At 31.2% G+C, this 72,089-nt stretch overlaps 7 protein-coding genes and 1 long non-coding RNA gene across 9 annotated transcripts in view; 3 read left to right on the forward strand and 5 right to left on the reverse strand.

Annotated features, from left to right (window-relative positions):
• Window positions 1-7,164: 7,164 nt before the first annotated feature.
• On the forward strand, window positions 7,165-11,314 carry LOC123897783 (probable WRKY transcription factor 31). 2 transcript variants are annotated; one of them, XM_045948564.1, is made up of 5 exons: window positions 7,165-7,584; window positions 8,433-8,531; window positions 8,675-9,193; window positions 9,285-9,398; window positions 10,214-11,314. In XM_045948564.1, the coding sequence occupies exons 1-5, from the start codon at window positions 7,327-7,329 to the stop codon at window positions 10,889-10,891; spliced, it is 1,668 nt and encodes a 555-aa protein (XP_045804520.1). In that variant the 5' UTR covers window positions 7,165-7,326; the 3' UTR covers window positions 10,892-11,314. The 2 variants fall into 2 exon arrangements, with proteins under 2 accessions (XP_045804520.1, XP_045804519.1); XM_045948563.1 differs by having other exon boundaries at window positions 7,478-7,584; window positions 8,438-8,531; window positions 10,214-11,220.
• An 8,362-nt stretch (window positions 11,315-19,676) lies between these two features.
• LOC123898295 (mitogen-activated protein kinase kinase kinase 18-like) lies at window positions 19,677-21,052 on the forward strand. The gene has a single exon (XM_045949213.1). The coding sequence runs from the start codon at window positions 19,780-19,782 to the stop codon at window positions 20,974-20,976; it is 1,197 nt and encodes a 398-aa protein (XP_045805169.1). The 5' UTR covers window positions 19,677-19,779; the 3' UTR covers window positions 20,977-21,052.
• A 1,218-nt stretch (window positions 21,053-22,270) lies between these two features.
• Window positions 22,271-24,104, reverse strand: LOC123899189. Its single transcript, XM_045950262.1, has 2 exons — window positions 23,659-24,104; window positions 22,271-22,918 (listed from the first exon to the last, which is right to left on the reverse strand). Exons 1-2 carry the CDS (start codon window positions 23,942-23,944, stop codon window positions 22,680-22,682), a joined length of 525 nt encoding a protein of 174 aa, XP_045806218.1. The 5' UTR covers window positions 23,945-24,104; the 3' UTR covers window positions 22,271-22,679.
• Window positions 24,105-27,629: 3,525 nt separating this feature from the next.
• On the reverse strand, window positions 27,630-31,957 carry LOC123899188 (L-ascorbate oxidase homolog). Its single transcript, XM_045950261.1, has 8 exons — window positions 30,922-31,957; window positions 30,712-30,821; window positions 29,451-29,721; window positions 29,185-29,287; window positions 28,641-28,986; window positions 28,191-28,556; window positions 27,994-28,072; window positions 27,630-27,881 (listed from the first exon to the last, which is right to left on the reverse strand). The coding sequence occupies exons 1-8, from the start codon at window positions 31,069-31,071 to the stop codon at window positions 27,684-27,686; spliced, it is 1,623 nt and encodes a 540-aa protein (XP_045806217.1). The 5' UTR covers window positions 31,072-31,957; the 3' UTR covers window positions 27,630-27,683.
• Window positions 31,958-32,505: 548 nt separating this feature from the next.
• On the reverse strand, window positions 32,506-37,369 carry LOC123898008. Its single transcript, XR_006805177.1, has 4 exons — window positions 37,208-37,369; window positions 36,853-36,938; window positions 33,507-33,745; window positions 32,506-33,022 (listed from the first exon to the last, which is right to left on the reverse strand). It is a non-coding gene; the product is annotated as an uncharacterized LOC123898008 (long non-coding RNA).
• Window positions 37,370-43,020: 5,651 nt separating this feature from the next.
• Window positions 43,021-45,450, reverse strand: LOC123896577. Its single transcript, XM_045946949.1, has 3 exons — window positions 45,121-45,450; window positions 43,145-45,052; window positions 43,021-43,074 (listed from the first exon to the last, which is right to left on the reverse strand). Exons 1-3 carry the CDS (start codon window positions 45,448-45,450, stop codon window positions 43,021-43,023), a joined length of 2,292 nt encoding a protein of 763 aa, XP_045802905.1.
• Window positions 45,451-52,254: 6,804 nt separating this feature from the next.
• On the reverse strand, window positions 52,255-56,551 carry LOC123899525 (arogenate dehydratase/prephenate dehydratase 1, chloroplastic-like). The gene is made up of 11 exons (XM_045950676.1): window positions 56,224-56,551; window positions 55,008-55,075; window positions 54,831-54,923; window positions 54,531-54,731; window positions 54,368-54,448; window positions 54,179-54,274; window positions 53,346-53,423; window positions 53,171-53,260; window positions 53,015-53,082; window positions 52,816-52,897; window positions 52,255-52,737 (listed from the first exon to the last, which is right to left on the reverse strand). The coding sequence occupies exons 1-11, from the start codon at window positions 56,417-56,419 to the stop codon at window positions 52,681-52,683; spliced, it is 1,110 nt and encodes a 369-aa protein (XP_045806632.1). The 5' UTR covers window positions 56,420-56,551; the 3' UTR covers window positions 52,255-52,680.
• Window positions 56,552-69,750: 13,199 nt separating this feature from the next.
• LOC123896578 (transcription factor MYB101-like) overlaps window positions 69,751-72,089 on the forward strand; it is a 3,487-nt gene continuing 1,148 nt past the window's right edge. Inside the window, exons 1-2 of the mRNA XM_045946950.1 lie at window positions 69,751-70,095; window positions 71,087-71,930. Coding sequence (XP_045802906.1) covers window positions 69,751-70,095; window positions 71,087-71,930 — 1,189 coding nt within the window. The remainder of the gene's footprint in view (window positions 70,096-71,086; window positions 71,931-72,089) is intronic.

Consider the following 72,089-nt stretch of genomic DNA (forward strand, 5'->3'; position numbering starts at 1 on the left):
GTTTTTTTCTTATTTTCATAAAATTAAATGTAAATTGCATTTAATTTCTTCTCTCTCTCATTTTCTCAATAAACAACAACCAATAAAAATGGTTTTTACATCTTCCTATGCAACTTATTCCAAGAAAAATTCACAAAAACATACTTCAAATTCTCATGTTTTACTTTTTCTTAATAAGTGTGATTTTTTTATTTTCCCTTATAATTTGGGACGGAGGGAGTACCAAAATAGAAATTCATCATTTAATGATACAAGAAATTTAATGCTTCAAAAGTCAAAATGCACAAATTAGCATTTAATAATTTCTATTTTTGCTTTCTTAACATGTGCCTTAAGGGCACAAGTTAACATTCTCCTTAAAATCAATGAATAAACAAAAAAAAAACGATGAACAAGTTGTTGTTGGTGAAACCTGTTGCTGTTGTATATAGTATTATTTTCAATCATATATATGATGAGTCTATATCCTATAATGAATCGTGACACTATAGTGTATACAACGATTATCGTGTTGTTATTCATATTCGATATATCATTTTTCTTTGCGTGAAAAGAACGATGAACAATATATCAGACAAGTTATAATATCGATTCAAGCAGTAAGGAAGAACTTGACAATATAGTCTCGTCGGCTAGAAGAAAAAAAAGTCTTGAAAAATTATGAAAAGTCTCAAGGGTTTATGTCAGATTGTTGGATGAGTGTTTTATGTGTACTTTGAACTAAAAAGTCTTTCAAAATCCATCACATAAAAGAATCCATCCAAATCTATAGACTTTTGAATACCAATAGACATTTTAAAAAATGTGACAAATCTCAATTGAATACCAAAAGATTTTGTTATCCTGAAAAAAAAATCTTAATTGTCTTAATTGAATACCACATGATTTATTTAACTTTTGTAAAAGTCTTGATTGAATACAAGAAGATTTTTTTTATTATAAAAAAGTATTTTAAAATCCTATGAAATTCTAATCCAATACACCCCCTTAATCGTATCCACACGTGCGGATATCCGTACCCGTTAATAAATAAGAAAATTACTTAAATATTTCTAGTTATTAAATATAAAAAACTTTATATTCTGCATAATTTTGTGATAAACTTTATTTTATTTAAAAAGGTATGTTTATTATTTTTTTTAAAGAGATTTGTATGGATTTATTATATTAAGTTTGGTGTTATCTTAGACATTTCAAGTCACATTTAGGGTCTTTGTGATGCTTTTTAGCAATAAAATAAGAGGAACTTACATGGTTAAGCAAGAAACATGAAGGAAAATATGAATTTTGGATCTGCAACCTACGCGTGGCGCAGGAGGGGTTGCGCATGGCGCAATTGGATAGAGGTTGGCCTTTGAAGTCTGTAACCTGCGCGTGGCGCATGGACTTTATAACATCCTAGATTTTCGGAACATTAATGAACGGAATTTTAAGTGAAAAGACGAATATTTTTTTAAGGAACAAAATAAAATTACAAACCTCGTTAAACTCTATATCTCTATATATTATATTACGAATCCCTCTATGAAACTTTTTTAAGGTATTTTTTCATTGTATATTAATGATTGTAATTAATATAGTCACGTGTCATTCATTTATTTATATCTCTATATAAATATTTTTTTTTTTATAAAATATCTCTGTATAAAACTAATCTATCTATATCTATATATTATAGAGTCAGGATCCGTTGACACCAACTAGTTTGACACCAAATGTTACACCTCTCAATAACGTTTTAACCGATATAAATTTTATAAAATCCACCGTTGGATTGAAAGTTTACATCATATAGATCATTTGTGTAAAATTTCAGACAAATCCAAAATCATTTGATATGCTATTGAGACACATAAAGATTAACGGCATTTAAAAAAATACAAAAACCGTTAATTTTGATGTATCTCAATAACATATCAAATGATTTTGGATTTATTTGAAATTTTACACAAATGATCTATATGATGTAAACTTTCAATCCAACGGTGGATTTTATAAAATTTATATCGGTTAAAACGTTATTGAGAGGTGTAACATTTGGTGTCAAACTAGTTGGTGTCAACGGATCCTGACTCTATATTATATGTTTAGGAGTTTTTTCTCATGAAAACTTTTCAACGTGGCAATTTCTCTTGATTAACCAACTTTATTTTCATCTTACATGACATCTTCACAATCATCAGTTGCTTATGTGTCGCTTGGTAAAACCTCCTTAAGTTTTATGTTCACAATTTTGGTAGCTTTTGATCTTCTTATCAAATTAGAAACTCCTCAAAACTCAAATGTATACAAACTCATTGTTGTTATTTCTAAGTATACAGACTCAAATGTTGTCAACAATCATTTAACGAATATCGATCGTTTTTTTTCCAGGCAAACCAGTCCTTCAAAATTCGATTAATGCAAGTTGTTATTCAACCCTGAAATTCCAAGTTGCTTACCCTCAGCTGCTACAAAACATTAACACTAAGCATTATTTTGAAGAGCGGGAAATTCTTGCTCCTACTTTGGATTCTGTCCAGGAGGTCAATGAGTATATCATGTCATTTTCCAGGTGAAGAGAAAGAATACCGTAGTGCTGATTCTGTGTGTAGATCAGACTAGACATCGATATTACAGGAGATCGAATGGTTCACTACAGAATTTTTAAATGAAATTAAGTGTTCGGGACTTCCAACTCATAAGTTGAGACTAAAGGAAAACGTGTCTATCATGCTTATGCGCAACCTTGATCAAGCACGTGTGTTATGTAACGGAACACGACTTTTGGTAAATCATTTGGGAAAGGGTACAATAGGTGCAACAGTGCTCACGAGAACACACACCGGTGACAAAATTGTGATTAATCGCATGAATTTAATCCCAACTGATCCAGGACTGCCTTTTAAATTTCAATGGCGGCAATTTCCTTTGACTCTTTGTTTTGCTATGACAATTAATAAAAGTCAAGGACAATCGCTCTCCCATATCAAAATTTATCTTCCTCGACCAGTATTCACTCACGGTCAGTTGTATATTGCGATGTCTAGAGTCAAGTCAAGAAATGGACTCAAGTTGTTGATTTTGGACGATGAAAAAAAAGTTTTATCATCAACCGAAAATGTTGTGTACCGTGAAATCTTCAGCAATGTCTAGAATTTTTTTAGCCTAATGTCTAGCTTTGCAATCATATCTAATAATAATGATGTTCCTTTGGATCACCATTGAAATATTAAGGTACTCTGGATATATTTTTCCCGTATTGTTTATTTTCTTCTTATATCTCCTAATATTGTCCCTTTAAATGTTGCAGTATGTTCATTTCTCATTGAATTAAAAACTACAGTAATCAATATAAAATCCAACAACATCAACAAATGATGAAAACATATCATAAGGCACATAATCCAACTGTTCTGTAAGAAAATCACAATTACATACCTTTACTCAATTGGATTATCCTTCACATGCTCGCCACCACAATGCCAAAGCTCCACCACTACCACCACCACCATTGATAACTCCATTATGACACACTAAAAGTGACATAATTCAAGGAAGTTTAGAGAACTTTTGATTAGTTTTTATGCTTAGAATAAGTGAAATTCATAGTTTTGAAGAGTTGGTTTATGTTACTGAAGGCCTAAAAAGTTGTCAAAAGTGTTGCTGAATGCCTTAAGCAGTTAAGCTGTCAAAAAAATTGTTGCTGTAGGCCCACGCTGGGCGTGACACACTGTCACGCTGAGCGTAATTAATTGACATTTTTTTTGGCTTGGTCTGCTGGTCTTCACGCTGGGCGTGGTACTTGTCACGCTGGGCGTGGCAGATCTGACAAAATGAAAAGTATAAGTTGAAAACTAATTTTTTGGGAGAAAGTTACGAAATTTTGGATCAAAGTGAGTCTTTGGAGCTGAGTTCAAGCAACAAGAAGGTGGATCCAAGCAAGGAATCAAGTGTAGAAACACATCCAATTCCTCTTCATGAAGATTTCAATTCTTTTTATTCATGTAATTTCCTCTTTCACTATGTTTGACTAAATTCTTAGATTGAATTTCTAGGGGATTTTCATTGTACTTTGTTTGAACCATGTGAACTTGATTGTATGCAATTGGATTATGATTTAGTTTCAATTGATTATTTCTTGCACTTAATGAACTTAATAGTTGATTTATCATGAGAATGAAAATTAGCTATAGACCTAGGAATGATTGAACAAAATTGATAATCACTTTAGAGATTTTGGTTTATTGATTGTGATTTATGAATCAATGCTTGTGAAAACCTCACTTAAACACAAATTCACCCAATAGATTGGGAGAGTTGTGATTAAGTGAGAGGATTATTATCCAGGAGATTGAAAATAATCATTTTATTGATTCAATCTTGGAACTAGTTGAGTAATTCATGAGTGTATAATATGATTCACCAAACAATTTACTATAAGATGAACCGAAGAGATCCAATCGCCCGCCAACCGTTACATAAAATTACAATATTAGTTTTCATCAAATTCTTATGAACAAAACCCCCTAAATGGTCTTTTATTTTCTTTTAAGTATTGGTTTAATTGTTTTGGTTCAAAGTTAAAGACAATCATCGTGGACACGATATCTTAACTACTACTTGATGATAATTATATACTTACAATTTACTTATCAACCACCACCACAACTGTGTCTATATCCTTGATCTTCTTCTTTCTCTCACGATTACTATTTTATATCTGAAATTTTTCTCCAACTCTTTTGGATTTGCATTTTTTCCCAAGTCTTCGAAGAACATAGAATAGCGAAGGTGATTATTGAATTGGACGTGGAAAAGATTGTTTCAGCTATTAAGAAGAAGGTTTATCCTAGGAATCAATGGGGAAAACTCGCCAAAAGCTGCGTAACGGCTTTGTGCGGAAACATTTGGATTAATTACTCTTATTATAAGTAGTCTTCTTATAATAACGTCAAAAATACATTTGGATTAAATTTGAAGTTAATTAGTACTACAGTTTTTTTTTTGTTTTTTTATAAGCAAATTAGCACTACGGTTGTTGATAAAAGTGAAATTTAGTATGTTTCCAACCCTGCATATACTTCCTCCGATCCTAAATATAAAAGGAAAATTATTTTTTAGATTTAGTGAGAATCTAATGTATTTTGTCTACATTATAGACCAAATATATTAGATTCTCAATAAATCTAAAAAGTAATTTTTCTCTAATATTTAGGATCGGAGGGAGTATAATGCAATATCCCTACCAATACTAAACTATGTTCACCGGACAATATAAAGACTATTTGTTTTTTCTTTTTCAGTGACATAAAGACCCTCCGTGACAATATATAAGCAAAAATCATCTTTCTAGGTTCATAACATAATTAATGTATTTGACCTATAATATATACCAAATACATTGAATATGTAATGAACCTAAAAAGATATTTTTTGCTTATATATTGTCACGGAGGTGTATTTCTTATATCCAATTAAACATATTTTTTTCCCTAGACAAAAAAAAAACATATTTTTCCTCTCCCCCTAAATTTGAGTATCTCTTGCTATCTATGACTTAGACCTAGCTCAAACATATTTAAGAGTTATCTTCCAGTCACTGTTACACAATAGAAACTTATTTTTTTAATTTTTTTGAATAAACGATGACAACTTGTGTTGTACTAGTAATGCTATTCTTAGGGTATGCCAGGTTTAATTAATTTTTCTTTAAGAAATCGTGCTATATTACTTGGACCCAAAAATAAATGTGCTATATTTTGATAAAATTTATTTGTTTTGACAAATTAGTCAAAAGAAAAATTTACTTGTGTAGTTTACTCGAATATTAACCACGTGTTAAGGAATAATGTTATCTCTACCAACCGTATTAAATCAAATCATGTTGGTAATTTATAATTTTTAAATCAATAAACTATAACACTTGTCAAATAAAAGATAAAGTATAACAAAAATAAAAATAATTTTTCATATATCACGGCATCTCATTCGTAGGTAGTTTCATAGAAGCTGTTGACTAATTAGACTTTGTATTTTTTAAGGGATTTCGTTACACCTCAATATATTTATTTTATTTTAAAAATACACTATAATTAAGACGTGCAAATTGATCCCTGTATCAGTCCTAAGTCCTAGTAATAACTTACAGCAAACCAAACTTCCCGTCATCAATACCATTCCCATTTTCAAACTTATGTCTCTCAAAAAATGAATTGACTACCTCAAGATTTATAAGAAATAAAAGTCACCATACATTAATCCCCAAAAAAAGTCACCATACATTACTATATGTGGTAACATATTTTTCTTTATTTAAAAAGAAAATCTAATATGACCAACCAATTAATTTATCATTAGCCTTGTAACCAAAAAAAATTAATTTATCAAAAAATAAAAAAAAATATGACCAATTAATTTTATTTCTTACTAATTTATATAATTTTTTTACTAGGTTATAGGATTTTCTAATAAACTACTTAAAATACAAGTTTATATAACAATTTTACTCTTATTGAAAAAATAAATATCAATTTGTGTTATTTTATATTTATCAATAAATTCAACCATTAATTTTAACAGAGATAAAACTTAGATACAATGATTTAGATATTTTTTTATAAATATAGTTTTACATTGAAAAATTATTAAAATTATCTAACTATATTCTTGTATGTTGAAGGGAAATTATGTAACTAATTTTCATCCTTTTATCAAACACTACAAATTCTATATGCTACAGTTAGCTTCTCTCCTAATAATTATCAATTATTCATTATTATTTTTTACCGAATCTTAGTAAATAATTATTCGACTTTGCCGATGCAAGAACTTATTAGTGAATATTGTGTATAATTACCAAATGTGAATAAGTGGAGTATCTGATATTCAAATCCAGCTCTCACTCATTAAACTTTTTTTTTTTGTTAGATAACCTAGTGACTATAAATTCTACCATTAAATGGATAAATGGAATATCCAAGTTCGAACGTCGATACATGAATAATATGCGATGTGTTACTAACTGAGATAACCTCATTAAGCATTTTTATCATCATATATAAATAAATTAAATTAAAATGCAATGTCACAAACCTCTTTCTCCTGTTTTATTGCCGAGTCCAATTCCATCATTGACTGACTACTACTTCATTCTCTCTCCTTTCACCCTTTCTCAAGTCTATATCCCTTTCATTTCTTTGAAAATTTTATGGCCAAAAAAGTTGGACTCTCCATTGATCCAGATCCATTTTTTAGCTTATTAATTCACCATAAACCATTACAATTATTCTTCTTCTCAACTCTTTTCTTCAACACAAACACTTCAACTTAGTCTCACAAAATATTATGGATACCACAATTAACAACAATAACAAAAACAAAAACAAGTCTCCATCTACAACAATCCCTTTTCAAGTCAACCTTACCTCTTCTAATGACTCACTTTCTGATCATGATGAAAACAGACCCATCATCAATGAACTTGACTTTTTCTCTACAAATAACCATGAAAATATTGCTTCTTCTTCCACTTCTGCACCTCCCTATCATCATATACATGATCATTACACCAATCCTTCTTCTCTCTTGGAATTGAAAGTAAACGTGAGTAATCACAACCTTAATCTTAATTTGTTCTATTATATTATGTAAATAGATTAATAGATTATAGAATCCCTGGTTTTAAATTGTGGTCGCAGATAAGGTGTGATTCTATATTGTAGTACAATATAGATGAATGCGGCCGATATGGCCACAACTGTAATTGTGACGATGTTGTTATAAAGGCTTCATGACCAAATTTTATGTTGTGGCCGTAATTTCAGTTGCGGACCATAATTTAAAACTATGGTAAAACTATTTAGTTAGTTTATTATTGCCTTCAATATTGCATTGATATTCACACATATTCACACATATAGGGATGGTGATGAATACTTTAAGAATGTAGTTGAATTTTTTTTTTATTAAAAGTTAAATTGGTTAAATTTGAGATTTTATGAAATACAATTTTAAATCATGAAATTATTTATTTAGTGTTTTTTCAACTTTGAGGATTTAAACCTAATTTATTAAAGTTCCAATTTTGAGGATTTAATTATTTATAAAATTTCTGTTTCAAAAAAAAAAATTATAAAATTTCAGTTATATGGTTTTATTTATGAATTTTACTAATTTATTTTTCATCAATTAATATATTTTTTCACTAAATGTTTGTTATTTTTGCTAATGTTGAAATAAAAAAATTGATTTTTTCACGAATTTTCTAATCACTAAATTCAGTAACAGAATTGGAGACATATTTTCACTCTAAATTTTGGATGCTAATTAAATGTTTTCTAGTTGTAATTTTGGTTGTTAGAATTATTCATATAATTTAGTGAAAAAAAGCATTATTGATATAATATATGACATTGGTGTGGTGCTAATGAATATGTGATGTTTCAATATAGACTAGTTTGAATCTTCTTACCACCAACGCAAGCAATGATCAATCCATGGTGGATGCTGACATACCAAGTAATTCAGAAGACAAAAGAGGTCAACTTGAGGTAAAGAACATATGTAACAAGAAGCACAAACACTCCTCGTATTAGGCATGTCTCGATGTTGGACACCTGTCTATGTGTCAATGTCCTTCATAGTTTTTAATCATTGAGTGGTTTATACTTTATACAATCTAATTATTTTTCAGGCCGTTGTTCTTCAAGGTGAGCTTGAGAGATTGAAGGTAGAGAATCATCAACTGAGGAACATGCTCGAAGAGCGCAATCGGAATTACAGCACATTGCAGATGCATTTGGTGAGTTTGATGCAAGAGAGAAAGGTAGAGGATTGTAATGAAGATAAAAAACAAGTAGAGATGAAACAAAATGGAAATGGTGGATTTTTGGTTCCAAGGCAATTTATGGAGCTTGGATTAGCTACTAATAATTCTAATGTTGCTGCTGATGAACCAAGAAGTCAAGATCAGTCAAAAGCAGTTGGAAACAACAATGAAGAAGGTTCCAAGGATGAAGCACTTGTGCCTGATCATGATATGAAGGAATCTGATAAGGGAAATGAACGAGACGATAGTCCTCCGAATCGAGTTTTACCTGCTAATAATAGTAATAATGTTCCAAATTTTAGTCCTCAAACTAATGTTGAACAAGCTGAGGCTACCATGAGGAAAGCACGAGTTTCGGTTAGGGCTCGATCGGAGGCTGCTATGGTACTTCAATTTCACATTTTGGTTAGAAGAAAGAAATTTATTTTTTGGCTTTTATGTGATGCAAAACTGTTGTATTTTTTTTTTGTATCAGATCAATGATGGATGCCAATGGAGAAAGTATGGACAGAAAATGGCGAAAGGAAACCCATGTCCTCGAGCTTATTATCGATGCACTATGGCTCACGGCTGTCCAGTGAGAAAACAGGTATATGTCATGGCCATTCTCATGCTTAATTTACTGTTTTGATCAAATTTGACTCTGCCATTAACCTTTCTATGCATGCTGATTAACTAAATTAGTTTCAAATTAAGTTGCATAGCTCATGTACTTCTGCTAAAAACTGTGATGAGTTTGTGGTCCATTTAGCTAAGATATCATGGCTCTTGTTTCATTCCTCAACATTTCACACCTAGGTTCTGTTCGGATAAACAGTTTTATTAAGCGCTAAAAACACAAGTGTTTATCATATAAGTACTTAGCCGGTGTATAAACTATTTCTATGATAAAGGATAAAATAAAGTCGAATTGTTTTCATATAAACTATAATCTGTTTTCATATGCTATATTATATTGGAGAATATATAGAATTGAACTGAAAATAGCTTATGGTTACGGACGTGTCATAGATTGTTTGCATAAACTCTTCCAAGTAGTCTCATAAGAGCATATGTCAATAGATAAACTCAAATAAGTCAATCGATTACAGGCCTCTAACGAGGTAGGTTGAAGTCAAGGTTTTAAACTGCGGTAATGGTCACAGTCATGTAGCAATTCTTGATATTGAGTCAAAATGCAGCTGATACAGTCTCAATTTGCGACAACACAATGACCACAAAACATCAAAAACTATGATGTCCCACTCACAGTTGTTTATGTCTAACTAACTATCAATTCTTGGCCCGACTTTACTTACCTTACAGTCGAACTCTGGATTATCGGGGGGCACCCTTCCCCTGGAAACCAGAGGGTTAATACCAAAACAATCTATCAATCTAACACATATACCATAATCATCACAGGTACAAAGGTGTGCTGAAGACAGATCAATACTCATAACAACATATGAAGGAAATCACATTCATGCATTGCCACCAGCAGCTATGGAAATGGTACAAACAACATCAGCAGCTGCAAGAATGCTTTTATCAGGACCAATGACAAGTCCTGATGGCCTAATGAATCCAAATTTCCTCACAAGAGCAATCCTTCCTTATTCATCAAGCATAGCAACTATCTCGGCCTCAGCACCATTTCCAACTGTTACATTAGACTTAACCGAACCACCAAATTCAAACCAATTCCCTAACAATAAGAACACAAATCAGTTCCAATTTCCGTTCGCTCAAAATTTTGCAAACTCATTACTACCTCAGATATTCGGTCAAACATTGCTTAACCAAACAACATTTTCAGGACTTCAGATGTCACAAGATGGAGAAAATTCTCAATTGGGTAATCAATCTCAGCAACAACTTGCTGACACAGTTACTGCTATTGCATCTGATCCTAACTTCACTACAGCATTGGCAGCTGCTATTACTTCCATTATTGGAGCTGCACAACCAAACAATGGTAACAACAGTACTATTAATAATGGTAACAGTACTATAGCCAACAATAATAATGGCAATGTTACATCTAATAACAATGCCAATGGAAGCAATAAAGGCAACAATCCTAATTCACCAGGAAACTAGCTAGCTAGATAGCTCACAGTGATAGCTTTTTTTTAATATTAGTCTTACATTTTTTGGATTTTTTAATTATTTTTTCCCTTCATTAGTTGGGTTCGGAAACGTTTGGACAAGGACGCGACACTGGCTCATTATTTTTTTCAAATTATTATTGATATGACGTATTAACGTCGTGTCTAGTGACCTGTGTCTGTGTGAGTGTTTTCATAGCAAACAAATAGGTTGAGGTGAAATTTTCCCATTTGTTCAACTCAAGGAAATTTTGATATTGGATCTATAGTGGATTTTTTGGCAATTATTTATGTCTCCATTCATTATTATGCTACCTCTAGGTATGTACTCCGTTCGTAATATTTTATAAGTAAATTTTATTTTTCTAAATTTATTGTATAATTAACGTGTATATGAGTTAAATAGTTCAATTAATACATTAATTATTTGCTTATAAAATATCATGGAGGAAGTATGCGGAGGTTATAATTTAGGAAGAAGTATATTGTTAGTTCCTTTGTCTCATATGTCATCCCATTTGAAAAACAATTTTTTTTTGGTAGAAATTTGGAAAAACAATTTTATCTAACATTATTTATTATTTTTGTAAATATCAAATATAATGTTTATTATGTTTTACTAATGATACTCTTATTTATTAAAGTAGTTACAAATATAATCATTTTCCTCATTTATTTATGGAAATGGAAGGTTGTATTATCTTGTCTTTTATTGATGTCTTTGGAATTTTTCTATTAGTTATTAGTTATGAATAATAAATATAAACCCTCAAAGAGAAAATGACAATGGGGAAGAAGATAAAAGAAGAGAGCTATAGCCTATAGTAGCAGTTGACTACCAAATGGCAGTAGCTTGTGGGAAAGGAAAAAAAGAAGTCAAGAAAATCGTCTGAGAGTTGTTAAAAGTGGATGTCATTTATGGGGCACATAAAGAAGAGATTGAGATAAATAGTATGAGAGAAGGATAAAAAAATAAAAAAAGAGGGACTTCTTCAATTTGTCTTTTTCCTTTTATACAAACACTTGGCATTATGTAGATTATGAAACAAGTTATTGTTAATGTGGTTGATTAAAATGTGGTAGAATCATTTCTGAGAATTTGAGTTTGAATCGTGATTAAAATAAATAATATTTTATCAAAATTTATTTACTTTTTAGCCGAATTTCAAAATTTCAAAATTAAATAACTTATTTCTAAAATATAATTATTTTTTTAACTGAAATTGAGTTTTCTAGAAGTCCTATATAATTTTTTTAACTACAAATCTCATTCTCTATTTTATTTTTATATGCCAAAATATGGATTTCTAAAATAAAATTTGTTTAAACCATTAGGTTTGGTTTAGTTGTGAAGAATTTCGGTAGTATGTTTGAAATCTTGATTCGATCCTCAGCACTATTGTAAAACAAAAAAAAATGTTTTAGAAATATGTTTTGTTAGAACAAAATATTTTCTGTTAGAACAAAATATTTTTCGAAAACAGATGAGGATTCCCTGCAGTTTCATTTTGGTGAAGTTCCTGCATTTAACACAAAAGCAATTGTACTTTTTATTGTTTTTGTTGAAAAACTGTTTTCTCTCTCTTGTCAAAAAAATTTATCTCTTACAATAACACTAAATGCACCAAACTGCAGGAAATCCAATCCCGTCGGAGTAAGAAAGAAAACTAACAAAGATTTGCATGAAAAAATGTACAACCAAGTTATGTGTGTATTAAAGCGTACTTGTCCTATGCTGCTTTCTAAGTTGGGCTTAATCAAATAACAACCCATAAAACCAAATTACAGACATTTTTACCTTCATACCCCCTATCTACATTTTGAAACCTCCCAAAATTACTTCGAAATTGGATTCTTCCAAGGATGGGTCAAGTAAGCAAAAAATATGAACAAAGGGAAACACATCTTCACTGAATCGAACTCGAAATTTTTTACCAATCTCCGTTGCAATGATAATGAAATATTGGATGTGGCAAATGATTATGAATAACATTGGAGAGATAGAGAGATTACACTTTTATATCGTAGCTAAAAAAGATCGATGATGAAAACTCAACTGAGATGATCCAAACATGTAAAAGAGGAGACACATTTTTTCTTTTCTATATACTTTTGCAGAAGCGGATGCAGTGACAAGATGACAACCCTTGACATATTTCGGTGTCTAATCGGACAACGTTCCATTTTTTAGAACCACCAATAAGCAATTAAGTTTTATTACAGTTTAAATATTCGTATAATTAAAATAATGTGCATATAAAAAAAAGGTTAACATCAATTTTATATTTTTTTATTTTAGACTTTCATCTCTGCTGACTGGTTGCCATTCTTACAACTTGACACTTTAACTACTTTTTTTTACCATGATATATGTGCAAAGTCTCCACTATTATTAGCGATGATTAATATTCGTTAGAGAACTTACAAGACACATAAGGCGAGTTATTCACTCCGAACCAAATTTTTTTCATATGTAGAAGTCAAAAATTGCACCTTTAACTATCTCTGCCAACTCTTTTCAATTGGACTAATTTGTTGTTTTGGCTTCTTTAACTAACTTTTATCAGTGAGATTATTATTTTTTATTTTACTAAATTTTTTACCATTTATGTTACTTCATCAACCACCTTGTTGGCCAAGCTCCATAATTTTCTATCAAAAAATGATTGAGAGAAAGCAATGAAGACATAGTGATTATTTGTACTCTTTTTAATGATTCCCCTTTACTTTGTGTGCGTGTGTGAGAAAGAGGAAGGACAACATTACCACTTTGAAGTAATTTTAAGGTCCCTCTCGACCCTAGCCATTGAGGAAGGGACAAATTAAAGGGATATACCTTTTTTTTCCTTTGGTTTTGGATCTTGTTTAAGAGCTAGTCACACTTGGCATCACCACACTATACCATAACATAACGGAACGTCAAAGCAAACATGAAACGTCATTCTATTCTTGTACTACACATTTGTATTTGTCGGCTCATGAACTCCATTATTATTGGATGAGAGCAAAGTATCAATCATAATACTATTTTGTGCCTCTTTCTTAGTTTTCACAAACGATGAAACGAAGCAACATTGGTATAATCAATTGATATTTTTTTCTATTAACTAAAGTCAATTTATTTTAACCAAGTAACTGAGCTTAAATGGTTATTAAATTTCTTCTAAAATACTACTAATTAAGGCCCCTTTCCCTGGTAGAAACAGTTCATGGTCATATTTTAGTTACTTGGCGGCTGAAGTCTGAATTATTAGTGTCTCTTTTTCTAGAAACTAGAAGGTTAATAAAATAAAAATTTGATGTTTTATGCTTAAACAACGAGGGCAACAAACATGTTAAAGAATCTAAAGCTAACATATTGGTGAGATAATTCGAACGCTTAAAGATGGATGAAGATGAAACTACCGAGAAGATGTTTTCTATATTTGAAAAGGGAAGGAGTACTTTGTTTCTCATTGGGCTCAAGCCCAAATCTAAAATGGACTCGACAATGTGGCGTAAGTTAAGGAGTTGCATCATCAGCGCGTACACTCAAGCAAATCCGCCTATTACAATCAAACCGAGAGAAACGTGCACGCTCTCTATTTGAAAAAATCTCACCACTTTCAGAAAATGATTTGAGTGTCAAAGAATTTACAGATACAATATCTGACCATCAATTTAGTTCCAACTTAGATCAATAATACAATCAAATTGACGCTAAAAAAAAAGGTTACATGCAATTTTAGTCCTCTGTTTTGGTCAAACCGTAATTTTGGTCCGCTAATTTTTAATTGCGCAATTTTGATCTCCCACTTGTTCTTTTTTGTTTATTGTCGGCTAACTTAATTTATTGTCATGTTATCGAATTGGATAATATAAATAATGAATTGATAAAAAAAAATGAAGAATTATGCCTTTTTTTTCAATGTAGCTAGATTCACACACCTTAAATATATGAAGGAATGCAAAATTCTAAATTCAAAATAACGGCTCTACATATCAATTGAACTTACTTGTGAGACAGTTGGTACTCCGAACCATTGTTTTTAAGTTTCTTTATAAATAAAATATTTTGGTGCTCATTTGTGAAGTTTTGAATAGTGATTTTTTTAAAAAAAAAATACAATCTAAAGTGTAATTTTTAAATTTTTGCGATTTATTTTTTTTTTTGAAATAGAAAGAAGCGATTTTTCTATGTTTCTAAATATGGAAATTATCAACGACGTTATGTGACACCTAACAAGTTTTCCTTTCCATTTTCTCTCATTTTCAACTCTTCCAACTAAGTCCATATTCTTTTTTTTTTTTTTCCTTTTTTTGATGGACAACTCTAGTTCATTTGCTCACCAAAATTAAAATAAAGACAACTCTAGTTCATCTGTACTCAAATTATAATTATCTTAAAATTCAAAAGTACTAAAACTAGTATTTAACTTTGGAGAGTATCATAGGAGTTGCAAGTTTCACCATACACAAATATGAAAATGGAACGTTCATTGATGTAATGTGACCGTACCTTCACTACTCTCCTCAGTCCACACATATAAAACGTGATTTATATATATAGTCGCACGTGTTTTTGGCCTACGTGTATATACATTGGCCTCAGTTTGATTTTGTTCTTTTCACTTAACTACGCCAAAATCCTTTTCATTTCATAGATAGATAAAAAGAAGAAGAAGAAAATAGGACCACGTGACTTGCGTGTGATCCAAGCATCATTTCTCACTATAACACCATTATACCTTCCAACTCACGTCATTTCAAGTTACTTAACTTAGCACTCTTTCAATTCATAAGTATGTACATTTTACTAGTATTTATTTAATTTTTGTACATAAGCGAGTAGTGAAATTTTACTAGTATTTATTTAGATTTTTTACGTGAGATAATTTTTATCGAAACATTGCTTTCGATTGCCGCTTTATAAGATTTTAGTTATTTTTGTTAGACCCAACTCGTTGGTAGAGTGGAATGTTCAATTTTTTTTAACATATAATAATCATTCGATTATATGAGGTTTTGTGTGAGCGCTCTTGATTTTGATCTTCGTTAAAAGATGTTTTAATGTGTACAAGAGGGGGGATATTTCTAAGCTTACCCTTGATTATATGTTAATTATTTTGATGTCGGGAACTGTAGCCCACATCAGGCCACCACACACAATACCGACTAAGAGGCAAAATGACTTGTCAGTGTTCGTGTGTGAATTAGACTTTCCTTCTATGTTAATATTTCTGACCTAAAAATTAATATTGACATTTATTGGAGGCAAGAAAAAACCCCGCGACTCATAATTAAGAAGCTTAACAATTAAATGGGACATTGAAGCTTTTTTGACGGCTCAATTCTCATGTAATATGAAATTTTTTGTTGTTTGTAACAACATTATTTTCAATCAAATTAAGTTAAAGAGACCCTATAGTACTTGAATGAGGTAAAAAGTAAAATGTGTCTCTTTCAACTTAATCAATTATCTCATTTGAATTCGAAACTTACGAATGAAGCAGTACCAAAATTTTGGCAAGAGTTTTTTCACCTTCGAACGTACGAGTGATCATACTCGACTCGAAAGAAAAACAGTCTCTCATGTTACATGCATATATAACTCATTTATAAAATAGAAAGGAAAAAATAAATCGATTTTCTTATAAAAGAATCTATAAGAAAATGTTTCATAATGCTAAATAGTCAATTTAAGGAAGTTGTACTGTTCCAACCAACTAGGTGGACAGTTATTGGTTAATTGTATAAAAATTAATTAATTTGGCTTTATGCCTTTGCTGCTTAAATAAATATAAATATAAATAATAACACATAACTGCATCACCACTCCTCACTCCTAATCTCATTTCCAACCTCTACTCCTACCTGCTTATTTTTTCTCTTTGATTTGTAGTTTCAACCTTTAAGCACTTTTTAGGTTCCACCCTTTAGCTTCTACATCACACCACCAAACTAAATGACCAAAACCCATTTTATAATTATACATGTTTCAATTAAGTGTGTTCATTAAAAATTAATCAAAATTAATTGTATAATTATTATACTTTTTTTTTTTTTTTGTATCCTTATGCTAGGTGAGTTGGGGTTAACCTTTATTTCACGTCTAAGGTTGGACACCTATGTTTCCAAACCATGAAAGCTAAATCACGTAATGATATAGGTTTCGTGAATTTGAAGAGTGTTAATGAATGTCAAAAGAGAACATACACCAATTAGAAATGATTTTGGATTGTTTTTTAAATGAACACTTTTTTGCTATAATTGATTAGTAAAGCAAAATATATTATATAATCATCTAATCGTCTCGTGTGTCATATTTTAGTTCAACCCTCAAACTAAAATAAATTAAAGGTTCCAAAATTAAAATAAAACAAAGGTGTTTGGAGAATAGAAAAACTAATTAAGAAAAAAAGTAAGAGTGCTTAATTTTAGTATTAGTGCACCCTCAACTTGAAAGGACACATGATAATGTACCTAAATATATAAATTTAGTATTTAACGGTATAAGAAATTTAGGATGCGTTTGATTAGTAAAATAGCAAAAACTGGACAGAACATCACATGACAGAACAAGATAATACAGGACAGGACAAAACTGTACCGGAGAGATATAGGGCGATAATATTTTTATATTCGAAAATAAAATGAGTATTTTTCATATTTTTTATAGTTGTACTGTGGACAAAAAGTTGTCATGTGGTTTAGTGAGGGACAAAAAATCTTATTTTTGTCCTGTCCTTTTCTACCTAATTTGTCCAGTCTCATAACCAGTTTCAAATCAAACAGGGTACAACAAAAGTTGTCCAGTTCAGTCCCCTGTTTTTTAGCAGATCAAACGCATGCTTGAAAAGTTGAATACACATTTTTTAAGAAAATATTTTCATATTTATCTCCTTAACATATGTTAACACTTTCCTAATTTAATTGATGTTTCCAATTTCAATGATAAACTTGTTCATTCTTTTTTTTTGGTAGAACAAAATTTAGGGTGAGGGGATGATATCCCAATCCAAGGCAGAGAAAACCTTAGAATTCAAAGAACACTTTCAAAAATATTTACATTTACCTTCCTCCAAAAACACTAACATAACTTAAATCGAGATCTCTCGAATTAAAGACCTAATTTTTTACAATCAGAGTTAAAATCGTTCATTCACTCTAGTTTATGTGAACATTATCAAATATTAAACCATGTTATACTCTTACGGTGCAAATTGTCACTACTATTAGTTTACTTAAATATTAATTAATAACCACCCTAGTGCCCATTATAAGGGCTGTTCATGGATTAACTAGTCCACTAATCCATATTTTGATTAAGCTTCTAGAAGTGGGCATAAGGAGTGATATGACAGTTGGTACTTTTGGAGTTAAATTTTCTGTGACAACAAAGCTTGATAAAGTTTTCAACAACTTATAGTAATGAAGTACATTGCACTTTTCCATGAGCAAGTTATCATGAAAAATAAATGAAATGAAAATTGTGTTAATTTCACAAATTCATGGTAGTTGTTGCATTATATCAAATTGACCAATCCAAATTCTTTAGAGTATCCTCAGCTTTCAATGAGTTTCATGTGTCCTACAGCTTAATTTCTAAAGCTGCAAAAAATATCCATTCCCCACATAATAATAAGAATCCCAATTTAGGACCACAAAATTAAATTAGATTAATTTGTTCACACATGGTTAAATAATCCCTTATTATTTGTCCTTTTTATTATAAAAAGAAAGAATTGTGTTTTACTAGTACTAATGGAAATGAACCATATAGTATCTAACTTTTTTTTTATACAAGTCCATATAACAAAAGGGCTATTGCTATTTTTGCAAAAATAAAATAAAAATTCAATAAAACTTTTCATGAGGGAATCAAATCAAACACACAAATTATAAGGAACAGAGTAAATATGTGAATTTTCTCTAACAGACCGCATGCACATTGTTGACTAGTACTATTCCTCACCTCACTTCTCAAAGAGTATTATTCTAATTTTGGAGCTTATTATATGTCTCTAGTTACATTATAAATATCATACATGAAACATGCTATAAAATTACAAAAAAGATTCTAATCTCCAACCACATTGGTGGTTGAAACAACCCCAATTCACCATCTTGCCACTAAAACCCCCAAGACCATTTTTTCTATGTCTTGCTAAGTATGATACTACAAAACAAGGAATTTAATCTCATCTTAATTACCCTTCTAATCTACCTAACTCATACTCTTAAAACATATTATTAATGCAAAATATTCACGACTTTAATCAATAATAAATCTTCGTTGAATAATATTTTATATCAATAAGATACGATCATAAGATTGTAACAAAAAAGATACGATCATAAGACTTTATTTAAAGGGTTATGCTAACCGGTGTCCTCGGGGCACTGGTTAAGGAAACCAAAAAAATAAAATTTTTAAATTGAAAATAATATTTTTTATACTTTCGAGGCGTTAATTGCACAAAGTTCAATGTCACATTACTAGATTTGCTTCCTTAAATAGTGCTCCGGGACACTGTTTAACATTTTCCTTATTTAAAATATATAAATTCCGGTTCCACTCATAACTATAGGATTAATTGACACTTATACACACCAAAACATAAAAACTTCCACCTTAATCTTTCCACGTGTCATATCATAATCCATTGCCAACTAAGCATCCACAACCACCCAAAATTGAACACGTCCTAAACTCCCCTTTGAAGTAACATTCACTCCCCTCTTAAGAGAACTAGCTTCAACTAATTTAGTAAACCAACCAATCAAATTAACCCTATTAATCTCAAATTCAAAACATGCCCTTTTTTTCTTCTATTATATAAAGGCCGCAATATCAAACCAAAACCTTAAACACAAAAACATAACAAAAAAAATAGGGAGATGGAGTGGACTAGAGGCAACATCATCGGACATGGCTCATCCGCCACCGTCTACCTCGCCACCTCTCGTAGCTCCACTGATGTCTCCGCCGTTAAATCAGCGGAGACATCATTATCAAACTCAAAACAACTCCAGAGAGAACAGAGAATTCTTTCTTCTTTGTCCTCTCCTTACATAGTTAGCTACAAAGGTTGTAACATTACTAAGGAAAATAACAAGAAATTGTTCAATCTCTTCATGGAGTACATGCCCTTTGGAAACCTCTCTCAGGCGACTCGCGGTGGCCGGCTCAACGAGGCGACGATAGCACACTACACAAGACAAATTGTGGAAGGACTTGAATACTTACATTCAAAAGGTGTTGTGCATTGTGATATCAAAGGTAGTAACATATTGGTTGGTGAAAAAGGAGTTAAAATTGGAGACTTAGGTTGTGCAAAGATGATCGATGAAATTGCGCCGATTGCCGGAACTCCATTGTATATGGCGCCGGAAGTGGCGCGCGGTGAAGAACAAGGGTACCCTAGTGATGTTTGGTCACTTGGATGCACAATTGTTGAAATGGCAACTGGGTTTTCACCTTGGTCCAATGTAGATGACCCTGTTCATGTTCTGTTTCGTGTTGCATATTCTGATGAAGTTCCTATGATTCCTTGTTTTTTGTCAGAACAAGCTATGGATTTCTTGGAGAAGTGTTTTAAGAGAAATTCTAAGGATAGATGGAGTTGTAGTCAATTGTTGAATCATCCATTTCTTGTTGATTTTGATTCTGGTGTTGAGAAAATTCAAGAATTTGATACATGTTCACCAACTAGTATTCTTGAACAGGGCTTTTGGAATTGTGATGAAGATTCAGAAAGTTTGTTTTTTGATGATTTGGGTAAGACTAATTTTGTGAATTATCCTATTGGTAGGATAAAAAAGTTAGCTTTATGTTCAAGGGATCATCCATGTTGGAAATGGGGTGATGATAATTGGATCACAATTAGAGGGAATGATGCAGATGCAGATGCAGCAGAGGCTTCAATTAGTGATGATTTAGATAAAAGTGATTTTAGTGATAGAATTAGTGGTGATTATTTTTGTGAGGATTATAATAATGGTAAGATTAGGGATTCTAGTTTTTTAGTTAATAGTCTTAATTTTGAGAGAGGCATTGGAAGGTTGATGCCCCATTCAACATTAGATTTTTTATGATTCAGTTATTTGGGAACTTTTTTTATGGTTTAAAACTCTTATATTAATTAAAAACTTACCATTAGAATTTATGATGCAGTTAATGTTTTATGATTATTTTTTGGCCACATGCCTAACTAAATTTATGTTTGGTGAGTTGTTATATTGTATGTTGGGTTTAATTTCCTTGACAACTTGCAAAATTGAAATTTTCTGGTAAACTAAAACTAAAGTATCCTCGCAAACAATTGTGGCGAAGTTACTTCAGTTTACCAGAATAAATCCAAGTCGGCCGATGTACATTTGTAGCAGAAATTAATACTTAACTTTTTCAACATATATTTTTTCACTCGCATTGGTCAGGGATAAAATTTTAAACCAAATAGTTAAAGGAGTCTAACACTTGTGTCAGACTAGGTTGTTGTCGTAAAATTTAAATTTTGATGATAAAGGTAAATAAAAAAAAAAGGAACCAACCAATAGGGACAGTGAAATACAGAACATGTAAGGCTGGACAGGCCCTAGCTGCTACCTCAGTTTTTAACTCTCAACCTCTCTTCTGTTCTTTACTTGTCCTTGGTTAATTCTTCTGGACAGGGAAGCAAAGGGACACCAAGGTTAATGCAATGTGTCGCAGTTTCCTCTCTCTGTCTAGGTGGGTCTTCTATATGTATCATTGTCACTGTTTATGTGCACTTTATAGGTGAAGTTCTTCCCTCTTGTACCAAATTAATACTGATAAAACAGGCAGATGTTTTTTGGGTAGGAAACCAATTGGGGCCTTTGCCACCCAAATGTCTCCACATAGTTTTGCCACATGGTTCCGTCTTTTGGACTCGTTATGAGACTAATATCCGCTCATGTGTTTAGATTGTAGCTTAAAATTCTTCGCCCCATCTTAAGAATGTGATGTGAAAGATTGAACATTGATCTTATCTCACAAACTCAGCGCTGCTTAACCAATTGATTTTGCGACTAATTAATATATGCTCAAGTATTTAGATTGCAGCTTAAAACTCTTCGGTCTTTTGGAATGGTTATGAGACTAATATACGTTTAGGTGTTTAGATTGCAACTTAGAGCTCTCAAAAATGTGTTATGTAGGGTCAGACCTTGATCTTCTCCTAATGCTGCTTAACCAATTGATTTTGTGGTGTCAAATTCCATAGATCAAGATAAATAGGGATATGAATTTGTGATCAATACTAACACTAATACTTAAGGGGAAACATGTGGGTTCAGACAACAAAAATCAATACTAACCAAACATAATTTATTCTTCTGCCTAAAGTTAGAGGATTTCAAACAAACATTAATTAGAAAATTAATGAAATAAACTTTGATAATTTTATAATTATGTGTGTAAGAGGAATATTATGAACTCTTGAATTCAATTGATATGGGAGAATCACTTTATGTGCTTGCTTCACACGTTTTCTGATAATGATTAGTCATCGTTAAGCAGCAGTTAAAATTCCGTACATAAATTGTACAGAAATCATTGTCAAAATATGATATATTTTGCTTAAAATATATCTACCTATAACTATAAGCTATAGTCAAACAACTTTACAAGCTCTTTTTGTTATCAACATAGGAAGATCACTGTTCTATACCCTTCAACAATTTTTTCCAAGATTCTAATTATCTAATATCTATGAAGAGATGATCATATTCCATAAGGAACCCCTTTAGATTGCTTCTTTAAGAGCTTCCACCTCAATTTATAAGGACTTAGTCTTGCTTTCTTTTACCTGACATTCATATTCAAGTTTCTTAACTTTGGACCTTAATGCATCAATTTCTTCCTTCAAGGCCTTGTTCTCCACTGAGTTGATGTTTTTATTGTTCTCAAAACTTCGATTTTGACTCTTTGCAGTCTCCATGGATTTCCTAAGAACCCGAAGCTCTCTAATGTAATGATGCAATCTATCTATCACCATAGAGAGGAACAAAACAAACCCTGCCCATAGAAAATTCATTAATGGGAAATTCTAGGATACATATGAAAAATTTAGAACGAATGTACTAAACAAATTAACCATGAATTCATTTTTTAATATATCTTGTATTTTTTAAAATGTTATTTTTTCTTTTCTAAATCCGGCCTGTTCTTTTTTTTGCGCTATATATATATATATATATATATATATATATATATATATATATATATATATATATATATATATATATATATATATATATATATATATATGTTCCTAAGAGAAGAGGGCATCATACCGAAGTTCAAACCAGAAGTAAATATAGACTTATATATATTTAACATGATATTTAGATATAATATAGACACGTTTTGACCATAAAAATATCATAATATTTGCATTAAAGTGAACAAAAATTAGCCACCAGGGACTAAAAATAAAGGAAAAAAATTTATAGTGATGAAAACAAATGATTTTATTTTACATGGACGGTAATCAAAACTCGCTATAAAAGTAGGGATTGAAAACATATTTTACCCTAAATATTATCACGCTAATAATAAATATGTCATATCATAAAAATTGACCTAAAAATAAGATGAACATCAAAATAAATAAATAAAAGTTAAATTAATTTATTTTAAATTTTTAAAATGGGAGCCAAAACCTTTTTTAATAAACAATAGAAAGATTTTTTTGAAGATTAAAAAATAGAAAAATTAAAAATAAAAATTGAAAGTGAAAGTGAATGATTGATTACCCAAAAGAGAAGCTTGGAGTACGTGGTTAGACAAGAGTACTTGATCTGTTGGGTCAACAATGGCAACACCTTCAAGGGACAGACGCCGTATCTTATACATACTATAGAGTGCAGAACAGAGCATCACCACCAAAGCGGCGGCGACGGTTTTAACGACGACCGGTCCCTGACCTCGCTTAACCTTATTCAAACTGATGATTACTAGATTCCTCAAAGGTGTCTTGAACAGAAAGCTCATGATCATTAACATTTCCACAAATATCACTGCATATAATAGCTGCAACATTTTCCTTTCTTGCTGATATAATAAAGTTGATTAATTAATTTGAACATAAAAACAAAGTGTAGAATTTGAGCGTGTGAGTTCAGTGTGTATGTTGTGTTAAGGAAAGAAAAATCGCAGTCGACATATATGTTGTTATTGTGTTCTGTGTGTATGGTAGCTGGAAGTGCTAATCCTATAACAAAAACATATAAGTTTGAGAGCTACAAACCTGTCAGATAAAATTCTGAAATTCACCGGATTTCTGAAATCCACCAAAGAGAAAATAATGTGGAATCCACCAGACTATGGAATCCACCGAAAAGAAAAAATAATTCTCGAAATTTTATGGAATCCACCAGACTATGGAAGTGCTTTAAATAGGTTTACAATAGAAAAACTAACTATTAGTTTAATAACTAACTTATCCTGAATTCACTATTATATATATTTAAAAGATAAATATCTTTTGTCAAAAAAAAATCCTAATAATAACAAACTTAAAAAAAATAATAGTAATAACTAATAACACTGAATTAGTCCAAACAAAAAAAAAACTAATAACACTGAAATGAAAACAAACTTAAAATAATAATAACAACTAATCTTAATAAGCGAGGCTAGAGCTCATCCGCTTCTGACGATGCGCAACTTCTTCGATATATGCAACCAACCTTCCTACATGAGCATGCAGGGATGGTTATTATTCCTCCATGCTCTTTGTCAAGATTTGCCTTAAAACCAGAGTTGAACGTTCACATGGGTCGACTCAACGTATTTTTAAGTCTAATTAAATCATGTTTTATTGTGAGACCTTATAAAAAAAATTACATATGATTTTATGAAAAATAAGTAGAAAATCGAAACATCACTAATGTTAACGACTGAACTTGTGTCTAGGAGAATTTGGAGCTCTAACTTTACTAATCGAACTAAAGAAATACTTGAAAGCAAAGATAATCCTGAACATATTTTTAGTAGGTGCTACTAAAAGCAAAGATGCATTGGTGCAAGCAGATCTGGCTCATGCTATGCTTAGGGATGATCCAAAGCTCATATGCACCGATTCATGTGAAGGATGATCCGGTGCATATGTGCAATTTTCCTAAATTTGTGTCAAGATCTTGTTTCGTTTTAAATCAGATTTGTTTCGAAGTTTAAAGTAATATTTTTCTATAAACAGGAGTTGTAATAAGAATGGATTAAGATTTGCCATGAAATCGATCCAACTTAAACCGCATAAAATTGGATCGGATCTAGTTTTTTTATTTGTCATTCAAAATCAAACCGAATCACAAATAAATTTATGTTTGGATCAGATAAACTACTGCCTCAAAACCGATCCACAAACACCCCTAATTGAATCCATCTTACAAATACTAAATCATTGAGTTTCTTAGCAACAAGTAAAGATTCTAAAAAAAAATGTAGTCTTAGAAATGGATATTGGGCTTGGTGCGTGGATATAAACGATAGGTGGCCCGATAGCGGAAACCTGATAACAGGTGACCCAACGGATCGTGGAGAGGCCCTGATACCATCTTAGAAATAGATATTGGGCCTAACTCATCCTTACAAAACCGGCTTGTAAGGTGAGGATTGCCTCTAGTATATAAACACTTAGTCAGGTCATCTCTCAACCGATGTGGGACTCTTAACATGTAGAATTACAACAAAACTCTTTGAATTAGTGAAAATGACCAAGGGACAATATTTTAACCTAACTAGATAAACAACTATTGTGTATTTATTTTTTCTTCTCCTTCATAGTGAAGCTTCATGTGTCCCTCGTGAGAGACTTGACAAGTTTCTATTCAGTGAGTCTTTCTTTATCAATTCCTCTGTTCTATTGTTTTGCATTCTATTATGTTGAATCCGAATATTGGAAACAGATTTCCTGCTGTTTGGTTTCCCACAGTTTTCACGCTGTTTTAAATTACAGCCGTCCGATCTAAACTGTGTGATCAAGATTGATTTAAGTGATTTTATAACTGCGTTGATCTGGATCGTCCGATCAACAATCAACGGCCAGAATCAAAACTGCGTGAAAACTGTGTGAAAAATTACTGCAGCAAATCTGCATCCGAATAAAATCACATACTATGTCAAAGCCATTAAAAAACGTATAATCTTTCCTCCAGATTAAATGTCTTTAGAGAATAAAAATTGGTATCTGATTCTTCAGTAGCTTCAAATCGCTAATGACATACTCCATCTTTTTAGTTTCTAATAATAAAGGTTTTAAATAGCTGCTGCATCAGAAGTTTTTGCGATTTCAGCCGTTATGGATGCAATTTAACTTGATTTTGTATTTCAATCTCACCTCGCGAAAATACTAATAGGACTTATTTAAATGGCAAGAATGAATACTCAAAGTTGTTGGCTTGTTCCATGCCTGACAACAAATTCAAAGTAACAACTAGGGGTGTGCATGGTTTGGAAACCACACCACACCACACCTAATTGATGGTTTTAGTTCTAAACCAAAACCATTTCAATAACAAACCGGTTATTTTTTAAAACTAATTTGGATTTGGTTATTAACCGGATCGAACCAATTTATAACCGGTTTGTAATAAAATTTAAGTTATTCACATGATCCAATTTTAAATAGGTTTTTTACTTAAACTAATTTTTTTTATTAGTTGATTAAAAAAAATAGATTTATTAATTATTTTAAAAACATAATTTTTCATTAATTTTATGATTGAATTGGTTTATAATCAACCCACAAAATATTTTTTTTAAACCCAAATTATTTTTTACTTAGCCGAAAACTTATTTTTTATATTGTTTTAAAAATATTTTTTATTATTTAAAAAAAGAGTAATTTTTAAAATTAAAAAATCTGATTTTTAAATACAAAAAAAACTAATAAATAGGAAAAAAATTAAAATACTAAATTTTTGAAAAACTAAAAACATTAAAAACTGATTTTTTAATTATTTTTAAAAAAAACTGAATTTTTTAATTATTTTTAAAAATTAAAAACATTAAAAACTGATTTTTTTAATTATTTTTAAAATAATTATTAAAAATCTGATTTTTAAAATAAAATAATATTAAAATAGTATGGGTGGTTGGTGGTGGCCGGCCGCCGGAGCACCACCGCCGGCCACCGTGAAAGTTGCCGGAGGTCTGCCGGAAACCGCCGTCCGCCGCCGGAGCGCCGCCGCACCGGCCACCGGTGGTCGGCGTTGACCACCGGTTGACCACCGGTCCTCCACCCCTCTTTTAATTAATTATTTTATTATATAATAAAGAATTTTAAAAAATTGAAGATTGAGCCTGAATTAGCTATTGGGCCTAAATTTTCAAACCAATTCCAAACCAAATTACAAAATGTGGTTATGGTTTATAATTGGTGTTTTTTTATTGGAGTGGTGTGGTTTTTTTTTTAAATGGATTTTACAAACTAAAATTGGATATGGATTGGTTAGTAATTTGGTTAAGGATAACCAAATTTTTTGCACACCCCTAGTAACAACCATAACAATACATATGGTTTGCATATCAATGTCATGTAGCAAATGAACCATTGAGTTAGATTTTGATTTGAGAAGAAAATGAATAGAGCAATCTATGGCCTAAATTTTATCTTCTATAGTAATATTGACTAATACAAAGGAAAATTGGCTCGAGTTAAGCCTTGAAAGAGAAACGAACTATGTGGCTGAAAGTTCCGATACTTTAGGATCGTGTCTTGTGTCCGTGTATATGTTAATGCTTCACAGAGAATTAGTGAAGCTTATAACGACCGAGTTCAATGACCAACAGCTCGACCACATCGCAAAGCATTACTTGGTAGGGGATACTCATCCCTCCACGAATTCGCAGGAGAATACACACGAAGATAGAATTGTTGTCCTAAATACTGATGAGCCCAATTCTCTGATCTTACATTCCACATTCCAACATTGTCCAAAGGCATGTACACAGCACTCCATGACTTAGGATACACCTACATAATGTAGTGTGCATCAAAACACAAAATAAATGCATATTTATCGTCACAATTTAATCATACTATAACAAACTTAAAAAATTTCATGAAAATTTATCAACATTGGTACCTGAACTGTGCAACGAGATATTGTGTCGGCCAAATTGTAATTTGACCTGCTTGCAGGAGACCATTGGCCTCCATCCATTCTGAAAATGTAGTTATCATAAAAATGTTACATTATTATCGAGTGATTCGCCAATTTAGTCCTTAAAATTGTAACACGCTGTTGAGTTGTGTATTCCAATTTTATTAGGTGAAACTTACCCTACAACAAAGAAGTGATGACCATCAATGTGCCAAGATTGCACACTGTCTTCAGGATTTTCGAACACAATCTCGACATAGCCTCGAAAATCAGCAGCCATGACAGAAGTCTGGAGGTAAGCACCGCCACCAGTTGGATTGTCCGAGATACTTCCAAGGCTGAAAACTCCTTGGATCTTGAAATAATCAGCCAGTTTAAGTGGCGTATCAGCAGGGATAAAGGAAACACTATTAACGGCATATCTTTGCTTGCCATTTATAATTGGTGCAGAGTTTTGAAGTCTAATTGTACGTGTCGTGTTTATCAAACCATAATGGTATGATCCTTGTGGATTAGGTCTTGGTCCACTAGCCGTAAGATTCCTCCTGAATGGTGAAACGTTCTTTTTAGTATAACATTTAATGATCATGTACATAAATTTTTAACAGAAGTGGAAATTACAGCAATACCTGAGAGAACGAGCTTGTTCGAGAGACCAATCGATTTGAATTGTGAGACCACCTGGGGGTGGACCAGAAACAGTTTTTGCCGAGTTACTGTAATGAAGTATGGAGGTAGCTGTTAATATTTGAGAAGTAAATCGTGATGAGACAACGATATAATAGTCTTGTGGTGGTTGATCGGTAGTAACTAAAACTGAGTAACTCTGCCCTAAATGAATGTCAAGGGAATCATAAGTGTTTTGTAGTGTGTGTATTCCTTCCACTTCAACTAGCTTCATCTTATGGCCTTGAATTCTAAAATTAATGGAAGTTGTGAGTCCAACATTTGATATCCGGAATCGGTAAGTGTTGCCTGCCAAATAATCAACAAAATTGTAACTAACATTGTTGAGTATGACTCAAATTCACTGAACTCCTGATCAATCGTTCGTGTTTTTGTGTGCATTTTATTTTTTGTCTTCTTTAAAACCAAATTTGTTATGCTAACAAATATCCTTATCATAGAATCAATCTTCAAGAAAACAAAATGGTTGAAGTTATCGTAATGTACCTTGATCAACATTAAATGTGTAAGCATTAGAACCTCGGCCATTGATGATAAGTCCATCGGGAAAAGGAAGGTCACTTCCATTGTCTAGAATGGCCTTCAGATCCTGAATTAAGATCAGACGGTTCAGATCACATATTCATTGAATCAATTTTAAACAATATCGACTATTGATTTAGATTAGAGTATCAGACAGTCGAGATAAGTAACTACGTGACACAGTTACTACAGGAAATCTGTTTCCTTAATGAAATAGTAACGATACTTACGGTGTGATTTTTGCTGTACCAATCTCCTGCCAATATAGTGAAATCATTGGAAGGAGGAGGAAAAGGTACAGGAATCATCGGGCGGCTGCTAATTTTGATGCCACCGTAACCGCCTGCAGCCTTGTGCATTGCAAGGGAGGGAAAGTAAAAGTAGCTACCAATCTGATCTTTAACTTGAAGAACATATGTGAAGTTCTGTCCTGGTGGAATTGGACAGTTTGTGCCATATACTCCATCTTGCCATGAATTCCTCCTTTGTTCCACCCCATTCCTATTAAGAACCATCACATCCTCTTAATATTAGTCTACTCAAATAATGACACATAAAAATGAGATATATTAATTTATATGTAGACAGTAGGATTTAGTGTTGCTTTTTCATATCTTTCTGAAGTTATAATCAAATTGTTGAGTATGACTCATGTTTGCCGATAAGTGGAAAGTTTAGTCCTGAACCATACTGCGAGGCATTCGCCCCCAGCACCCTCAACCACCTAGTCAGAACCCAAAATACGAATGGGCCAAGCCTACTTATTTATTGCATAATAGAAAAGTACAACAGTCACAACAAAAGATATAAGCACAATTGGCCGAAATCTGTGATCAATCGTTGTGTTTTTGTTTTATCTTCTTACTTTAGAACCGAATCTAACAAGTGGTTAATGAACTCCAGTTATGGACGAAATGTTGGAAATCCTGAGTTTGAATCCTAGCTACAATAATTGATGGTTGCTCTTCGCCGCACATGAATTGCTCACACTAGAAAACACACTACCGGAAGATATCTCCCTGTAAGATTTACACTACCAAGATCTCCTGGTAATCTCCCGGTAAGATTTGCAATACCAGGAGACATCCCCCGGTAGATTGGGGGACATGTGGGGGGGGTTATGATAATTTAGGAAGGGTGAAGAGCAACCATCGCAATAATCTTTAACCAGACTTTACTTACCAACGAAACTAACTCCAAATTACTAGGACCCCTTTCTCTTGGGAGTCAGAGGGTTAAGACAAAAATAAAACAAACATCACAACAGAAGAAAATTTTCCATTTGTAGACTCAATAGTCCAAATTGAATAATGATAATAAAACATTTTTATTATTGTTTCTTTTGCTTGTCCTTTTCAAAAGCAACTTAAAAAATAGCTCTCAAACTAACTTACAAGCCTATTAAAAAACTATGATGAATGTTTATCTAACTAATAATACTGTAAACAGTGAACTAAACAAGAAAGTTAGCAGAGAGAGACATAAACTAACCAAGAAATGAGGAAAGGTTGATCCAAGCTATTGAAAACACTAATGATCAAATTATCATTAGTGACAGATTCAATCTGTGGTCCAGGAAACTGCCCATTTATCAAAATCCCCTGCCATTTCATAAACAAAAACAAATATTCACTAAATATTTCACATTAACAAAAATAAGAACAACAAAGAAATAAAAATCATACAACAATAATAAATAACCTGTTGTTTAACTCCAAGAGGATAAATATCTCCATAGGTAACATTCCAAGTAAAGAACCTATAAGGGTCTTCTCCATTTGAATTTGTCACAACAAGTAAAACTACTAACAAAAATGAGAGAGACTTTACTAGTCTCATTGAATACTCCATTTTTTCAACAACACTTTTCTTTTCCCTTTGGCTTTGAAGCTACGAGATGTCAATGTACATGTACTTATGTTATGTTAGAAAGAGAGAGAGAGAGAGAGAGAGAGAGAGAGAGAGAGAGAGAGAGGATTCTTTCTTCAACATGAGTGATGGACCAGTCTTCTGTTCTGTGTATGAGCTGTATCTATTTAGTATCTTATTCTTTGGAAAGAGTGTGACAATACACAGAACAGCAGTATATTATAGAGATTAGAAAAATAATATAAAATATAATAGTTGCACTTCGCTCTTAAATTGCTCACACTAAAAAATATATTATCCGGAAATATCTCCAAGTAAGATTTACATTATCAAAAGATATTTTTTTATAAGATTTCCACTACCGTAAGATATCTTTCGATAGATAGAGGACACAGGGGATTCTGATCGATTTAGAAACAGCAGAACAACTATCTATTAATTTTTTTGTACTATAAAAAATTGAATGCACCGATATATGTCATATAGCAAGAAGCCAAGAATGAATGGTATAACTGTGGAAGGTCATTTGCTTTGTCATGAAGTAAGCATGGATGAGATTGAGAAGTGAGGACTAAATAAATAAATAGTAATAAATAATAGCAGACAATGTTAAACATTAGATTTGGTAGAAGTATTTAATGATTAATTTAATATGAACTTATCTTCCACCATCGAATTTGAACTTTGTCTGCTATTATTTATATGTGGTACAAATTGTGTAAAGTAGTTACTGAATCAGGATAGTGAATAAAAAATTAAAAATGGAGAGGAATGAGACTTGGCAAACTTGAAATAAAAATTATGATAATCAACTTTTGTTAGATAATTTTGTCAATTTCTCTAGTGTGAAAAGTGCTAGGGCGTCTACAGACTTCTGATCGGATCATCCACCATTTATATCTGTGCCACAAGCCCAACAGTGTTGGGTGTGAGGGATATCTTAAGAAGTCTCATATCGATTGCAAGATTACCTGAACACTTGTAAAGTGAGAATTACTTCTACTTTATAAATAATTGAACCTAACTCAACCTTACAAAACCGCCTTGTAAGTTGAAGATTCCGTTATTAGTATATGAATGTGAAGTGGAACCATTGGTATAATCTCAAGCACTAAAAATTATCAGGCGCGCGCACTAGCTATTTGCACAACACATTTGCTACAACAAAAATTATGAGTGCAGCATGATTGGTAGACCTCTAACATTAAAAAGTGTTTTTGGTGGAGACAAGGAAGTGACAACCAATTACAAAGTAAGAATAGTTGTATGAAGATCTAAAATCTGTTGCATAATATTGTGCAACTTTTAAATGTGTGACATCCAATAGGAAGAGAGAAAGCATCATGTTTCAAGTGATCAAGTAACTAAGAAATCACATAAAACACATTATTATAACTAAACACAAAGAATAAATAATAATCTCACACGGCAATAAGTAAACATAAATAATATAAAATTTATTACATTTCCAAAGATGGTTCTAGAAGATAAATCTCATAAGTACTATTACAACAATAAAAGTACAAAAATAGACTAAAGCCGTGATCAAGTTTAGTACTGATCAGCAAATATTTAAAAACAAAGTCAAATTTGAAGTTGTCAAGGGGAACTCTCTTCAGCAACAGCACAAGAACCTTACCAAAAAAACATATTTCATCCGGTTTTATATATAAATAAATTTTTATTTTTTAAATTTATTCAATTATTAATATATTTGGTCCATAATATGAATCAATTATATTAATAATTGAATGAACTTAAAAAATAAAAATTTACTTATGTATAAAAACGAAAGGAGTCATCGGTAGGGTTATATCCTTGTTCTGTACAAGAGGGTATTTTGGTTTGATAATTATGACCATTTTCATTCATGAACTTAGTTATAAGTCATAAATGAAATTTGATATATGCTCCCACAGTTATCCATCACAGCCTGTTTAATTAGAAAAATGTCAAATTAAATTAGATTGTAGACAAGGAATATATAGAAATTAAATATTTGTATTATATTTAAGAAAATATTTATTTTCTAAAATCAATTTCAGTTTTTTTTCTTTTCAATAAATTGTGTTCATCTTAAATTACTAATAACGAGATAAAATATTCGTGTAATAAACAATTGTGATAGAGAGAAAATGAAAAGCAAGTTAGGAAAAAAATGCATTTTTAAAAACAATGAAAATAATGAGTTTACATTATTAGTTATATATCTAATTTCCAAAAATTGTAAAAGAAAATAGTAAAGAAAAATATTTATTTTATATTATCTTATGTTTATTAGTTGAAATGAAAATGAAAACATAAATCACTAAAAATAAATGGCCCTAGAAGCTCATAATATATGTATAGTTGATGTGCATGTACCAACCAAAATATTTATTCTTGACCAAAAAAAAAAATATTTATAATTTATTTACCTTGAAGAAGCAACACCAAGATGCAAAGAGCAGCAACATATAATATTTTATTGTCCTTGTGCTTAGAGAAATTGAGCAATGGTAGAGAGTTTCTTTGTATGTAGTTGCTCCATATTGATGAACAACATTTAATTGAAACATTTTTGTAAGCAAAAGAACTACACAATGTTTCATTATTGACTATGGGCCCAAGGCCCATCATGGTGCTATCTCCCCTGCACAAGCCCAGATGCACATTCCTACTTAAAATTATTGAAAAACGGATTAGTCTATCAGATTTGTCTTACTACTTCTTTACTGACTCACTAATAAAATATTACAATGACACTTGACAAAAAAATATATATATATTACAACACAATGACAATGATCCACACCTTTTCATGCTCCAAGAACCAAACATCCATATATAGAGTTGAAAATATTTTAATTCATGGTTAGCTTAAAAGTTGTGAAGTATATATTTTATTTTTTTTGGTACAAAGTTGTGAAGTATTTTATTATAATTCTCATGGGTCAAGAAGATGTTAGTATACTATTTTATAATATGAAGGACAATAATGGGAGAAAAGGAATCACAATCAATAAAGACTATCCCACCAAAAATAAAATAAAGATTATCTCTATTAAAAGGTACGTTTTATAATGAACCATCTTGATAAATGGTTTACCATATTTACGAGTATTTGAAGGTCATTTGTGATTTAACCATGACTGGTATGTGATCTCTAAAATGTAAACATTCACGGCTATTTTTATTGTAATGTTTAAATAGTGATTAGATCAATGTCAATTTTTAAAATATATCAGAAAATATAAACGAGTGTGTAATAAACGAGTGTTTTTCAAAATTTAACTCATATATATTTTCTCTTATTTTTGTCAAAACAATATTTATCGTATTATCAAATCAGTCATCATGATAACGAAAATGACCGTAAACTTCTACTTCTAAAGAACAAAGAACAACATCGGTAGTCATTGGTATTTTGATCCATTTATTGACCACAATGGCACAATTCTAGGCGACCCACCATAGAATTTGTCCCATTAGAAAAATAGTTTAAAATAATTGGCACTAGTGCACTACAAACGGATATTGCTTTCTAGCTCTCTAGTTTCTAAATTCTAGTAATATCAAGTGATGTTGAGAATCGTGTTGAGAGTTTGGAAATGGATTTGGATAAAAATGTCACATGGCCTAAGAGTGAATGTGACTAAAATCAATTTTTGAGAAAAAAAATAATTGATTCGTCAGAGGACGATAGAGATGTCTCATCTTATCTCTATTGTGTTATGTCTATCTTAATATCTATATCATTTTTTGATAATAATTTCAGACTATTTAACTTGAAAAAGTCATCATCACTTGTTGCTTGGTGCAACGAGTATGGGGTATGTGAAGCGTTTTCGCGTTTCCGAGTAGGGGGTATGTGTAGCTTCGAATTTTTAGGCACTTCTGTTTTGTCTTTTATGATTAACTAGAAGTTGGTATGTTTCATTGTACTATACGTTGTTTAGAGTTGGTTAGAGAATGTTGTGCTAGTTTGGACCCTGTTTCTTTCAGGGGAATGTTTTAGATCAATGACTTTGGCATCCTGATCTAACTCATGGAACTCGGTTCGAGGTGCTTATCGTTTGTTTTTTTTTAAAAAAAAAACTCGGTATCCAGTCCTAAGACCGACTAATTCGAGAAGATCAATTCCACCGTCCACTTGCAGGGGCCCCATTTAAAGCCAGAGTTTTTTTTGCTCTGTATAGACTAGCCCACCGAAATTGGCACAAGAGAGAATCGAACCTGAGACCTTGAGAAAAACATACTCCAACGACCCAAACCAATACCACTAGACCAACCCAAGTGGGTTGCTTATCGTTTGTTATCACAGATGTTATTTAAAATTTTATTTTTGTCTATTCAAATAATTTTTTATTGAATCTTAGCAATTGATTTGTTTGTTTTAGGTTTGTTTTTATAGACAAACAAAATGACAATAAACATTAGAAATTCACATACACAGGTGAAAGAATAGGTGTCCGAATGCCGATCATAGTGTTTGGCTTAACAATTTTGACTTTTTTACTAATTGATCTATGATTTATTGACTGTTTGTTTTATTTTCTATCCAACCTAAATATTTTGTTTGTAGTTGTGCTGATTCAATATTATAGAACTTTGAATACTTTCTTATCTAAAAATGAAATGATATTTGTTTGTATTAAAGTCGACTTAAGAAAGAATTGTTCGGAAGAAAACTGAGTTTAATTCTTAGATAAAACAATTTTTTGCCACTTTCTTACCACCTAACCGGACTCCTGATTATATTTTATGATTTGTCAATTTATTTTAGTTAAGATGTTGATAATGGTAAAGGTATTGGTACTTAGTATCCATAGAATTATGAGTAAATGATTTTTCTCAAATATAGATATGACGACGAGTACTATAATACTCTACCAAAATCCTATTTATTATTGTCAATAGCGTATAATATACTCCTTTCGCTTCTTATTATAAGAAGAAATTTACTTTTTAGATTCATAGAATGTTGGATGTATTTGATCTATATTATTGACTAGATACATCCAACATTCTATAAATGTAAAAAATAAACTTCTTCTTATAATAAGGACCGAAATGAGTACATTATACATGGACATAAATGAAAGAAAGATCGTAATATATCTTAAATAACAACTTAAAGAATTATTTATTTTTGACGCAATAACAACTTAAGATTTGAAATAATCAAGGCATTGCAATTAAAATATTATAAGTTGGACAAAAAATTATTTAATCAAAACATTTTTTTTACCAAACTTAGTATATTGTTTGATTTTCATTCTCGTCTAACTTACCAAATATGGAAACATTGAGGGTGCCTATGCTTTTTTTTATTTTTCTTTTATTTCATTTTTGGTTTCAGTTCTCCTCGTTTTTTATTGGTAGTTTAATTTTATGAATAAATTGGACTTCAAGACTGAATAAATTCAAAACATTAGTCAATGACATTTCCGTACACAAAATCCACAACCACCTTAGGATAAGTTTTTTATTTTGACAAGATTATGACAAGTTTTTGGTTTTTAGATCTATCAATTAAAAAACATATGAAACTATTTTTTGTTTATTTGCAGCTTTATTTCACCACATCAAACTTATAATAAATTAGTTAAAACAAGACAAACTCAAACACAATTTTTTTTTATTATCCTATTTTAAATATAAATCATAGAACTTCAATCCAATAACATGAATTTGGCATATGAAGAAGAATATTCAAAGAAGCACATTAAAAGTAACATAAATAAATTAATGCACATGAAATCAACATATATTATTAGGTACCTTTATTTGTGATGGCTTGAAAGATCTATTAATTTCTGGAAAGAACACTGCACTTTGATTCTTGATAATTTCCAAGCTAATATTTCCTTCAAAGATGTTAAATTTTAGCATTAATTTCTACAATCAAAGAATCTCTATGAACAAAATCTAAACCACACCCATTTATACCAACAAATTAAAGTTTGTAACTTTGGTTGTTTTAGAGATTTTAATGAATTAAGATCATGAAAGAAAGGACCTTGAAATTAAAAGAAAGTTTTCTTAATTTGTTTTCTCTTATATGAACGTTCCTTTAATAACTTGTAATTTTAGATTTTAGAGATATAGAAGAATGAAAAAGAAGAGAGAAACATACCTGTAGTGAATTATTAGGAGAATGAAGTAGGTGAAGGAAGGAAGAAGTATCAAGTAGCAAGTTTATGAGTGAAACAAAGAGGTGGGCACTTGTCCCATTGAGATCTCTTTGCCTCTATTCTCTCTGCCTTATTATACACTCATGGCACTTTAGGGCTTAATTAAATAATAAATGAATAATTAGATGGCCTAAAAATACAATACAAAATAATATATTCGGTGTGTTTTAAATTATAAGCAAAAGTTAGTTAAAAAAGTTGATGTATTTTTGTCTACATTTTTGAATTAAATACATCAATTTTTTTTGGACTTATTTTTGCACTATAATTTGAAACAAAGGGAGTATTTACTATTTATTAAAGAATTAGTCGATACATCAACCAAAAAAAAAAAAGAATGAGTCGATGTAAGTTAGTTCAGTTGATAAAAAATTGACTCATAGTTCACAAATGTGTTAGATGACTACTCGCTGCCAACATAAAGATATATCGTTGGTAGGTGGTCCTTAAGTATTTCTATAAGCATTATATGAACTTTGAGACTTACTCTGATGAGCCTCTTAGATCCAATTTACCTGATTTTTTTTAAAATAAAAAATGATATTATGTGTAAATCAGTAGAATTTAATTAGAGACAAAATAAAAAATGATCAACAAATTTGGTAATTCTAACATTTAGTGATAGAATTAGAGATGAGCTTTATCTTCTTTCATTGCTATATTTTCGTTGTTATTTCAATTTTCTTAGTAGTGTGCTTAAAACATACATTTCTTCCATATATACACCTATGTGAAAAAAGAAGAGGTTTTCTATATTCTCAAATTTATTAACTAAAACAAAAAAGTGAAGACCAATGGAAGTTGAAGTTAGTAGAAGTGTCTAAATTTTTTATAACGTGCGAATGAAAATTTGAATTTTTCTCGTAATTAAGTGGTATCTCTATTTAGTTTATGACATGTCTAGAATAGAATTACGTTTGTCCTCGTAAGTTTAGCTTAGTTGGTAAGGGACATCGCATTTTATATACAAGGTTTGAGGTTCGAATTCTGAACACTTCACTAATCCACCTTAAGGGTAAAATTTCTAGCCACTAGATTACTTGAAAAAAAAAATACTTTTGATGAAGGCAACATATGAAGAACAAAAACAAGCACAAAGAAAAAACTAGAAAAGGGTGTGTCATTATTGAGAACCATGGGAAGTTTATGCAAAAAAATTTTGTTTACGATGAGCTGGGGATCGAACACAGAACCTATAATATACTACTCAAATCTCTCACCACTAGATCAAATCTAGTGGCTTAGTGTATGCGAATTTCTGAATAAATAAAAGATGTGAATAAAGGTATGTATTTTTTTTAAGAATCTAAAGAAATTAGAATTTTTATCTTTTTAGTAAATTTACAGAATATTCCCACAAATTTTATTGTTCTAAAATGCTATTCTCACCCCCAAAGAATATGCTTGAATTGCAATTTTCCTTTATAAACTCTGTCTGCACAACAATCTAAAAAAACACCTATTAAATTAAAGGGAGTGTGCTATTTAATAATATGAAAAGAAAAGTGAGTTCAATTTCTTCCAATATTTTTTAGAAAAATGTATTAAATAAATGGCCCTGTTTAACCAAACTTTAGTTATGAATAGAATTAGAAATAAAGGGGGTGTGGTAATGACATTCATTGAACCTAGACACAAGAAATGAACATAGTACGGAGAAACATCTTGGTTGAAGGACGAGCTGTAAAAGGTTTGGTATATCACGATACAACAGCATCTTTGTAACATTTTTAGGAAAAAAACAAAAGCAACAAAAGAATAGAGCATCGCCATCATCAACGATTCATCTTTAGTAAAATGTTCCTTTCCCTTGTATAAAGTAAGTAAAGCAAGTTTGGAAGATCTACCAAGTCGATATTATTAGGCTAGACAACTTAATCCGATTTGAATCGGTAAAAAATCATGGATAGCTGATAAGTTAGTTTATAGCGGATGAGCTTATAGTGATAGTTTATAAGCTAGTTTTTTTATTTGGTATTCTATAAGCTAGCTTTTCGTTTATAGTGAATAAGCTAGTTAATTTAATTTGTAGTGTTTGATAAAATTAGCGGTTGAACTAACTTATAAGTATGAAATGACATAAAAAATATATTTAATTAATATTTAATTTTTTTTTAAGTAAGATGATAGGGGTAAAATTGGAAGAAAACATAATAAGCTAAGTTATAAGCTCATGAGCTACTTGAAATAGCGTTTGAAAAATAAGCTTATTAGCTTTCCCAAAGAGACTCTTACTCAAAATTTAGTAATTGTAGGTGTAAGTTTCATATAGTGCTTACGATTTTATTTGTAGAGTGAAAACAATATGCAATATTAGTAGTAAATATTCGAGTCTCTTAATAATATTGTCTAAAGTTTAAACATAGATCGGTGTGTATGAGAAAATGTTTGTTGAAATATATCAATCCCTTAAATAAATTTTGTAGGGTTGGATTCAATTCAACTCTTATATTTGAGTCTCTTATTAGAATCTCTCAAAGATTCGTTGGACTAGCTGTGGTTTCTACTATTGGATCATCCACGAGACAATTATCATAGTATAAGTCGGTTTTATTTTTATATGGTTAAATTAGTTTAACTCTTAATTTTTTTTATATGTTGAGAATACTTTAGATTAAAATTAAAAATAAATGTCTCCGTGAGTTTAACTCAGTTGGTAGAGACATCACATTTTATGTGCAGCAGCCAGAGTTCGAACTCCGGACACTTCACTTATTCAGATTTGGATCCAAATCCTACTTGTTCACCTTTAAGATGGATTTTATAGCTATCAGACTATCTGACAATAATTAAAAATAAATAAAAATAAAGCAGCATTATAATATCTCATTCAAACCGCCACGCCACGCATTTGTGTTTTTCTTTTTGCTCTTTGAGTGACACCAAAGTTCATTGGTATTTTTATGGGACTCAATGAAGACGGAAATATGTCTATAATTCAAGGATGGAGTGTGTCGTTAAGTCAAAAAAAAAAAAAAAGATGGAGTGTCGTTAATTGTATATATAGATAATTAAACCCAAAAGAATATATTTTGGCTCTTTCTTAGTATATTAGCATTATTAATTCAATAAAAAAGTAATAGAAATGGACATCTCAAATGTTCTGGTGAACTTAGTTTGATTTGTGGGGATATTACATTTTATATATATAAGTTGATGTTCGAACTTCGGATATCTCACTTATCCATTTTAAATATCACATTTATTCATTTTAAGAGTGAAATTTCTAATGACTAGATTATTTAACAAAAAAAAATCATCTCAAATGGTAAAAAACTGTATGGATAATTGATGTATTTCGGCGTGATTCAAGCATACATTTAATACTATAACGAGGAACAAGTTGTTGCCGGTGAAAACTTTAAATAACTATTATATACGTGAACCTGTTATTAACTACTTCTCCGTAACACTTTATAAGCAAAAATGCATTTTCTAGGTTCATTGTATATTTAATTTATCTAGTAATATAGACTAGATAAATTAAATATACAATGAATCTAAAAAACTCATTTTTGCTTATAAAGTGTGATCACCGTCGTTTCGTGATCAAAATAATTTTAAAATAAGTAGTACAAGGTAGTGACCTTGGTCGTTTCGCAAGGACTCACGATCGGTTTAACAATATTAGAATGAATTTAAAGGTTGCAATTTGGGGTTTTTTTGTTTGTGGAAGCAATAACAGAGATTACGAATTTAATTAATATAAAAGCAATCAATCCATTGGTTTTAGGCAACTTTATTTATCATCTATCATGGGTTCTTATATGAATATTCATACAGTTTATGCTTCGGCTGATTATAGAACTAATTTAACAAGCGAAAATCAGTTTTATAACGAATTCGTTGATTAAGCACCAGCGTGTTCGACTAACTATGGCGATGATCAAGCGTCACCAATAACACAGTTAAAAATCATAACAATAATTCGGCAGCCCTATTTTGCAAGCGAAAATAATATAACAATTTCCTATTCAGATTAATTTGAACAAGCGTGAATTAATTTGAATAGTCTCAATGTTATGAACGTGAAACAAAATAATTAAGCATCAATTGCATCAACTCATACACAAAAGAGAGACAAGAAAATTGATATATGATAAGCATAAACATAACGATTTGCTATTAAAACCGAACCTCAAGATTCGAGAACAAAGTTCCTTACACCAATGGATCAATAGAAGTTTAGTTCTCCATGGAAGGTGACGGCTGCTCTAGGGTTTGAATATTTCGTGAACAGTGAATGAATATAACCCTAGCTGCCTTTTTTTCGGTTTAAATAATACATGGAACGGGCCTTAAAACAATTGGGCCGAAAAATATAAAGTTGTGCTGAATTAAATTCGTCTGGAACATAAACGCAATTATTTGACACACTTGCGCTCCGAACTGGGTTTTGGCCTCAACATGAAAGTCGTAGTTCTTGATCTCAGCTTTCCAACGCATCTTCCCGCGCCTCAATCCGATATTTGTAACTCCAGTTATGACCTGCGGACCGGAAGGGTGTCAAAGTGCTATTTATTCATAAATTAAGTGCGAAAATAAAATAGAGTTAGAAATAAACTTAAATATAAAAACACCTTAAAATAGTGAAAATAGTAAATTAAACCATAGGAATACACTAGTACAATAGTAGAAGAATGTGCATTAAAATGCACTGATCAAATTCCCCCACACTTGAACTTTTGCACTCCGAGCAAAACTCAAATGAAAAATTTAAAAACAAATCACAAGCAGTCAACATATTCCAGGTTTCAAGCTTCAAACCTTGGGTCAAAATTCAAAGATTGGCACAATTCTTGTCTATCAACTTTCAATAATAATCTTGCGTGTGTGTACTGTCTCCCACTGTCAACCAAAGTAATGTCAAGATCCCTCTCTGAAACTACCATTCTAGATGCTAAGTTGTCATTCTTTTCCTATAATTTTGGATTTAACCAGAATTTCAGACTAGGGGGGGCTATTTCTTTTCAAGAGATCAAAAGCTTTTCAACATCAACTCAGGGGCAACTACCTTCAAGCTTTATTATAGTTTATTATTATTTATTGTTTTTAAGCTTTAGGTACTACTCCACCTTTTCACCTGACGGGATCTTACTTGTAATAAGTCCAACCTGTTACTCAGAGTAGAGCATCCTACACAGCACTTGTTCCTCCAGTTTCGGGCACAGGAACTTGTTCCTCCAGTTTCGGGCACAGGAACTTATTATATTCATTAGTTTTAGCTCTTAAACAGTTTCCCTTTTTCTCAATTAATAGCAATGATCTGTCTATCTGTTACTCTAGCCTTTCCCCCACACTTAGTTCTAATCATACCTCCATTATATTCAAATTAGAGAACTTAGTCTAAAGAATAAATATTTCAGAGATTTATCTAGACATTACTAAGTTTGACAGTGTTCAAGCAGTTGTGCATTAAGTTGCAAAGACTATCATGTCAAGTATCAAAACAAAAAACTCCAAAAATTTCACTGACCCTACAGCTATCTGCCCTAGCCTTAGAACATGTGACTACTCATGCTGATTTATTTTATTATTATTATTTTTTTTTAAAACAAAAACACAAAAATGTAAATGTAAATGTAAAATGTCCCTCCCCCACACTTAAACCAGACAGTGTCCGCAATGTAATCTAAACATAAAGTGAGAGTAAAGGAAGGAACACACCCGAGGGGCTAAGGTGTAGCGGCTGGTGCTGGTGCTTCTATGTCTGGTGGTTTTGGTGGAAGCCCTTCCACACTTTTATGGAGCAGCTTCAACCGTTGTCCTTTTGCTTTGAAAACCTTGCCAGTACCTGTACTTTTAATTTCTATAGCACCAGAAGGAAAAACATTAGTCACGACAAAGGGGCCAATCCACTTGGATCGAAACTTACCAACCATATCTTTCAGGCGAGACTTAAACAGCAAGACTTTTTGGCCAACAGAAAATTTCTTTTTGGAAATCATCTTATCATGGAAGTGCGTAGTCTTTTCTTTATCATGGGAGTGTTTGGTTGGGGTAGCCGGAATGTCAAGAACTTTAACCGTACAGACTGCCTCATTGACAACAACTTCACCTGTATGAATGTTATTATCCTGCAAATCAGATTCAATCTTAGCACAAACAGAGCAAAGGTTAGTGTTAGTAACTAAATCCATATAAAAAACAGAATGTTCTTCCACGGGATGTTTCATGGCATCAAAAATGTTAAACTTAGCGACAATGTCGCCAAACTCCATGGACATGGTTCCATCATAAACATCAACTTTTGTTCTTGCCGTTCTCATGAATGGTCGGCCTAGAATGATGGGTGCCCTGCTGGAATTAGTTTCTCCCTCCATGTCTAGAATGTAGAAATCTGCAGGAAGAATCAAGTCATTAACTTGCACCAGGACATCTTCTACCTTCCCAGCAGGGCGGGCATTGCTCCTGTTTGCTAATTGCACGATTAAACCTGTAGGCTGCAAAGGACCAAGATCAAGGTTATTATAAATAGAAGTAGGCATAATATTAATACCTGCTCCTAGATCAAGCATACAATTTTCAAACTTGTGATCCCCAATGGAACAGGGAATACCAAAAACTCCTGGATCATCACACTTTTCTGGCATGGTCTGACTGAGAACTGAGACATTAGCTGAGGAACCAGTTTTGGGCTGAATGAAAGCAGAAACATTTCGTCCCAAACTGACTCTCTCATTTCCCTTCAACTTCCTCTTGTGTGTGCACAAGTCTTTCAGGAATTTTGCATATTTAGGAATCTGTTTAATTGCATCAAGGAGAGGAATGTTAACCGCACATTTTCTGAATACATCTAAAATCTCCTTGTCTTCCTCAACTGTCTTCTTGATATTTTTCTGCACCCTTTGAGGAAAAGGAATTGGTGGCACATATACTCTTTCTTTTTCGGGTTCGGTCTCAGTTGTAACAGAAGGAGGTTCAGGAGCAGATGATGATGCAACGGTTTTCTTCTTCTTTTTCTCTGGAGCTGGTTCTGACACTCTTCCAGATCTCAAAGTAATTGCACTCACATTCACATTCGGATTCGGCACTGTTTGTGCAGGAAGGTTACCAGAGCCTTGGGCTTGTAGTTGGCCTATTGCATTGGCCATTTGTCCCATCTGCGTTGTCAGGTTCTGAATGCTAGCATCTGTTCGTTGTGCCAGTTGCTTGACAAGGTCTTCCAGTGAAGAAGTGGCTGGTGGGGCAGCAGGGGCTGCAGCTTGTGACTGATTCACATATTGGAGGTTTTGATGATTCCTCCAACTGGGGTGATATTTGTTGGTGGAGAGGTCAGGATTGTTGTACCTGTTTTGATTGTAAAGGGCTGCTGCTACTGCATATGCTTGAGGAAGCTCAGTTATTGTTTCATCTTGTAGAATGGGGCATGTATCAGTCGGGTGCTCAGAAGAAGTACAAATACCACACACTTTTGCTGGTTGAGCTTTGCTAACTGCCAACTTTTTCACCAAGGAAGTAAGTTCATCAATTCTAGCATCAAACTTGGTTTCGAGCGCCTTGATGGAGGAAGAGGAAGACTGAATCTCATTTACACTTGCAGAATTATTTCTGGTTGTAAACTGTTGCGAGTTGAGTGACATGTTCTCGATCAAGGCCTTTGCAGCAGCTGGAGTTTTATCAACAAGTGCTCCACCACTTGCAGCATCCAAAATGTTTCGATCCATTGGTAGCAACCCTTCATAGAAATATTGGATGAGTAATTGCTCGGTGATCTGGTGTTGGGGACAACTAGAACTAGCTGCTTGAATCTTTCCCAGTATTCTGCCAATGATTCGTTTCCCTGCCTAATGCCGCATATTTCTTTTCTGATTAACGCAGCTCTAGAAGCGGGAAAGTATCTCTCTAGAAAGACCTTCTTCAAATCATTCCAAGTTGTGATAGAATTCGGCTCAAGATAGTACAACCAATCTTTGGCAGCACCCTGGAGCGAGAATGGAAAGGCTCTAAGCTTGATATGATCCTCTGTTATACCTTCAGGCCTCAATGGTGTAGAACAAACTACCTGAAATTCCTTCAAATGCTTATGCGGATCCTCACCTGCAAGACCATGAAACTTGGGCAACAAATGTATCAAACCAGATTTCAATTCAAAAGGAATATCAACGTCAGTATATTGAATGCATAGACCATTGTAATTGACATCAGGAGCAGCAAGCTGCCTTAGTGTTCTTTGTTCATCCATGTTATCAAAAGCAAGTTTAGAATCAAATAAAGTATGCAAAGAGAAACTATGTAAGAATCAGAATCAGACTCGTTAATGAAACAAATAGAAAGAAGAGATATGGTTAAAATAGATTCAAAAAAATATAAAAACACGAAATTTAGTCTAATTAAGTAAAATAAGAATTTTGGAAATTAGTTTGGAATTTTCTGAAACTATAGAAATAGAAATAAATTAAAATAAAATAGTAAAACACGGAATTTGGACTTTTTAGGTTGCTGTCACCTATTTTGTCTCAAAATAGGGGATTTTAAACTCTGATTTTTTTCTGATGAACAGGTACAGGAAAAACTCGATTTAGAAAAGATTTTCCAGAAAACTGTTTTTTACGAAAACTGATTATTAGGGCACGTAAAATCCAGAAAACACGAGAAAGCAAAGGCTAGAACACAACCACACAGAAACTGAGTCTAATATTAGCTAAAATCAATTGAGAGTCCCCGGCAACGGCGCCAATTTGATCACCGTCGTTTCGTGATCAAAATAATTTTAAAATAAGTAGTACAAGGTAGTGACCTTGGTCGTTTCGCAAGGACTCACGATCGGTTTAACAATATTAGAATGAATTTAAAGGTTGCAATTTGGGGTTTTTTTGTTTGTGGAAGCAATAACAGAGATTACGAATTTAATTAATATAAAAGCAATCAATCCATTGGTTTTAGGCAACTTTATTTATCATCTATCATGGGTTCTTATATGAATATTCATACAGTTTATGCTTCGGCTGATTATAGAACTAATTTAACAAGCGAAAATCAGTTTTATAACGAATTCGTTGATTAAGCACCAGCGTGTTCGACTAACTATGGCGATGATCAAGCGTCACCAATAACACAGTTAAAAATCATAACAATAATTCGGCAGCCCTATTTTGCAAGCGAAAATAATATAACAATTTCCTATTCAGATTAATTTGAACAAGCGTGAATTAATTTGAATAGTCTCAATGTTATGAACGTGAAACAAAATAATTAAGCATCAATTGCATCAACTCATACACAAAAGAGAGACAAGAAAATTGATATATGATAAGCATAAACATAACGATTTGCTATTAAAACCGAACCTCAAGATTCGAGAACAAAGTTCCTTACACCAATGGATCAATAGAAGTTTAGTTCTCCATGGAAGGTGACGGCTGCTCTAGGGTTTGAATATTTCGTGAACAGTGAATGAATATAACCCTAGCTGCCTTTTTTTCGGTTTAAATAATACATGGAACGGGCCTTAAAACAATTGGGCCGAAAAATATAAAGTTGTGCTGAATTAAATTCGTCTGGAACATAAACGCAATTATTTGACACACTTGCGCTCCGAACTGGGTTTTGGCCTCAACATGAAAGTCGTAGTTCTTGATCTCAGCTTTCCAACGCATCTTCCCGCGCCTCAATCCGATATTTGTAACTCCAGTTATGACCTGCGGACCGGAAGGGTGTCAAAGTGCTATTTATTCATAAATTAAGTGCGAAAATAAAATAGAGTTAGAAATAAACTTAAATATAAAAACACCTTAAAATAGTGAAAATAGTAAATTAAACCATAGGAATACACTAGTACAATAGTAGAAGAATGTGCATTAAAATGCACTGATCAAAGTGTTACGGAGAGAGTACTAAATATGGGGAATAAGTTTTTGCTAACTACTTCATGGGGAACAAGTTGTTGCTGATGAAAAATTTAAATAAATAATATATCAATTTTTAATTATAAACAAAAATATTTCTTAATCAAAATTTTCAACTATAATATGTATTTATATTTATTATTCAAATAAAATGTGCAATAAAAAAAATACTGGATGTATATTTATCAATTATGTCTAAAATAATTGTAAGTTTGCACGATATAGTAAGAACCCAAATTATTTAAAATGATACGAAAATAGTTTTCAAGCATATTATTGTAAGAAATCTTACCTCACTAGAAATATAATGAATGTCAGTCCTATAAATCACAGTCTCCAAATTTTAACTCATATCAAAAAAAAAAATTATTGTATTTTAATTTTTTTAATGAACTTTAATTAATAATTTATAATTTTTTACTTTTATGTTTGGTAGGACACTTATATAAGAAATTGCTATATTAAAATAAAAAATATCACCCTAACAAGTTCAATATTATTAAGATATAAACAAGTTGTTATTTATAAATATTATAATTTTAACTATCATACACCGGACAATAATTTTACAATAACGAGTAATTTTATAACGAGACTAATTTCACACTATATAAAATTTGTTCTACAATATAAAAAATCGGGATGGGTATTATACAAGTTGATATTTAATAAGAATTGAATATTTGACAATTATTTTTAAAAAATAAATTATAATATAGAAAAGGTGACATACTATAAGAAAATGGTCATGTGGTCTTACTAACATGTCATATGTAACAAAAAAAAAACTAACATGGCATGCCACGTGAGATGATTATAGCATGTGTTGTTGAGTTGCCACCTCAACATTCAATGAATGTGGACAAAACATATATAAAGGCACTAAAAGCCCACAAAAATATTACTAAGAAAAAAAATTAAAAGCTAGAAGAGGGAAATTTTTCTTTTACATATATATACACGATTGCAAGAAAGAGCCTCATACGACTAATATTGACTTGTTTTTTGGAAGATGAAAACGTAATTTTTTTGTGGCTTATAAGGACAATAAAAAAAATTAATCATTTGAATTAATAATTTACACTGGTTACCTGTTTTAAATTGATACAAAAAACTCATGTTATTTATGTGATTCTTTCATTATTCAAATTTTTAATCATGTTTTTTCTCAATCACTTGAAATTTCTCTCACTCGAAACTTTAGCTTGTTTTCTTAGTGCTACTGTGTGCCTTTGTGCCTCTATCCTTGTCATTGTCTTTAGTTTTCTTCAACCTCGAGATCAGAACATTTGTGCATTCATGGTTTGATTATGATTGAATGTATTACTTGGGTCGAATATATAAAACTATTTTAGTCTATAAGTTGTTTTTTTTGCCTTTGGTTGCCTTTATTAACTAATTGAATTAATATTTGAATTATATACAAATTCAATTCTTATTTTTTTTCTTTCTGATAAACTAAAAAGTTGTTTAAGTAAGAAAAAAAGGAAAAATAAGAAAAGATTAAGGAGATAGGCTTAAACCCAATGAAAAAAAATAATGATTAAAGAGATTGAAATTGAAATGTAAGATATTGCAAAGAATGAGAATTTCACGATGATGACAGCTAATTAATTTGATGAAGACTATTACGATTTTTTTAGGCAAGTCATGTTGTTTGGTTGGGGGACTCATGTTAAATTGACATGTCCTCATTGCATGGAACATACCAAAGCATTGGAAGAATATGTGGTTTGACTTTTATCATAAGTTCTTCCCAAAAAATCATGCGTTTAGAAGAAAAATGAATTGCTTCAAAAAAATTTATATTTTTGTGAAGACTTGAGCTCCTAGTAATATAGGTTCAGCCGTCTCGGATGTACTAGAAAAAGAGCAGGAGACGCGAAAAGAAATTGAGGCACTTCTTTTACCACAATAGTAGATTTTATTCACACCCTCAAATCTCAATTAAATTCTTAATCGAAGCTCAAAAAATAAAAAGATTTATAGCCACTATACTCTTAGAATAATAATATTCAAATAATTAGTTTGCACATAATATTCAAAATCTCACATGCGGCCGTTGATACAAATTTTTTGCCTACAAAAATATCAACTCAAAAGAATTGAATACTTGTAAAAAAAAAATGCCTTCAATTACGACGGTTGCTCAATGCTCATATATTTGTTACGATAGCATGTCGCAATTTTAATATTTTATTCATTTAGTGTGTAGAACATAACACAATGAAATCATTAAAATCGTGAAATCACCAATGTTTCTGTCTTCTACCGTGCTTCAACACCTTTCGTGTTGGGAGTATGCAGCTCATCGTAAGGAACTAATTTTGAACTTTAAATGGAGGTATGATCAAGTTTGAGATGTGTTTCTTGATATTTTTAGGCGTGCGAGAATTTTTGTGAAGAAACAGACATTAATATTGAATTTCTCGACTGACCCACAAGAAGGGAAATCAACACTACGTGTATCGGATATTCTGGTGTATAGATGGGTAGGTGAAAAACATGTTTGTGTAGATTTGATTGGAGTTTCTCCACTTGTGGGACTAGGGGCCGAAGATTTTACTGTGAGACAAGCAACCATCAAAGTTGCTTCAAGCAAAATTGTCAAACATGAAAAAACGTGTTCTAACTTTTAAATAATAAAATAATAGTCTATGTTATTGGGCATGTTAGTTTAGAATCCATTAGGTTTTATTATATATTCTCTAGTAACTTTTTTGTAAAGTTAAGCTATTGATATTTTATTGAAACCATAGCCGTATTTCTCTTTTCTATTTGTGTATCTCTAATTCTAACACTAACAATCAATACGTTTTTATACCATTTGCATTCTATATTTTTGGCTTTCTAGCACCCCTGGCATTCCTCGGTCACCCCTGAAATGACCAAACTAACCCTCTCACTTTCTAGGATGCGAGCAGTTTCCGCACTCTAAGTAGCGAGTGACAATATTTTATACTCAAATCCAACGTCTGCGCCCTCCATGAATGAAAAAATTATGGAAAAAAAAGAGTTCACATTCTAGGGTGTAAACATTATTTGCAATCTAGGAAGCGACCTCTTTTTTTCATAATTTTTTTATTCATGGGGGCACAGACATTGAGTTTTAGTATAAAATATTGTCACTCGTTATTTAGATTACGAATTAAAACACAGCTCGTTACCTAGAATGCGAACTAAAATACAGTTTGCTATTTAATGTGAATTTATATTTGTCGTTACATGTATAATTTACTTATGGTGAATTAGTTCGCATCCTAGAATGTGAAATGTTGTTTTTCAATTTTTTGCAATTTTACACATTCGCAAGTTAACATGCAAACTGTGGTATTCCAGTTTTACAATTTTATACATTCACTTCCTAAATATCAAGAGTGGTAAATTGGAAATATCAGAAGGGTAATACAACAATTAACAACAATACGTGCCAACTTGACTAGTGGATGATACGACAACAATATAAGACATGGCATTGGATGCGAATCAAGCATGTTCATTTTCATTGGGGTGACAATCAATATACAGTTTCTACTACTTGCACCATTTTTATGTTCCTTTTTTCTCTGTTAACAATTTTTTTTACACAATTCATCTGTTTAACATTTGACTTGTAATGAAATGAAAATTACATATTTGACAAAATTCATTTATTTATTTTTGGAATATAAATGAATAGACACTCCTAGTTGACATACAAGTGGTAAATGCTGTGACAAGAATCAAGACACGACATGCGTTGCTAGCAAATCACACTTTCATTGATTAAGACAACTTAACTGTGAAAGAATGCACTAACATTACTTTTTATTTCATTTGCTTAGGTTTGAGTTTGACAATGTAACAAAAGAAAGATTTGACACACTAAAGTGAATCCACACTTTAAAAGACTAAATAAAATGCATATTTATAATGGCAGAATCGATGGATTGAGATATGTTGTTGTATATTATCACACGGTTTAAGATAATATTTATTTTCATCCGTTGATTTGAGATCGGGCAGTTTGCACATTAGGTTTAAATTGTTAATACAATTTCAACACCGTTTGATTGAGATTGGACATCTCAAAATAATGACCGCGTTAACATTGTTACTGCACCAAAGCTGATTCTAAGATCGACCTAGGGTGAGCTAACTGATACCTTGCTTTAGAGCAAAAAAAATTGATTTTAAATAAATAAATTCTATAAAATTGATTCGGACTAAAAATAAATTGAATGTAAAATAATTTATGTTTAGATACATTTGTATAAGTTTAGCAAAAAATCTTAAGTTAAAAATCAACTCTAAAGACAAAAGCTTTAAATTATCACTTCAAGTTAGGATTAACTCTTGTAACAAAAAAAATATAAAAGTTAGGATTAACTCGACTCGAGATTATTCAAATATGTCAAATTCAATATTTTAGAATCAATTTTCACTCCTTCAAAAATAAAACCAAACATGCTAACAAAATTTACATCCTCTCATAATTTGTTCAATTTAAGATCTCACGTACAATAAGCCTTGCCTTGTTTTAAACCGGCCCTCTACAAGAGTTCTTTGAAAATCTGTTGATCTAGTTTTTTTTCTTCTTTACATTGATTAAGATTTATTTTTTTTGGTTTTTCACCCTCTAGTTCCTAGAGGAAGGGGGTCCTAGTAGTTCAGAGTTCGGGGCGAGTTCTGACATCAAGTGGTTCTAGTCCCCTCCCAAATGCAGTTGCGGGGGATCGAACCGTGATCCTCCCTACCAAGTTTAGTGTCATTGATTAAGATTTTGAGATTTTGAGTAGGCCTAATTAACATATATTAGTCTCCACTTACTCTAAACTACATATTTGGCTACAGCCTTATACCTCTCATCCTTGTTGAACTTCGTTCTTAATGACGAAATTGGATCCCCTCCTACCTTTTTTGACCAACCCTCCCTCCTTTTGTTAATCCAACGGTTGATTGTCCCACAAATAAAAGAACATAGAAGAAGAGGAAAAAAAAAAAGATGAATGACCCAAATTAGAGCAGAATGGACAACATGAGAGGAAGGGCCGGAGAGGATTCGGATCCTCTCCATGACCATCAAACTTCTCAAGACCGGCCCAACACATTTCGAGGCCTACCATAATTCTAAGACAAAGCTTTTTTAAGTATGTAAAATATTTAGTGAAACAAAAGTATGTAAAATACAAATATTATCATTTGCATATAAAATATACATCACACTATGCATAAAATGAAGAAATTATGTTACCTATTTACTGGCTACAAAACAATCAAACCACTATGCCATTATAAAACTCTTGTAATATTTTTAAACATACTATAAGAAAACTAATTTCTTTGTCTAAGAATATCTTTTAGAGGCATTGTTGGTGGCTTGGGCCTTAGGCCGTCCCTGCAACTTCTGTATCCTTCATGCGGTGGATCGAGTTTAATCGAATAAATGGCAATTATTTAAGGTCATGATCAACTGTTTTTATCATACTTTGACTGGGCATGATGTTAGCACCAAATCCACTTCAAAACTTCATTCTTGAATGTATTGAAAAGTCGCCAATAAAAAGAATATAGCTATAGTCTATAGTCTATATGGTTGTATCTATGGGATAGCATCCAAGAACTCGAAGAAATGTCGCAAATTCCTGTAGGGACATATAAATCAAAAGGAAGCATTGAAAGAAAGATTTCCAATATATAAAATAAGATGTCAAAAAACACACCTGCAGATGTTCTAAAGCGGTTTGTGCTCGAGGCTCAGTCATTGACGCCTCAAAATCGATATAGAAAAGGTAATCGAAGTACCTAACTCAAATTAGAATTAAAAAAAACCTGGTTATTTGAATGTTTGCATCAGCATCTGAGAACTGCATTATGCTAGAAACTTAAGTTTATCCACAATTAAAGAAAAACATAACTCACTTGGCAGTTCCAGTGTTGGAGTCATCAACGACTCTTAGTGGTCGATTTCTTTGTGGGCGACTTTCAATCTGATTTCATAGTACATATCATTAAAATCTTCTTTTAATCAACATCTATCGAGTTACACTAACAAAATAAATACTTTTCATGAGATACCTTGGATAAATTTATGTCCCTCATGGCAAATACTGCCAAAACCTTAAACAGCACCCCGGGGCCTTCATTCAGCGTAAACACAATGCTTGTCTAAAAATAATGAATCACTGGTTCAAGAGAATCTAGAAGCATGATTTATGATAGAATAGAGTAAAGGTTCAAAAGGAGTTTTCACCTTAAAGGGCTTATTGGCTCTTGGAATTATTGGATCCCTTGCAAGCACAAGATAACGACTGACGATTTCAGAATCATCCTGTAAAAAAGACATTGCAACCAACACAAGAGCATTTTGTTATTTACGGTAATATAGACGCATATAATTAGACCTTCCATTGAGAAGTTTGTGTAATGTGTACTAAAGAATGACTAAAACGTAGTTGATGCACTTTATTTTATGTGCATTAATACATTTACAGTTTTTTGTATTGATTCAACCGGACACAGTTTCACATTATTATTTTATCGGACAGATCTCTGCCATTTGGAAGGAATGTCATTTGGCACTTACATTGCAGTTAGCTGATTCGAATTGTTTTCATATAAGCTAAAATATGTTTTCATAAGTTATCCTAGAGAGCTTATTGACATATCATAAGTTGTTTCCAGAAGTTCTCTCAAAAAGTCTCACAAGTAGCTATATCAGTAGATAAACTCAAATAAGTTAATTCAAAAGGCCCTTTGAAGGTAAATCATTGTCTCCTACTTCAACTAGATTGTTGAGTTCATAGCATAGAGATTTTTCATGCCCCGGAGTTACCAAAGAATTTCTAGTATTAATATATCTACACTCTTACACAAGATCACAACTACTTTATAACCGTATTTGTCCATCACTGACATAAGAGAACTTTACCAAAGCAAAACATTTTATTTGAAACGATCTGATACCATCGAGAATAACACTGCACATACTATTACTAAACTCTCCAATGCATTCTTGAAGGGTAACAATAAAACAATTAAATTGACGATTCCTTGAAAATGAAAATGATCGGCAAGGGGTTTTACCTGGATTCTTTCTGCAAGTACATTAAGCCCATAGATTTCAGCAGCTCGAATGCTTGCAATGGCACCAGTATCATGCAAACCATTTGACGCTACAATCTAGTCTCAAAAGCATATTAAGGAAAACAGATAAAAAATTATTCCCTACGAAAACGTTAGGTCAACTTAAAAGTCGCATTGTAGACAGATTACCATAGCAGCACCAGCCGTATCGTCAACATTTTCTCTGCTAACACCTAACTTATTCAGGAAAGTTTCACTTAAATCAAGTGCCTGCAGGAAAAAGGCTTTCAAATTTCGACAAATCCAATGTAACTAAAAAAGCCCGAAAGAAATGAGAAACATGAAGCCTGACCTGAGAATGGCTTAAAACACGTTTAAGATACTCTTTTCTGACACCAGGTAGAGCTAGAAGGTAGAGATTAGTAGCCAACTGCACCTCACCAACAATGTGAAGCCTATGGCGAAGAAGTAAATCATAGTTCCGATGAATGCTTCCACCAGACGTATTTTCAATTGGAATGACAACTTTATGAGCCAGCCACAACTCAACAGCCTGTCAGAAGTTTTCGAAAAAACATACAAATTATAAGGAATATTACATAATCATATGAAGTCTAGCTTAAAGAATATTACATCACTTCAAAGTTCAAACCTTAAAAGCTTCTTCAAAATCACTGCACGAGATTGTTTCACAATTAGGGTAAGCCTTGAGTGCAGCATCCTCACTGTATGATCCTGGTATCCCCTAAATCAGTAATCCAAACATATAATGATGAACAGTGGGAATCAAATCAAACAGTGACTAACATTACACGCATCATGATCGTACCCTATATGATATTCGTACTTTGGCACGATCATCAGAAGCAGCCTCAATATCAGATATAGATAATGGCCCTACAATTAGTACCAAAAACCAAGTCTGAGATTTGACCATATAACTCATCACAAAATATAAAATGGAAATGCTTAAGGTCAAAGAATAATGCAATAAGATAGAAAAAAAAAATATCGAACCTATGACTTTCTAAATGATTACAACTATAGTCTGATCATAACATCATTGTTCTTTAATTGATCTAGCCAGTTTATGCATATAAACTTGTAAACAATATTTTTCGGTATTCAAAATCTTGAAAATGTAATAGTTGATTGAAAGACCAAAAAGAAATTAGTTGTCAAAAGAAATTGGTTGTCAAAAACTTACTCAAATCAACATACACAATTCCAACTTAATTAAGAACTTCATTTATCGCATAAGTGTTTATGTATAAGTTGTTTCTATAACTAAAAAATATTATAGTAAAACTATTTCATATATAAGCTATAAGTTTAGCTATGCTAGAGAGCCTATGAATATAAGTTGTTTCCATAACCTTTTTGAACAATCTCACAAGTGCTTATATCAGTAGCTAAGGTCAAATAAGTGAATCCAAATTCCAAACATACCTTAATCCATATTTGATAATAAAACTAATGTGCCAAGAATTTCCTTCCTTATATTAGCCAAAAATAGAATAAAATAAAAGTTCCATCCTTTTGATTGTCACAAAAAGTGTCCTAGTACAATTCAATCATTTGAAATCAAACAAAAAAGGCAAAAATGAAATAAACTAAATCATATAGTGTATGTTTGGTATCACGAATCACAATGATCTACCGTGATTTTTCAAAAGCTACAATATGTATCAAAATCACGGTAGATCAACATGATTCTGACATATTCACCGTGATACCACAAAAAAGGCAAAAATGAAATAAACTAAACCCACTAATATATGTATGTTTCACGGTGGCTATGTGAGAATCACGATGATCTACCATGATTTTACAAAAGCTACACTATGTAGTTTCTGCAAAATCACGGTGAATCAATGTGATTCTGACATACTCACCGTGATACCAAACATTGGCATAGTCAAATGGATATTCAATTCAATAATCATAAACTTATAATAAAGTTCCTTAAACAATACTCCTAATAATGTAATAACCTCGAAGAAAAACTGAATTATAAACAAGAATTAGAAGATGAAACTACCCACTTGGAAGGAAAACATGAGAAACATCACCACCAAGATCCATTTGATTATGACCAACCACATGCAAAATTGTCTTTGCTCTTCTGACAGAAAACCCACCAAGAAAAGCACATTTTTTTGCTCTTTTCAGATTATTTTGATAATAAAGTTGAGAACTTGAAAGCCCTGGTAAAACCAGAGATGCCATAGCCATAGCCATGGAAATTAAGGTCAATGATTCTCTTCACCTCTTGTTGTGTGCTATTGCATACATTACAAGAATTTGAAGTGTGAGAAATGGAAATAAATGAATAACCAAAATTAAATTTGCTATTTGAAATTGAGAAACCATGACCAGAATAATAGATGATAATATTAATTATAATATAATTAAACATGAATATTCAAAGTTTCAAATGCAAATCCAATTGATTATTGATGTATATTGAATAAAAGTCAGTTTCTTGATGTCATGGGATTTGGATGGAAAAATTGCTCATAGTTTATTAGGATTTTTTTGACTCAATTGACTCTCATTAATTAATCCACTAATTACTTTTAAAAAAAAGTTTACCACTAATAGTTTAAACTTTAAAGTGTGTCTATTAGTCTCTCAATTATAAATATACTAAAGTGTTTGAATACTGTTATTACCTCTTAATTTTCATGTTTTACATTCCGATGTATCTTGAGCGTGAAAATTAAAAAGATAATTCATTCATTCTTAATTATAAATAAAAGTTTTCTTTTTAGATTCATTTAATAATTGATGTATGCAATGAATCTATAAAGGTAAAATTTGCTTATAAAATGTCACAGAGGGAGTATATTATAGTCCAGATACATCAGTTATTCAATGAATCTAAAAATTTGACTTTTGTTTATAATTAAGGATAGAGAGAGTGTAATATATAGTTTTTGTGGTGGATGCGAGTTTAGGTTTAATATGGTCGTGGTTTCAAACGAGCAATAAATAAAGTGTGGTGACTAATTTCTTTAAAAAAATGTTTACCAATAATAGTATAAAGTTTGACAATTAACTTTTGTTGATTAAAAATTTACTAAAGTTGTGTTTGAATGTTCGATTGCCTTTTAATCTTTATGTTTAAATTAATTTTTGCGTCCCAAGACACTTTGAACGTGAAAATTAAGAAGTTAGAATACATAGTTTTGTGGTGGACGTGAGTTTAGGTCTAATGTAATCGTGATTTTAAAGAGGAATTAAGATAGTTATAAGATGTTAGAGCAACAAGCTTATATAATTAAGGATTAGTTGGATAGTTGATTATAATCTAATTGCAATTTTATTGAGAATTGACTAACTCATTGTAAGTATTCTCATAAACTTATTAATATCAATCATCTTTGCATCACGTTTACTTCTCTTTAAATTGTATGGAACAATATTAAAACTAAAGAGTTATCTCCCACAATTGCATATCCAATAGCAAAGTAGTAGCAAGTCGTTACAAAAGTTATTATTACATAAAACAAGTAGAGTTAATTAATTAAAATTTGAAAACCCCTACCCTTAGTTTAATTACACATCACCCCATTCACCTTCTTCAAAATTCAAGCCACAATATGTCTATTGTAAAAAAAATAAGAAAAAACAGCAAAGCCTATTGATTCACCTGTTTGCAAACCTACTTGTCGACTACCCGCACAATATGACATTCTCAATATATTCATTCAATGACAAGATCTATGTGAAACCACTACTCATAACGACACTATATAGACTTAGGAAAATGAATTTCTTGTTGTCAAAGAGTTTTAAATCTACATCGTTTAATCTCAATCGTAAAATTTATAATGTTCTAACTATGTAACTGTGTGATTATTTTAACGGCAGCAAATCCAAGTCCTAGACTTAGAGTCCTTGATAATAACCACAATTTTATAAAGAGGAAAGACATCAAAGCATATAGTGGATATCAATACATCATTCCTTATCTCCGGTTACTCCGATTTTAAATATAAGAGAAAACTTAATCCCGCATTTGATCAAAGTGGATTTTCTTTATGAAAATCTGAATGACTTCAAACATACAGTACCCTCCGTGACAATATATAAGCAAAAATCATCTTTTTAGGTTTATTTCATATTCAATGTATTTGGTCTATATTATAGGTCAAATATATTAATTATGCAATGAACCTAGAAATATGTTTTTTTGCTTATAAGTAACATATAGACACAAGTCTCATTATCACGTCTAATTAAAATAGAAGCAAGAAATAAGTTAAGAAGTCATATACACACATTTTTAATTCAATTTCAAAATTTTCCTAAAGTCAATTCTTTGGGTTATAATCCGTCCTTAAACTATAACAACTTTTTTTTACCAGTAATAATCTCTAACAACTTAAACTCAACAAATCTCATGATTTTATAAGCTAAAATTTGACAACAGGTTTTAAAAGTCAAGCTCACTGTTTTTGGAAACAATGCACATTACCCACCACATTTTTATATTTAAAACGGTCTTGCAAAAGTTATGATGAAAATTCATTTATTATTAATTATTAGTACTTTTTACTAAAAAATATTCATTATTAGTAGATGGTGACCCAAGTTAAAGGTAATTAAAAGAAAGAAGTCACTCACATTATATATCAAGCAATTAATAAAATGAAGAACACAACCACAAAATTTTGTCAAACATGAAAGGGATGGCTACTTACCTCTCTCGGGAGGATCACACATCCAAAAAAGCTACATTCATAATCAAAGTTAAGTTAAGATCAAAATATAATTAAGGATTAATATTTTAGCCAGTTAGGTGGGTAGGTGCCACCCCACATATATATATATTTGTGACTGATCTATAAAATAATTATAATTTCTTTTTGAATCACATAAAATAAAATAGTTATAATCAAGTTGCGGGTCTCCATATAGTTTTGTGGTGACACTCCAACTACAAAAATAAATCAGCTTACTTAATATAAGGTGGAAACTAATTTAATTAAAATTTCCATTACCAAATCTCACTTATTTAATTTAGTAAAAAAAAAAACTCACTTATTTAATTACATTTTCATTATATATTGTCGTGAAGAAAACATGGTCATATGGAATAATAATATTCGTAGGACAGGGTGATATTCTCTTTTTAATATTCGTATGGCAGGGTGATATTCTCTTCTGTGAGTATTTTTTTTTATTATTAAATTTATAATAACTCAAAATATTCTAAGCAGATACATTATGTTTTTAAGAGATGATAACTCATTCTAAAATATGAAAGATCTTAAAATTCTTAGAGCACGTATAAAAATATTTATATTTACTTTCCTTCAAGAGTATTAGTGTGGGTCAAACTCAGACCATTGGACTAAACTCTTAGAGTTAATCAGAATTACTATTCAGCAATCACTTACTACTATATATGGGCATTATCGTTGAATTTAAATATAAGTGATTATATTTTACTACAATGAACAAAAAATTAGATATATAACAGAGGTGATCAATATATCTAATGTTTGAAGTTTTTTGTGGAGATGTGACGTCTCTGTTTTGTAATTTTGGACTATTAACTCATTGTTTCTTTTATCGCTCCCTATAGACTCCCCAACAAACTATAAAAGTGTAGTTTAGTTTGTACCTTTTACTATATTAATTCATTTTTTTTTACAATAACTCTTAATTCCTATTTAGACACTAATTAATACATGCAAAAATATTTGGTTTACAAAAGTTTGAGTAAAACTTACACACACTAAAAATAGAGAAATGAAGAATCACAAGTTTCAACATGCACAACAACATATCAAATATTCTCCATTCTTTTTATTTTGGTACAAAAATATTCTTCCATTCTTCTACCATATATTGTAAATAATATATGCATATGTCATTGAGAGTTGAGACTAGTTGCCTTTATTGGTTTCTCATATATTTTCTTCATCGTAAATAATCTTCTTCGAAACATTATTGGACATTAAATATGAACACTTATTTTAATTGAAATTTAAACATTAATTCATCATATTATAAAAGTTTTATCTCTTTCTACCGATTCAACCCTCTAATGTGCGGATAAATATTATATATGGATTTAAACCAAATCAACTAGGGTCAATGATTATTTTCACTAAGCTGCAAGAATCAAATTCTATGATTTTTTTTTATTTAAACAAATTTATGAATAAAATTTTAAAATTGACAAATATAATTTCTATAACACAAATCAATCCCATTTAAAATGTGATGATGCATTCATTCATTCATTTTCTTGCCGTCGCAATCTAGTGGTCCAGAATGGTTGGTGTAAGTCATAACAACTTAATTAATATACATTTAATATATATGTACCCAAAGCTATGGACATTTAGTCTCTATCAAAGACCCTATATTTCGCCTCATTGAAGGCATCCATGCACATGAAATTCCAACAACAACCTCTCTCGAGGCATTTTTTTCTTGTAATTTGCTAGGTACTTTCGATATTTTCATACACTTGGCTACTTATTTTTATAAGAATTTTTTGAAATTGAGGAGAAAAATTAATTAATTATTTATTTCATTATATTCTTGGAAAAATGGTCATTGGTCAAACCTACATACAGTGCCATTTAATTATTTCACTATGCTTTCTTCATAGGCTCCAAATTTTTGCAAAATTGAAAGAGAAATAGTATATATATATCTTAGCAAGTAGAAATTTAAGATATGAAACTATATGCTTGTGAGTTCTTCAATCCTATGTAACATATGTATTAATTTGTTTGTGTTCTTTTTTATTTTTTGGATTAATTTCTATGAATTAGGATTTATAAGGATGAAGTTAATTGGGTGAATGAAATGGATGATGAAGAAAGTAAGCAAGGTATTGGCGCGCCTCAATTTGAAGACATGGTTAGCTAATATATATGCACCACCAACCATGTATTTTGATTGAGCCGCGTCAATATCTTGTTTCCATCTCCAAATTTATCAATCTCATCAATTTAAGCTACAAAAATTAAGGTATGTATACTAATTTTTCTTCTCTTGTTTATGTTTCTCACATATATATATACATGCTTATGTTACAATATTCATTCTCATCATTTCTCCAGAAAAATAAATTAAGCTCTTAGTCTATATGTCTCCTCATATAGATGAATATGTAAACTCTAATATATATTGTAAAATTATATATTTATTATAGTTTGAATAACATATATAGAAAGAACAATTCTGGAGGCAGAACATCATCTCCATGAAAATTATAATCCAGCTTCCATATTTGAGTGGTAGATTATATATCATATATTATATAGTATATATAGCTAGCTTAATTATGAATAATATGAAGAAAATGTAATACATACTACATAAAAGTTGTGAGTAGGTAAAATTTGGGGTCAATTAATTATAATATTGTATTCTCTAATGATATATGTGTACATTAATAGAAATAATTCTATAAATTATATAGCCTGCAGTGGAAGGATATAGCTAGAGAATCAAGACTGCACTTGTGCTTATTATATGCTTAGGATATGCATATTTTAATTAGTTAGCTAGTTATTGTTAACCTGTCATATTAAGATATGAGCAACTCACAAGTTCTGAGTTCTGTCCATAAAAAAAAGTTGAGTTTATTTATGTTTTAAATCTGATTTGTTTAGATAATGTAAATGGTTTGAGTTTCATTCAACGACTCTAATTTGTTAGAGTTATATGCAGAAGCTGAAATTCGAACTCAGAATTCTCCACTTATTTACTTCGAAGAATGAACTCATGGCTAGGATGCTCAGCAAGAAAAATTAAAATTATCAATAGTTTAAAATATAAATAAAAAAGTATGTGGATATATATAATTGGGGATGGGTTAAAGCATTGTGGAGTTCATGATGTCTATATGAAAAAGAATGACAGAGACAGATTGTAGGGAGGGGATACGGCAGAATTAATGAAGGGATCATCTTCGTTAATGTTCAATAATTTGATGTAAATACCAAAAATAAATTCAACCAAGTGATAAAGAATTTGAAAGTTGAGTTTATTTTATGTACATGTGTCTCTAAAGAGATATTTTTTTCAGTTTCATATATAAGTAAAAGTTGAGTTTTTAGATTCATTCAAAAAATTATGTATTTGGTCAAATAGACTACAGAAAAAATAATAATAAAGGACGACACAACATATCGACAACAGAAGAAATGGATACTCATTTTATTGAGTTTGCGTATTAATTTCTATTCCATAAATAAGTTGTGCCCCATGCATGGTGCTAGATAGTAGCTAGGCCTTTTCTTCAATTGTATTGATCCACTTGCTATCGGGTAATATAGTTGCATGCATTACTATTCAGATGTCCAGTTCTATGTTTAAGAAGGTGTATTGAGATTTGAGAATTTTAAATTAAATGTGTTCTGGACTAGATCAACGGTTAAGATCAAAATGAAATATATTAAATGAAAATATGTTTATAAGTGAAAATTGTTTTTCGAGTAAACTGTCAAATATTCCTCAAAATTTTAAAATTCGTCAAATACCCTCCCGAAATTTGGAAATAGGCAAATACCCTCATGAAATTATAAAACGTCAATCAAATTACCCCCTGACATGGACTCTGACTGGTTGTGTCAAGGGTAATTTGATTGACTTTTTATAATTTCAGGGGGGGTATTTGACGAATTTTAAAATTTCACGGGGTATTTGACAGTTTACTCGTTCTTTTTCACCTTACAAATCAATATTATAGGATTGATTAAATGGCTGTCTCTGAGATTTTGGGTGACCTGCTCGAATTATGAACTTGATCCCCCATTTTTTTTAAGTCAACGTTTCATTATTTTATGGATTTATAAGTCATATATATAATTGTGAGAAAAGTAAAAGATTATATCAATATTGAAGAGTTCACACGATACCTAAACTACGTATATAGGATGATCACGTCCGTAACATCTCATACTAGCTACAACCACCACCTATTAATCTTTGAGCATCATCCTCATTGTATTTTTTGTTGCAAATAATTTTAATATGTTAATTATATATATTTTTTTAATTAAATACGCATGTCATATGTGAGCAATCTATCTTCCTTATATTGTATGTTAGTGTAAGCCTTTTCTTTTTAGAGTTTATGCTTATTCTAAAATATATATATATATATATATATATATATATATATATATATATATATATATATATATATAGACACACTAAAAAATAATAATTTTGGTGCCCCTAAAAGCTTGGTGCCCTGTCCGATCGCACCTCCCGAACACCCTCCGGAACCCCTGATTAAATCTGACACTAAATTTTAAGAAAATGATTAATGCTCATTTATTTATCTTATTTCAGGTTACTATTCAATATAGATGTTTCTCAAACACAAAATTCGACATCAACATTCAACATACCGTAATTAAAATAGCCACGTGCACCTATCATGCCAGCTTCCGTTAATGGAAGTTAACAGCGGGGACTAATTTTAAAGACGGAAAACTTTAAGGGGACTATATATAATTTGACGAAATTTTTTAGAAGGACAAAAATGAAAGTTGAATAATTTATAGGAACTAAAAATATATTTAACCTTAAAAAAAATAATTTTTATCTAAAATGTAAATAACATCAATAACATAAAAATATATAGTCATACATTCTATAATCAATAATAATAAAATGACCAAACTTATGTACAGTTCCATATACATAGTTCTTACTGTGCTAGATACATGGGGGAAGTTATTTTTATTTAAAAACAATTTTCTTTTTTTTTTAATTAAAAAATATAAATAACTACCTTTTTGTGAGAGGAACAGGAAAAACTGCATCTAAAGAAATGCATATAAGTTTTGTCCATAATAAAATGAGCGCTGCTATATATCCCGAAATTATTTTCCCGAAATTTTCACGAAGCGCGTGACCTTCCTCTCTTTTCATAGAACGTGGACATGCTTTTAATTTGAGAACGTGAACCTCTTTTTTCTTTGACAAGTGTGGACCTCTTATTTTAACAAGTGTGGATCCATGTTGCCACTGCTAACTACAATACCAGCTAATTTTTAGCCTAAATAGAAATTAGATACCTGCCAATGTTTACAAGCTATTATTCCTCTGTTTTTTCATGTGTGAAGCTCTGTTTTTTAGCACAAGATTGCTTTTGAACTAGTTGCTTTCAGCGCACATCATGTTTGTATTTGTTGTACCGTTCTTAGCTTGTAGATGGGTCATGAAATTTCTTGTGCTCAAACTCAACTTTACCAAGTTTAGATGACTATGAGTTGTGTACGCTATTTTTCATTTACAATAGGATATTGTGGAAGTGGGAAGCAAATGTAATTAGAGCAAAATTTGGCAAAAGAAAAGGGAAACTAGCAGAACAGTGATAGTATGGGTAATCTTTGTGCTCGTGGAAGGAATGGAATTCTTGTGTCATTAGCAGGTTCATCGCCGGTGGCAACCATGGCGATCGAAACGGCAAACATTATTCAATTCTATTCAATGGTTCACTTCGTTTCCATCTCTAGACTATCATCCTCAACCATCTGGAGTATCTCTTGATTCAATTCTATTCAATGGTTCACATGGTTTCTCTTCTCAGCTTTTGTCGGTTAATTAGTCTCACTTCTCCAACAAGTTCCACAAAATCACCGCATCCAAAGAAAAGCTTATTAAAAAAAATTTGAAAGAAAAAAAAAAAGAAGAAGAGAGAGATCGAATAGTGGGGACACTTCTGTTGACAGGTCATTCGGGATGATCTCGTGATCTAATTTTCGCTATACATAGCATTTTCCTAATAAAATACACTTTCAAGCTAACATCATTAAAAACTGATAGTGTTTTTAATGAAAATTACACTTTAATGAAAGACAAATGGGTAACAAGTTGCGTAGCTAACCCTTTTTGGATGACAAAATCAATTCTCTTAAATACTACATCTTGAGACCTAAGAGACACTATATTATTATATGCATGACTCTTAGAACTCTTTTTAAATTCATTTTTTATTTTCAAAGAAATAAAAAGATGTAGTTTTCTTAATAAAAAGATGTAGTTTGTGTAATGTTCTAAATAAACTAATGTATATCATTAAAATTCATTAAATCTACAATAAATTTAATACGACATCCGTCCATAGTTATAAGATCATAACATTAATTATTTTTTTAACCCAATGACCCTGAACTCTTAATCCTACCCCAATTGAAATTTCATGCAATAATATATCAACAAAAATACTTAATCACTTTTTTGAATGATGAGTCTAAAAAATAATATTATGACCGTTAAAATATTGAGGCCCTAAACTGCAGGCTTGCTTGCTCTACCTCTGTCCATGGTTACAAGATGGAAGAGATAAATATTATTAAATACTCCCTCCGGTCCTTTTTATAAGAAACACTTTGAAATTTTTATTTGGTCCTTTTTATAAGAAACACTTTGACACAATTCCATTTGTACCCTTATTAAATACAATCAAATAATTCATTATAATGCTAGTGCATTAATTAGAGAGACCTATTTCCCATGCTAGTCAAAGGTTATTTTTGGAATATAACATAAAATGTTAGAATCATTAATGAGAAAATTTACCTTCCTTAGTCTGTGTAATTTTGTCAAAGTGTTTCTTATAATAAGGACCGAAGGGAGTATATATTATTACTTTTTTTTACTTTTTATAGAGACATAAAAGAAATACAAACCAAAATAAAAATTATCTGTCTTTTTTATAATAAAAACAAAAATTAACACATGAAGTTTATGCTTCTATTAGCTTGAACTCCCATTTGGACTATATATTTGGACTATATAACTTGAGTACTTGACAAAATCTTTTGACCAAATAATTTGAACTCCCATTTGGACCACTCCTTTTTTTTTCTAAGAAAAAAATGGAGTCGTGCGATAATATATAAGTAAATGAGGAATTATTTTTTCCTCTTTTACTGAAAAGAAATTCAAAAAGATGAATTGATTCTATTTTTTGTTGTAATTTATTATTTGAAAATAAAAAAAAATTGATTATTTAACTTTATATCGTTCATACTTTTTAATTCATACATTTTACACACATTTTAAAAATACACAAAAAAAATATTTGAAAATAAATTTTTGCCGTCTAAACATAAATTTTTGCCGTCTAAACAGAACTAGTGGGCCTAAATTTTAAGAAGAACAAAATCATGGGCTAAGCAATGGTCCTGATAATTATTTCATATTTTAAATTTTTTATTTATAGTTTATACTCTACCATCACAACTATCTTTACCAAGAAATTCTAAAATAGAAATATTTATCCGTGTTTTGTATGACCTGAGCTTTTCCATTATTACTTATTAGACGTCAAAATATAAGAAACAAACATCTATAAAAAGGAGGTGATAAAAGTGAATTAGGATGTATAAAAATAAATGAATTAGGATTCTCTAAAGTGGAAAAATAATATGAGAAAATAATATAAATATCTAGGTCATTAAAATATTAAAAGGGAATAGTATTGAAAATTGAAAGATAGTTGCCCTATTATTTTTAGGAGCGACCTTATTAGTAATGGGCTTAAAGATACACCCCAAAACCATTCTACTAAATTTTTTTTATAACGTCTGTTACTTAATTATCTAAAGAACGATATTTTTGAAAAACAAAATATTTTTATAACGTCACTACTTAAGTAGCGAAAAAGTAAAAATGGAAACATGTAAGGCATGCGAGAAATAGGTAGGGCGGCAAAAGAAGATTTCCTACTAGCATAGAGAAGTTTATCATTTCAACACCTGAAAATTCCATGAATGAGATAATGAGATTTACTTTTCTCACCCTATCGGTTACTCGCGCGCCCTACGCTTTTCTCATTTTACCCTTCCGCTACTTAAGTTGCGGACGTTGTAAAATGAGTAATTTTTGAGTAATTTCCCCTTACCGTCCGATACATAAGTCGCGGACCCGTCGGTGGGATCTAAAGCACCTGCACCAGTCAAAGGCCTGCCAAGTGGCCAATTTTAATTGGCCAATGGGGCGGCCAAAATGCTTATAAATAGCCACCTTCACAGAATTGAAGGCACACACCTCTCCCACTTAGGTTTTGTTGCATATTTTTTTTGCTTAGTTTGTTTAAATTTTGTCATTTCATGTGTAAATTTTTGCACGGTCCTTCGTTGGTGATTAGCCGATGAAGGACTTCTTGTGTTCAAATTAGTTACGATAAGATTACTCGAAACAGATTCTACCACAATTACACACAGGGTAACACAAATGGGACTGTCCTATACTGCTGAACCAGTCGGTGGTAGAAGGAGCAGGATGTTGAGCCACCATCATTTATTATTACTACTAGGGGGCTCAATAGTGAATGAATGAGTGAATAAAACACCCACTCACCCCTATTTATACACGTTTTGGTGTGTTTAAGTCCACACAAATTCTGACCACCGTACATCCGCGACTTACGAACACCCTCACTACAAGAATTTATAAAAATACCCACGAGCCATTATCCACAGCCTCGTAACTGTGGATAATTTTAAAAATACATACAGACTACTTACCCACGGCTAAACTATCGGTAAATATAAAAATTTGGTTTAAATTTTTATCCACGGTTTTACTGTCGGTACAAAATTATCTCCCAATTTTTTAAAAATACAAATAATTTTTTCTTAATATAAAAAAATATAAACATGATTTTTTTTTACAACAATATAAGAATTTGATTTTTTTTTTTTTTACAACCATATAAGAATCTGATTTCTATAATGGTGAGTTGCAATAATTTTTTTGTTTAAATTAATTTATATTTTATCATTCATTATTTTTAATGCATATTTAACCTATTGAAATTTCCACCGAACAAAAAAAGAAGTTTGAAAAAGGAAGGTAGAAATAAGGAATTAATTTTATAGAAAATATGAAATAGGAGTTATTGAAATATATGACTAAAATTAACAAATTATAACTTAAAATTTTAAAAAAATACTAAACTCAATGAATTATGCTAACAATGAATCCTTTTCCTTGTTCCTGAGTTCTACTCTTCCCCCTCTGGATTTGTCAGTGGACACCAGACCACAATCATCTATAAAAAAATTTGTAAACACAATGAATTTCATTTTGTGTTATAAATATATAGGGACTTTGGTTCAAACTCCAAACACTTTAGAGTCTTTATACTCCACAATTGTTAAAAATATTGTATTTTTTTCCTGACAAAAAAATATTGAATTTTATTTTAGCAATAAAAATATTGAATTGAATGCCTCAAAAAAGAACCGAATAAAATATTAAAATAAATAAAATATGGGTAAATTATTAATATAGCTAAAATGCATACCGCAAATAATGGAAAACATTAATTATTTAAAAAATAAAAAATATCATTATGAATATAATTTAAAAGCTACTATTTAATTGAATGACAAAAATACATAATTATGGAAAAATTACTTAAATTAAATATGAAAATTAAATATATATTTTTAATTCAAAAATATATTTGGACATTTGTAAATTTTTTTATTAATCTATGGCAATATACGAGGACAAAAATATAGAAAATACATCTATCTAATGTTTTTTGTTGAGTAAATAAATCAACTTATATATCTCTGTTCACGCGTTTTTGTGTTCACATATTATTAAACGTATGTATACGCGTCTTTTATACTTATATATTAAATTGAATATATAATATTTTTTTATAACTATATTTTTGGTGTGAAGTATCTATCGCTCTTATCAATAACCATTCTTTAGAACCTTATTTACGACCTCTATTGATCAAATCGTATATTTTTTCCATCCATAAAGTTTAAAATCTAGACAATGCCTAAGAAATTAAAGTTCAATTCTATTCAGATTAATGAAATGATGGTAAATAATTAAGTATATATAAATAAATGTATGTATGTATAGAGAGTATATTACATATAGTGAAGAAAGAAGATGAAAAACGCGTATATATTGGGCGTAGCACAAAGCATGCAACGCGGAGCGAAATGATTGCTCAAACCTCTAATTCCACAAATCACCCTTTCACCTTTTTTTCTTCCCTCTCTTACCTTATCATTTCTTCAAACACCAAAATTACCCTTCTAATCCAACACATACTTTCTCTCTACAATATCTTGCACTTCCATAATTCTTTTTCTTTCTTCCCCTTAAAATCCACATTGTCATTGTCTCAACAAAAACAAAAAGAGAAAACAAGAATTTGTTTATTCTTTTTTACATATATCTCTTTGTCTCTCTCTAACTTTCTCTCTGTTGCTTCTGTCTCGTTTTTATTTTTCTATCTCTCTTCTTTTTCGATATTTCTTTGTCTCTTCTTCATTTTTCTATCTCTCCTCTCTCTTTCTTAACATATCTTTTTGAGAGGAGAGAAAAACTATTAATTATAAATCATCTTTCCCATTTTCGAACAACATTAATCATTTTCATATAACAATCACACCCTTCAATTCATAAACCCCACCCCAATTTTTACGGCGAATCAAGATTTCACTCGATCAACAAAATAACAACGAGCGAGAATTCGAGTTGAATCTTAATTTTAGGAATATATTTAATTATTACCGGCGCGCAGAGGTAATTAATTAATTATGGCTAGAATAATAATCTCCAACAACAATACTAATAACAATGTTGAGGTGGACATTGAGTCATCAAAAGATGATGTTGATGCAAAAACTGGCATGAAGAAGGGACCATGGACCCCACAAGAAGATATGATTTTGATAGAGTACGTGAATAAGCATGGTGAAGGGAATTGGAATTCTGTTCAGAAAAATTCAGGATTGTTAAGGTGTGGAAAAAGCTGCAGACTTAGATGGGCCAATCATTTAAGGCCCAATCTTAAGAAAGGTTCATTTTCTGAAGATGAAGAAAAAATCATCATTGAACTTCATGCTAAGCTTGGAAACAAATGGGCTAGAATGGCTGCTCAGGTATTATATTTTACTATAAATTATATTAAGTTTTTTTTTTTTTTTTGCATAATTTTTTTTTTTTTATTTATTTTTTTTTTGCATAAAATCTCAGTTCATGTTATGTTATGTGTCATGTCATAGTTTTAAGTGCAATTATAGTATTTTGGTTTTCAAAGTGAACTTTGATTGATTTATTCTAATTATTATAATTGTATAATTGTTTATGCTTCAAGAATTTCTTTACTTTCACATTTGGATCTGAAATCAGATCTATTATACTAGGGTTGATTAGCTGCAGGACCTAGGGCATAAAATAAGGGGAAAGGAAGAAAAATCCATTTGTCTATGTTACTCCAATTTTATTCAATCTTATAAAACTTAAAATATTTTTTTAAAAAATGGTTATAAAATTAGGGAGAGAATTAAAGTTGTGTTTGCAATTTCACCTTTTGAACATCAATTGTGTTTCTTTTTGCTTTTACATATTTAATTAATAAATTTGTACTCAATGAATTTATGATAATCTCATCAAGAATATGTCCTCCCTCATTTTTATGAAACTTAAATTGCCATTTTTGTTCTTTTCTTACAAATATGATGTACTTTTGATCTATGCACCATTTTCTTAAACTTTTCATTTAAGGCTTAAATACTCATCTTTATGCTTTTTGTGTACTTTGCTTGATATACAACTTGTTTTCTCATTAGAATTATTGAAAAAGTAGATTTAGAGTTTGATTCCACGGCTAGCAAATTAACAATTAATACTTGTTTGTAAAAAAGTTATTTTTCTCGTCACCTTGAAAATGTTTTGTTGTTAAAGTTTTTGTTTAAGGCTTAAATACTCATATTTATGCCTTATGTGTACTTTGCTTGATAGAACTTCTTTCTCTCAGTATTAAGAGAAGATTCAGGGTTCGATTAAGCGGCTAACAAATTTACAATTAATATTTGTCTATAAAAAATTTATTTTTCTCGTCATCCTGAATATATTTTGTTGTTTTTCTAGTTGCCAGGGAGAACGGACAATGAAATAAAAAACTTTTGGAACACGAGAATGAAAAGGCGTCAGAGAGCAGGATTACCTCTTTACCCTCCTGAAGTCCAAGCAGAAGCTATTGCATACAATAATCATATAATGAAAGAATATCACCATACTTTAGATGAACCTTTATCTTCTTCATCACCATCATTTTCTTTACTCTTATCTTCATGTTACCCTAAGAATATTGATAATGATCAAAACAATCATGATTATAATCCTATGCAAAACAACTCTGATTCTTCTAATCATTACACCAATCCATCTCCACAATTCAACTTTTCCAATGATCATGAAAATTTAGAGATCAATGAAACTCATGCATTGCCAAATTCACCTTCACTTTCTCCTTATCCATCTTCATCATCAAATCTTATCAACCATAGTTTTGGTAATCCAAATGATTCACATGATTACCAATATTCTGAAAATTTGAGCTATGATCAACATGGATTCAATGCAAGGTCTTTGTATGATTCTGAAACTCCTGTTTCATCTTATGCTAGTGGTGTTGATGGTTTGATGGGAAATTCAAACATGGTTAATGATTGCTATGAAGATCATGCACCACTATCTCCTAAAGGAAACAATAGTGGACTTTTGGATGATCTTGTGATGGAAGGTAGAAATATTTCATGCAATGATAAGGCTAGGAGTGAGGATTCAACATTTAGGGGGAATGAATCTTATAAGAGGAAAAGAATGGAGGGTGAGGAATATGATGAAGAAAGAGACATCATTCCTTTGATGAAGAAGAGGATTGTTGATGAGACTCAGAAGAAAGATTTTAGCTCTTCTCAATTGCCAACAGGTGAAAACCATTCACTCTTCTTGTAATTGATTTATTTGATTCCTATTTGATAATTATATGCATGATGATTTAGGAGATCGATAAAATCAATGTTTTAAAAATCGAACTAACCTGGGTAATCGGACTAACCCCTGGGTGGTTCAATCAATCGATTGAATC

The sequence above is a fragment of the Trifolium pratense genome, linkage group LG7, assembly GCF_020283565.1.
Source record: "Trifolium pratense cultivar HEN17-A07 linkage group LG7, ARS_RC_1.1, whole genome shotgun sequence".
NCBI lineage: Eukaryota > Viridiplantae > Streptophyta > Magnoliopsida > Fabales > Fabaceae > Trifolium > Trifolium pratense.

Bases quoted from the DNA above. Each gene is read 5' to 3' on its own strand.
- LOC123896577 (XM_045946949.1), bottom strand. From the start codon at position 45,450: ATGGATGAACAAAGAACACTAAGGCAGCTTGCTGCTCCTGATGTCAAT. The intron at 45,053-45,120 runs GTCTTTCTAGAG...ATGCGGCATTAG, and splicing joins CTTGGAATGATTTGAAGAAG to GCAGGGAAACGAATCATTGG. The intron at 43,075-43,144 runs GTTGGTAAGTTT...CTGGTGCTATAG, and splicing joins AGTCTCGCCTGAAAGATATG to AAATTAAAAGTACAGGTACT.
- LOC123899188 (XM_045950261.1), bottom strand. From the start codon at position 31,071: ATGGAGTATTCAATGAGACTAGTAAAGTCTCTCTCATTTTTGTTAGTA. The intron at 28,987-29,184 runs GTACATTACGAT...ATTATTTGGCAG, and splicing joins CACATTTAATGTTGATCAAG to GCAACACTTACCGATTCCGG. The intron at 28,073-28,190 runs GTAAGTTTCACC...CTACATTTTCAG, and splicing joins CATCACTTCTTTGTTGTAGG to AATGGATGGAGGCCAATGGT.
- LOC123899525 (XM_045950676.1), bottom strand. From the start codon at position 56,419: ATGGCTATGGCTATGGCATCTCTGGTTTTACCAGGGCTTTCAAGTTCT. The intron at 53,424-54,178 runs GTAAAACCCCTT...TCTTTTTTACAG, and splicing joins TACTTGCAGAAAGAATCCAG to GATGATTCTGAAATCGTCAG. The intron at 53,083-53,170 runs GTATCTCATGAA...CTATGAAATCAG, and splicing joins GGGACATAAATTTATCCAAG to ATTGAAAGTCGCCCACAAAG.
- LOC123897783 (XM_045948564.1), top strand. From the start codon at position 7,327: ATGGATACCACAATTAACAACAATAACAAAAACAAAAACAAGTCTCCA. The intron at 8,532-8,674 runs GTAAAGAACATA...ATTATTTTTCAG, and splicing joins ACAAAAGAGGTCAACTTGAG to GCCGTTGTTCTTCAAGGTGA. The intron at 9,399-10,213 runs GTATATGTCATG...TAATCATCACAG, and splicing joins GCTGTCCAGTGAGAAAACAG to GTACAAAGGTGTGCTGAAGA.
- LOC123898295 (XM_045949213.1), top strand. From the start codon at position 19,780: ATGGAGTGGACTAGAGGCAACATCATCGGACATGGCTCATCCGCCACC.
- LOC123899189 (XM_045950262.1), bottom strand. From the start codon at position 23,944: ATGTTGCAGCTATTATATGCAGTGATATTTGTGGAAATGTTAATGATC. The intron at 22,919-23,658 runs GTAATCAATCAT...TTCTATGGGCAG, and splicing joins ACTCCAAGCTTCTCTTTTGG to GGTTTGTTTTGTTCCTCTCT.